This window comes from Monodelphis domestica, chromosome 6 (assembly GCF_027887165.1).
Source record: "Monodelphis domestica isolate mMonDom1 chromosome 6, mMonDom1.pri, whole genome shotgun sequence".
In the NCBI taxonomy this organism is placed as follows: Eukaryota; Metazoa; Chordata; class Mammalia; order Didelphimorphia; family Didelphidae; genus Monodelphis; species Monodelphis domestica.
The window spans coordinates 165,852,996-165,925,084 of record NC_077232.1 but is presented as its reverse complement, the minus strand read 5'-3'; the positions used below and the strand labels follow the sequence as shown (position 1 = coordinate 165,925,084).

The 72,089-nt window shown below is 36.1% G+C and overlaps 1 long non-coding RNA gene across 1 annotated transcript; it reads left to right on the top strand.

Annotated features, from left to right (window-relative positions):
• The first annotated feature begins 19,752 nt into the window (after positions 1–19,752).
• LOC107649331 (uncharacterized) lies at positions 19,753–42,761 on the top strand. Its single transcript, XR_008912897.1, has 3 exons — positions 19,753–22,325; positions 24,217–24,289; positions 38,139–42,761. It is a non-coding gene; the product is annotated as an uncharacterized LOC107649331 (long non-coding RNA).
• The last annotated feature ends 29,328 nt before the right edge of the window (positions 42,762–72,089 follow it).

The window sequence follows — 72,089 nt, the reverse complement described above, 5'->3', positions numbered from 1 at the left end:
TTTCCCTTTGTCAGATATCATGATTGCAACTCCTGCCTTCTTTATATCAGTTGAGGCCCAATAGGTTTTGCTCCAACCTTTAATTCTAACCTTGTGAGTGTCTACCCATCTCAAGTATGTTTTTTTGCAGACAACATATGATAGGATTTTGGATTCTAATCCACTCTCCTATTTGTTTTCATTTTATGGGTGAGTTTATTCCATTCACATTCAAAGTTATGATTGCCACTTGTATATTCCCCAGCAATTTGATATCCTCTCCTATTTCTGTCCTTTTTTCTTTTGCTATATCTTTTTAAACAGCGGTTTGCTTTTAATCAGTTCCCCTAATCCCCGCCCTTATTAAGCTTCCCTTTCTGCCCCCTCCATTTTTGTTCCTTTCTTATTATTTCATAGGGTCTGCTAATTTTTCTCCCCCCTCTCTTTCCCTCCATTTTTGTATTCCCCACCTCCCTAACCCCCTTAGTTTTCCCTTCTCACTTTCACTGTAGGGTAAGATAGAATTCAATACACCAGTGGATCTAGATGCTCTTCCCTCTCAGAATTGACTTCATTGAGAGTAAGGTTTAAGAATTCCCTATTAGCACTCTCTTCCTCACAATCTTATAAGAATATTCTTCCCCTCCCCTTCCCATGTGTATCTTAGTGTGATAAAGATTATCCTATTTATCTTATTTCTTCAAGTATTTCTTGGTGCCATTTTCAATTCCCCCTACCTTTTTCTTTTTTGCATATCATCTTATACCACTTATTACCCCAATGTCTTCCTGTGAATGATTCTTCTAATTACAATAATAGTGAATATAATTTTTAAGACTTACAAATAATATTTGCCCATATATTAATATGAATAATTTGATCTTATTGAAACCCTTAAAGAAGAACGTTTGAATAAAAAATATTTCCCCTTTTCCCTTTCTTATTTACCTTTTCATGTTTCTCTTGATCTTTGTGTTTGGATATTAAACTTTCCACTTAGTTCTGGTCTTTTCTTTACAAATAATTGATAATCTCATATTTTGTTGAATGTCCATACTTTCCCCTGGAAGTATATAGTCTGTTTTGATGGATAGATTTTCTTTGGTTGAAGACCCAATTCTCTTGCTTTTCTGAATATTATATTCCAAGCCTTGAGGTCCTTTAGTGTGAAAACTGCCAGATCTTGTGTAGTCCTGATTGGTGCTTATTGTTAAATAAATTGTCTCTTTTTGTCTTCTTGTAAAATTTTTTCCTTAGCTTGGAAGCTCATGAATTTGGCAATTACATTCCTGGGAGTTTTCTTTTGAGGATTTAGTGTAGACGGTGTTCTATGAACTCTTTCAGTGTCTATTTTCCCCCCTTGTTCAAGAACATAAGGGCAGTTTTCATTGATAGTTTCTTGTAGTATGATGTCAAGATTTCTGTTTATTTCTGGGTTTTCAGATAGACCAATGATTCTCAAATTGTGTCTTTGTGCTCTGTTTTCCTGATCTGTCATTGTTTCAGTGAGATTTTTTTTTGTTTTCTTCTAATTTGTCAGTCTTTTGACTTTGCATTATTAATTCTTGCTGTTTTACAAGATCATTTCCTTACAATTGCCTAATTCTGGTCCTTAAGGACTGGTTTTTCTTTTCAGTTTGGTCTATCATGCTTTTTTGTGGCTTCCAGCTGTTTCTCCAATTGGGAGATTTTTGTCCTTTAAAATGTTATTTTCTTTTTTAACTAATTCTCACTTTTCTTGCCAGAAGACTTGCATCTTTTTGATAAGCTCCAATTTAAATTTTTCAAGAGCTTGTGGACAATTTCCATTTTGGGGGGAAGGTTTTGGTGCATTTATTTGTATTTCCTCTTCTATTTCCTCTGAAGCCTGAGTTTTTCCTCCATAAAAATTATTGAGAATCAATTCCTTCTTCTTGTTTTCCTTGGTGTTGGGAAGTTGTTGTTCCTGGGCACTGTTTGCCATTACTTTTGTGGTTTTTTCTCCCCTTTCCAGTTTGGAATCTGAGTGAGATGGCTAGGATCTCTGTGTATGGAGCTAAGGAGCAAAAATTTTGGATGAGGCCATCTCTCGACTTTGTGCAGCTTCCTCTGTTTGTTGCCGGTCCAAGCTCCTCAGCCTGCAGGGGCCTCAGGTCTAGGTTGATCTACTATAACTAGACAAAATTTATAATGTCCAGCCATCGGCATTGTCATTAAAACTATCTGTAGGTTCTTAAAAGGTGTGTAAGCCAGAGGATGCCCACCAAAATCTTTGCCACAAAAGGTGTGACAGGTAGAGCAGGCTGTACACACTTTAGAGACTATAATAGTTATCCATGGACTATTCATACTCTTTTAACAGAGTCCATAATACCCTGGGTACCAATGTGACCATTTTTATGAACAGATTGGCAAATTTGGTGATAGAAACTTCTAGGGGCCAGGGGTTTTCCTTCAGGGGTTTTCCTTTCATACTCCATTAATCTGTTTTGCTTTAAATTTTGGCTTCCGTTTTCTACTTTCTTTTCATTATAGGAAAGAGATGAATTTAAGTCATCTGTGATTGTTAATGTTAAAATTAATTCAGGCCCTTTTATGGCTGCTAGCTTTGCAGCAGTATCTGCTCTGTCATTTCCCCTAGAGACAGGGTCAGTGCCACCTGAATGGGCAGAGCAATAAACTACAGCTAAGTTTTCAGGCAGCTGGAGAACAGAAAGAATTTCATTAATACTTTTTTCATTAGCTATAGATTTTCCAGCTGAGGTTAATAATCCTCTCTGGAACCATAGTATCTTGACTGAGTGACAAATTTCAAAAGCATATCTAGAATCCATATAAATTGTTGCCTTTTTTATCCTTGACAATTATACAGGCATGTTTCAGGGCTATGAGTTCTGCACCTTGAGCACGAATATTAGAGGGCAGTGAAGCTGACTACTCAGTGGCAAATTCTGTGACTATAGCATCTCCAATGTAACGTATGCTATTCCTCATAAAAGAAGAACCATCAGTCAATAAGACCAGATCTGAGTTGTCTAAGATAGTGTCCAAGAGATTATCTGTAGGCTTTTCTGCCATGGACACTAGTGTTTCACAACTATGTAATGGTTCTCCTGAAGTTGGTAAATCTGGAAGCAAGGTGGCAGGGCTAAGAGTTGTATAGCATTTCCAGGTGATGTTTTTGTTTTTTAACAAGGTTATTTCATACCTTGTAATTCATTGATCAGAAAATGCCTGTGTTCTATGCCTTAACAACAATGCTTCTATCTCATGTGGGCATATAATTGTTAATGGGCATCCCAATACTAGATCAACAGTTTTTGTCACTAGTAAGGCTGTAGCCGCTATGCCTCTAAGATATGGTGGTGCTCCTGAGGCTACTGGGTCCAGTTGGGCCAAATAATAAGCAGTTGGATGCTGAGAGGTCCCAAAGTCTGAGTTAAAACACCTGAAGCAACCCCTCTCTGCTCATGTACATACAAAGTAAATGGCTTGTTGTAATCTAGGGTGCCTATTGAGGGGGAAGACAGGATAGCCTGTTTTGGATCTGACAGAACTGACAGATATTCTGGCTCTAATTTGAGGGTTTCAGTGACGGAATCCCTTGTTAGTGCTATAAGGGGCTTAGTAATTTCCCCATAGCAAGGAATCCATTGTCTACAAAACCCTGTTGCTCCTAAAGTTGCTCTCAACTGTTTCTTTGTGGTAGGAGCACTTAATTTTTTAATATTTTCAATTCATTTGATAGAAATAGAATGGGTACTGGCAGACAGAATGAACCCCAAATTTTCTACTTTGAGGAGGCACCACTGAAATTTATTCTTTGAGATCTTATGCCCTCTTTTGTGCAGTTCCAAAAGAAGGTATTTACTATCTTCTGGACATGCTTTTGCATCTGTTGAAGCCAAGAATAGATCATTTATGTATTTGATTAATTTGCTTTTTTAAAATTTTATATTATCTGTATCTTGGCTCAAAATTTGTGTGAATAAACTTGTGCTTAACATGTAACCCTGGTACAAACTACTCCATGTATTCTGAGAGCCCATCCAGGTGAAAGCAAAGATATGCCTGGAATCCTCATGTATTGGTATGGAAAAGAAGGCTGAGCACAAGTCCACTACTGTAAAGTATGTAGCTGTGCTAGGAATAGGAGAAATGATCATATTTATGTTGGAAACTATGGAGTGTTTCTTTATAACATGATTGTTCACAGCCCTCAAATTCTGTACAAATCTATAGAGGTGCTAACCATTGGGCCCCATTTCTGGTTTTTTAAAGGAAAGGATGAGCATATTGTATTCAAATTTATAGGAAATTATGATGCCCTGATCGATTAATGAGTTTATTACCAGGGTAATGCCCTATATTGCCTCCTTTGAGAGAGGGTACTGAGGAATGGAAGGAGGTGGACTAGATTAAGTTTTTATCTGCATAGGAACACCCGACTGAAGTAAGTCTACATCATAAGAAGATGTGGCCCAAAGAGACTCCGGTATATCTTCAGGTATTACAAAGGTAGGATGCTCTTTCCCCTCATGGTTCTCTGAGAGAAGTACAGGGAGTTAGTTTAAAGATTCCTTAGGTACTTCCAATGATAAGGAATCATCTGGGGAGCAAGTTATTGTGGCTCTGAGTTTACATAGAAAGTCCCTCCCCAGAAAATTTAAAGGGGCGTCAGACATCAAGAGGAAAGAATGTTGTATTTCTTGGGATCCTACAGACACCATCCTAGGGGAAATCTTTTTAACTCTTTGGGGTATCCCTGACACTCTAATTACATTCTCTGAGCTAATGTAATTGCAATGTAAATCAGGTGTACTTTTTTAATACAGATCTTTATACAGATGGTCTAAAAGACCATCATAATAGCAGTTACCCACATTTAAGGTAACATGGGGTTCATTAGTAGAGGGAGGAAGTGGATAGGGACAATGGATAGTAGGACATTAGGGTCCAGAAAATCAAAGATTGCATTCTCTGCTTCCTGTGCCCTGGCACACACAACCCTGCCCTCCCCCCCATATCTTCATAGTATTTGGAAAGTTCCTTGGGCACACCCTGAGGACTATTAGCACCCTGAGTATTTTTCGGATGAGCTCCACTTAAGTTACATTGTTGTGCAGTCATTTGGTTTGAGTTATCAATTTCCCAATTTCTATTCCTATAGTTATCATTCCTAAAGTTGTGGTTTCTATTATCATTATTATAGTTATTTCTATAATTATTATTTCTGTAGTTGTGATAAACTACATATTATTTCTGATTGCCTTGAATAAATTTCTACTCTTCATCATTCTGTGGCCCTTCTCACAGAATTGGCAGGTAATGGATCAATAGTTAGATTCTTGCAGAGGGTCAAGTGCCATTGGTTGAGTATCATGCCCTTTTTCCAGTTTAGCAATCTTATCTCTTAAATATTTTATTTCTTTCCCCATTGTCTCAATGAGATTATTAGTCTCTTCCTCTTTTTCTTTGTTTCCCTTTGAAACACATACAGCAGTTTTTTCTCAAATCATCAAGATCCATTTCAGGCCACCTTGGGCAATGTATTCTAAAGTGATCCCGATCACTTTGCAAGAGTTATTGTTAAAGTGCCTTCTAATTTTTCTTATGCAATCTTCTTCAGAAAGGTCAAAATCTAGGGTTCGACCCCCAAACTCAATTATTCTGTCCATTAATTTGGAGGGTGTCTGTCCTTATTTTGCTTAAGTTTTTCAAATTCTGTCCACTTATCTGTGCTTTCAGAGCACTCTCTCATAGCAGTTATAATGGCTTCCCTACAAAGATGTAGTTGTAAATAATCCTCAGAGTTGTCATAGTCCCATTCGGGATACTGAGGTGGCCAGTGTGATTCATTGTGCCCCCAGAATTTATTGACATGAGAACTTATTTTATTTTTCTCACATTCCTTTAAGAAAGCCTGGAGAAAGTTTTTAAACTCATTGTAAGATATGTCTGTTATCTTTTTCCTTACCATAAAGGGATCTTGTTCATATGTGAGAACATTTCATGTGAATTCTTTTATTTCTTGGGGATTAAACAATATATGGTGCCTTAGAGTCACCAAATCCCTATTGTGTCCTATTTCAGGTACTTCTCTTAGGGGATAAAGGCTTCTAGTTGAACTTGGTATATGTGAGTCAATTAGACTAGGAACAGTTTCTTTAGAAGGATGAGATTTCCTTGGTGCTGGAATTGGTTTTTGGGTGGGAGAAGGGACAGGAGAAAATGGGATTTCAGGAGCTGTGATTTCAGGAGAAGGGTCTTGGGAAGTAAGTTCAGCCAAGATTTGCTGACCATGAGAGAAGCAGTCCTGCAGCTGAGGTATAGGAGAGGTGTTTTATATCTCTATTTTGGGGGAAGGGATTTCCTCATTTAATAGTTCAGAAGCAGGTTTGTATGGGTCAGACATGTTTTGTGTGAGGTAAGTATTTGCCATTTGACCCTGTGAGAAATATTTATATAGAATTGGTTTTGTATATTTTCCTGAATTTTAGCTTCAAATTTTCTCAAAGTGGCATTTATTGTCACAATATTTAGTAATATAAAAATGAAATGACCTAAGAACATATGAATTGGGAGGTATTCTGAAATCTTTAATGTCCATAATTTTTCAAGCATCATGAAAATTTCATAGACTGTAGTATTCATTTATATATATATGTAAATATATGTATATATATATATATATTTAAAATTATTTATTATTCTGGTTTTAGTCAGTAAATATCACTTCTGGCTAGGGGTTAAAGTCAGGGAGTGAAAACAAAAGATCTAGGTGTAGCCTCCTCTAAAAGCCCTTTAATCCAATCAACTCTTCTAGCCAAAAAATGACAGAAAGCAAAGCCTTTTGGCTGAGGTTAAGGCTGAGTTTTTGTTTAATTTGGGAGGGGTCATAAGCCTTCTCTCCTTCCCCTTCAGGATAAAACTGTTTCTCTCTTTGAGCAAAGCCTCTGATTTTTCCTAGCTGGCTTCACCAGGTTTTTTTTTTTTTTACTTCTCACTTAATTTAAAAAATTAGAGACTTGAGGGCTTGGGAAAAAAAAAAAGGAAAGTTGGCCTCCAGGACCAGGACAAGGCCAAAATTTTCTCCAGGCTTTTCTCACTGCTAGTTAAGAGTAATCTAGCCAGCTAGTATTGTCAGTGAGGGTCAGCTAATTGGGTTGTTTGAGGGTTGGATTACTGGGTTGTTTGTTCCCTAAGGGAAGGGAAATTTGGAAACAACTTCCCTGGCTAAGACCTCAGGGTCCTACTGCTTAAGGTTTAAAAATGGCTCTGTTAAATTCAAATTAAAGGGAAAAGAGAAAAAAAATGTTTTATACTCACCTGATCTTGCAGCTGTGTTTTGAACTGCTGAGTTAGATGCTTAAAAAATGACTAGAGGAGGTAATAAAGAGAGAAAGAAGAAAGAAAAATTTCAGAGATTTTAGGGTACTTGTCACAACCTTTGTGGATTAGCCAGACTGTTATGGGTAAAAATTAGGGTTGTTGACTGAATATGTTATTTTATTGTTTACCAGGGAGTTACATTCAATCCCAATAAAATACTCAAGTCAGTTTGGGATTTTTATGGTGGTTTAATTACAATAGAAGGAAGAAATTTAGAAGGAGAAGAGAGAGAGAGGAAAGGGTACAAGATTTCTCTGGCCTAACTTAAGCCAAGGGAAGTTCAGAGGTCTCAGCCAAGGGGCCTTCTCAGAAGATTAAATCTAGCTCAGCTTCCAGTGTAAATCTTGAAATCTCTCAGACTTGTGAATGTTAAAAATTTCCCCATCAGTTAATTCTTAATTGGAACAAATTCCCTACTGAGAAAACATTCCCCATTTTGATGTGAGAACTCGCCAGGATCAGAAATGGGAGGACCTCTACTGCAACCATACTTAAGACTGCTTTAGGGGAAAAATACTCCTTGCTAAACAATGAAAGTACTTGGACCCATGCTTACAATAAGGCAAGGAGTTCTTTGAGCCAGGCCTGTTTTTAGAATTGATACAATGGGATGCTAGGTACCTAAAAGGGTCGGGTAAGTTTTCTCTTGATGAGATTAGTTGACTCAGCTGTGTTTTCTCTCATTCAGACTTACTGAGGAGATTTGGTCGACTTAGCAGGAATTTAGATGGGCAGTCCTTTGGAAAGCTTCTACAGTGATTGGTAGATGTAGGGACTTAGGGGAGGTGACATGGGAGAAAAACCCCTATATAAGAAAAAGCAGAATCTCTTGAGATATATATCTTTTTGGAGGAATTCCTTTTGGAGGATCTCTGATGAGGACTGCTTGGGAAGAATCTCTTGAAAGAGGCTCTGGAGAAGGGAAGCTCTTGGAGGACAATCTCTAAGGAGGTCTCGTTGGAGCTCTCTGGTGAAGTCAGCTGAGATGGAGCTGGCCTGGTGTCACTAGAATCCTTGTTTAGGCAGACCTTGTGGTGAGTGTTAAAAGACTGACTGACTGATTCTCTCTCTTAAGAGTCAGGTCTAGGCCATATTGGCTTGAGGCCCTTCATAATTATTCCTTTCCTACTCTTTCTCTCTTTCTCTAATTCTTCATTATATTATTAATATAATATATATATATATATACATATTGATATTAACTTTTTGAGTTTTGTTTCCCCTCCATAATACTGAAGAAGTCTATTGGAATTGGAAAGAAGTTTTGAATTCACTCCTTATACCCTGTCACACTTATTGTATGTATTTGCTGATTGTTTGTTTTAAGATTTAATTTTCTTATGTTCATATATTAATCAAATCAATACTATTCTATTACACTGAATCATTTAAATCTATTGTGTTTTGGCTATTTGATATATTCTGTTATATTATTTTGATTTGTCCCTTTCCCCTATGACTTTACTGAAGAACATATCATTGTGAAAGCCCATAAACACCTTGCATATACCCTTTTCCATGGCAAAACCATAACTCCTTAGGAATGCTAGAGTTTTCACCTGATCCATTGAGGTCACATATTGCTTATACAGCCTTTCTGTTCAATTTTGCCTTTGTTAATTGTCTCATAGATGATGGATGGACTGATCAAAACTGATTACAATTGTATGCAACCTTTAGAGAATTTAATGAGCTAAATATCTCAATTAATTTAAAGGGGTCTTCAGAAATAATTTTTAGATATCTAGTAGCTTCTGAATGTTTTTTTTTAATTTATATATTAAAAAGGAATTTTGAATTTAAGGTAGAGAACAAAATAGAAGTTCCTTTCACAAAGGTTTTATATAAAGCATGAAGCCAAAGTAGCTTCTGTATGATATTTAACTCTTCAGTTTAATCTACCTCTACCAGAACAATCCTTAGTGATGTTTTAGACCCAAAAGGTTTTTATTAGCAATACAGAGGTTTGTGTTTTTTCTAGACTTCACTGCCAAATTTTTGAATGATAGAAGTAATAGACTTTGTTAAAAATATCTTTGCCAAGGCTGAAAGATTTGCTACATCTGTAGAACTTGTGAGAAGTATCCATCAGTTCATAGGTTTTTTAAATGTCACACAGCAACTGGCTGTATAGAGACTCATGGAAATCCTATATGATAATGGCTTTTATTTGCTATTGTCACTACCTGGGCTATTGTGAATTTGGGGAATTTTGGTATTTTCTTTGAGTGTGCATTAACTACGGTACTACTGTTTTACAAAGCTGTTACTTTGCCTAGTTAAAAAAAGAAATAGATCTCTTTTTTGGGTGAGAAATCTTTGGATTCTACCTTTCCTTGGTTGACAGTGTGTCACTGATTATACGATATATATTTTTGCTTTTTAAAATATTTTTTATTATTTTTCTTCCTTGTATGTGCAATACAATATTTGAGTTTTATTTTTTCTCTCTTATTTTGAACTTAGAAGCATATGTTACCAGTAATTAAAAGTTGTTGTTTTTTTTTTAATTTTGCACTTCGGTAAGTTTAGAAATACCCATTAACCCTAATGTCAATGCATACCCCAAAAGCTTTAGACTATAGAAATAATGCCATTGATTGTTTAAAAAAAATTATGAGATTTACTTAATGATTCTGGCTGATTTCAAGAGAAGGGAACACAAAAAGAGCCACTGCACAGTGCCAAAGAAGCACAAACATAACCTGCATAGTACCTAATGAGCACAAGGTCAAAGAGTCCAAGAAATCCTAGTGGAATTGATAAAATTTTGAACCAAGATAAGAGGACTTGAACTTGTTTGGGGTTTGAGGTTGTGGCTTTTTTGACATTTGTCAGAGGCAGGTCTTCCCTGAGACACATTCTACCAAACACCTCACTTTGACTACCATCCTGGCTTTAGTATCCCTGAAAGAAAAGGTAAAATCAGACCAAGGAATGCTATTTCCCAATTTACTACTGAAATTTAGTCCCTTTTCTGTTTTTCTTAGAGTGGCAAATTTTCTATAGTCCTGACTACTGATTGTATAAGTACATAATTGCTTAAATCACTATAATTGGGCCCTGATTCAAGGACCTGTTATAGATTTATTTTTCTTTTAATTAGAATCTTTACACATAAGACTTTGATATTCTATATTTCAACCATAAGTTGGTTTTTTTTCTCTTTTATTTGGATTGTTTTTGATATTTGGATTTCTTTTGTCAATTGATTCATATAATTCATAACTCAGACATGCAACCCTGAGTGATCCCTGTGTTTGTCACCATCCTCCTCAGGGGGAATGTGTTATTTTCCTATGATACAAAGTTTAAATTCCTTTGAGAGTACTTTTAGGATAAGAAACAAGAGACTACCTCCCAGAACCCAGAAGGTGAACTTTTTGTAGAAGGCTCAACAAAGATTCCTATAGAGACTACACACTGCACCAAAAGATCTAAGGTGAACTTTGAGTTGTGGTGAATTTGAACTATGGGGGGTTGAGTGCATTTGTTTTGTATGCACAATCTTATGCCAAAAAGGGGACTGCCCCAATTAGCTTTTTGTCAATGTACATGACATTGGTTTTGTTTTTTTTTCTCTTTTATTTCCCTTTATTCCAAAATTATTATAATTAGCCTTTTAAAACTGTGATATTTGTATACACCTCTAGTTAAAGTTATAAGTTAATTATGTTTCCTTGATCCCTTTGGGGAGATTGGTCTCCCAAAGGATTACAAGGGGAAATGTGTGATTAGAAATCTGTTACCCTAAAAACTAAGATTCTCAGGTGCCCACTGACTTCCTGTCATTATATCCTGAAGTAGACAGTAGATAAATTGGATGGGGTTCCTGTTATAGCTCTCTTCTCTTTCTGTGGTGCTTTTCCTGTGGACACAATATTTTTTTTAGCAGGGAGAAAAACTTATTCACATGGTTCCATTTTGTTAGATAATAAACTTTATAGTATATAATACTTGGAGTTATTATATATTAATTTTTAAGTTTACAATTACATACTACATTTGCAGTATATTTATACCATTTCCCCCCACCCTACCTCAATCATTTCCAGAGGAATAGCTTTGTTGTTGTAATTCTTTTATCTTATATTTATGAAGTTGGGTTTTGAACCCAAGGGCCAGTCTTGGCATTTATTCCTAATAAATTTAAATCAATCAATTGGCCCAAATTATCTAGAGATTTTTTTTTTCATTTTTTTTTTAATTTTAATATTATTTTATTTGGTCGTTTTCATACATTATTCACTGGAAACAAAGATCGTTTTCTTTTCCTCCCCTCCCCCCCCCCCCCCCCCCGCCTTTCCCTCTCCCATAGCCGACGCATGATTCCACTGGTTATCACATGTGTTCTTGACTCGAACCCATTTCCCTGTTGTTGGAGTTTGCATTATAGTGTTCATTTAGAGTCTCTCCTCAGTCTTATCTCCTCCAACCCTGTGGTCGAGCAGTTGCTTTTCAGCGGTGTTTTTACTCCCACAGTTTATCCTCTGCTTGTGGGTAGTATTTTTTTTTAGATCCCTGCAGATTGTTCAGGGAAATTGCATTGATACTTATGGAGAAGTCCATCACCTTCGATTGTACCACAATGTATCAGTCTCTGTGTATAATGTTTTCCTGGTTCTGCTCCTTTCGCTCTGCATCACTTCCTGGAGGTTGTTCCAGTTCACATGGAATTCCTCCACTTTATTATTCCTTTTAGCACAATAATATTCCATCACCAACATATACCACAATTTGTTTAGCCATTCCCCAATTGAGGGGCATCCCCTCATTTTCCAATTTTTGGCCACCACAAAGAGCGCAGCTATGAATATTTTTGTACAAGTCTTTTTGTCCATTATCTCTTTGGGGTACAAGCCCAGCAGTGCTATGGCTGGATCAAAGGGCAGACAGTCTTTTATCGCCCTTTGGGCATAGTTCCAAATTGCCCTCCAGAATGGTTGGATCAATTCACAACTCCACCAGCAATGAATTAATGTCCCCACTTTGCCACATCCCCTCCAGCATTCATTACTTTGCATAGCTGTCATGTTAGCCAATCTGCTAGGTGTGAGATGATACCTCAGAGTTGTTTTGATTTGCATCTCTCTGATTATAAGAGATGTAGAGCACTTTTTCATGTGCTTATTAATAGTTTTGATTTCTTTGGCTGAGAATTGCCTGTTCATGTCCCTTGCCCATTTGTCAATTGGAGAATGGCTTGATTTTTTGTACAATTGATTTAGTTCTTTATAAATTTTAGTAATTAAACCCTTGTCAGAGGTTTTTATGAAGATTGTTTCCCAATTTGTTGCTACCCTTCTGATTTTGGTTACATTGGTTTTGTTTGTACAAAAACTTTTTAATTTGATGTAATCCAGATTATTTATTTTGCATTTTGTAATTCTTTCTAATTCTTGCTTGGTTTTGAAGTATTTCCCTTCCCAAAGGTCTGACATGTATACTATTCTGTGTTCGCCTAATTTTCTTATAGTTTCCTTCTTTATGTTCAAGTCATTCATCCATTTTGAATTTATCTTGGTGTAGGGTGTGAGGTGTTGATCTAAGCCTAATCTTTCCCACACTGTCCTCCAATTTTCCCAACAGTTTTTATGAAATAGTGGATTTTTGTCCCAAAAGCTGGGATCTTTGGGTTTGTCATATACTGTCTTGCTGAGGTTGCTTGCCCCCAGTCTATTCCACTGATCCTCCTTTCTGTCTCTTAGCCAGTACCAAATTGTTTTGATGACCGCTGCTTTATAATATAGTCTGAGATCTGGGACTGCAAGACCCCCTTCCTTTGTATTTTTTTTCATTAATTCCCTGGGTATCCTTGATCTTTTGTTTTTCCAAATGAACTTTGTTATGTTTTTTTCTAAATCAGTAAAAAAAATTTTGGGGAGTTCCATGGGTATGGCACTAAATAGATAGATGAGTTTGGGTAGGATGGTCATTTTTATTATATTGGCTCGTCCTACCCATGAGCAGTTAATGTTCTTCCAATTGTTCAAGTCTAGTTTTAGTTGTGTGGAAAGTGTTTTGTAGTTGTGTTCATATACATCCTGTGTTTGTCTCGGGAGATAGATTCCTAAGTATTTTATTTTGTCTTGGGTAATTTTGAATGGGATTTCTCTTTCTAGTTCTTGCTGCTGAGCTGTGTTGGAATTATATAGAAATGCTGATGACTTATGTGGGTTTATTTTGTATCCTGCAACTTTGCTAAAGTTGTTGATTATTTCAATTAGCTTTTTGGTTGAATCTCTAGGATTCTTTAAGTAGACCATCATGTCATCTGCAAAGAGTGATAATTTGGTCTCCTCCTTGCCTATTTTGATGCCTTCAATTTCTTTTTCTTCTCTAATTGCTACTGCTAGTGTTTCTAATACAATGTCAAATAATAGAGGTGATAATGGGCATCCTTGTTTCACTCCTGATCTTAATGGGAATGGATTTAGTTTATCCCCATTGCAGATGATATTAGCTGATGGTTTTAGATATATACTGTTTATTATTTTTAGGAATGACCCTTCTATTCCTATGCTTTCTAGTGTTTTTAGTAGGAATGGGTGTTGTATTTTATCAAAGGCTTTTTCTGCATCTATTGAGATAATCATGTGATTCTTGTTGGTTTGCTTGTTGATGTGGTCAATTATGTGGATAGTTTTCCTAATGTTGAACCAGCCCTGCATCCCTGGTATGATTCCTACTTGATCATGGTGGATGACCCTTCTAATCACTTGCTGGAGTCTTTTTGCTAGTATCCTATTTAAGATTTTTGCATCTATATTCATTAGGGAGATTGGCCTATAGTTTTCTTTCTCTGTTTTTGGCCTGCCTGGCTTTGGAATTAGTACCATGCTTGTGTCATAAAAGGAGTTTGGTAGGACTCCCTCTTTGCTTATTATGTCGAATAGTTTGTATAATATTGGGGTTAACTGTTCTCTGAATGTTTGATAGAATTCACTGGTGAATCCATCAGGCCCTGGGGATTTTTTCTTAGGCAGTTCTTTGATGGCTTGATGGATTTCAATTTCTGATATGGGATTATTTAAGAAAACTATTTCTTCTTCTGTTAGTCTAGGCAATTTATATTTTTGTAAATATTCATCCATATCACCTAGATTGGTAAATTTATTGCCATATAGTTGGGCAAAGTAGTTTTTAATGATTGCCTTAATTTCCTCTTCATTTGAGGTGAGATCCCCCTTTTCATCCTTGATGCTATTAATTTGCCTTTCTTCTTTCCTTTTTTTAATTAAATTAACCAGTACTTTGTCTATTTTGTCTGTTTTTTCAAAGTACCAGCTTCTAGTCTTGTTTATTAGCTCAATAGTTCTGTCACTTTCTATTTTATTAATTTCTCCCTTAATTTTTAGGATCTCTAGTATGGTTTTCTTCTGGGGGTTTTTAATTTGTTCATTCTCAAGTTTTTTGATTTGCATTTCCAATTCCTTGGTCTCTGTCCTCCCTAATTTGTTAATATATGCACTCAGGGATATGAATTTTCCTCTAAGTACTGCCTTGGCTGCATCCCATAAGGTTTGAAAGGATGTTTCGCCGTTGTCATTTTCTTCAACGAAATTGTTAATTGTTTCTATGATTTCTTCTCTAACTATCCGATTTTGGAGTATCATGTTATTTAATTTCCAATTAATTTTTGATTTGGGTCTCCATGTACCCTTGCCGATCAATATTTTAATTGCCTTGTGATCTGAAAAGGCTGCAGTTAATATTTCTGCTTTTCTGCATTTAAGTGCCATGTTTCTATGACCTAGTGTATGATCTATTTTTGTGAATGTGCCATGTGGTGCTGAAAAGAAGGTGTATTCTTTTTTGTCCCTATTTATTTTTCTCCATATGTCTATTAATTCTAATTTTTCTAAGATTTCATTCACCTCTTTTACCTCTTTCTTATTTATTTTTTGATTTGATTTATCTAAATTTGATAGTGGTTGGTTCAAGTCTCCCACTAATATGGTTTTACTGTCTAATTCCTCCTTCAATTCTCCTAGTTTCTCTATTAAAAATTTGGATGCTATACCATTTGGTGCATACATGTTGATTAGTGATATTTCCTCATTGTCTATACTTCCTTTTAGCAGAATATATTTACCTTCCCTGTCCCTTTTGATCAGGTCTATTTGTACTTTGGCTTTGTCAGATATTATGATTGCAACTCCTGCCTTCTTTCTATCGGTTGAGGCCCAAAAGGTCTTACTCCAACCTTTAATTCTAACCTTGTGAGTGTCAACCCGTCTCATATGTGTTTCTTGAAGACAACATATGGTAGGGTTTTGTGTTCTAATCCAATCTGCTATTTGTCTGCGTTTTATGGGTGAGTTCATCCCATTCACGTTCAAAGTTATGATTGTTATTTGTGGATTCGCTGGCATTTTGATGTCTTCCCCTAGTTCTGACCTTTCTTCTTTAGCTTTCTCCTTTTGAACCAGTGATTTACTTTAGGTCAGTCCCCCTAGTCCCCTCCCTTGAGATGCTTCCCTTTCTAGCCCCTCCCTTTTTATGCTCCCTTCCCCTCCCCCCTCTCCTTCCCTCCCTTTTTGTGCTCCCTCCCACCTCCCCCTCCTTAATTTTCCTTTCTTTCTTGCCCTAATGGATAAGATAGAATTCAGGATCCCACTGGATCTAGATGTTCTTCCCTCTCATATTTGATTTCACTGAGAGTAAGGTTTAAGTACTTCCACTTCACGCTCTCTTCCTCTCCTTCTCATATGAGAGTTCTTCCCCTCCCCTTCCCATGTGTATCTTTATATGGGAAAGTTTATTCTATTGATTCCCCCCCTATTTCTTGAAGTTAATCTTAGTATTATCACGGTTCCCCCCTCCCTTTTCCTTTTTTTGCCCCAACTTTCCCCAAATCTTCTTGATTCCCCAATCTTTCCCTATGCATGTTTCTTCTAACTACTCTTATGATGATACAGTTTATGAGAGTTACACAAAACATTTTCCCCACATATTAATATATATAATTAGATGTAAATGTAGTCCTTATAGAAGAGAGTTTGACTTAAAGAGAAAGATAAGATTTATCTCCTTTTCCCTTTCTTTCATATTTACCTTTTCATGTTTCTCTTGCTTTCTGTGCTTGGATATCGAACTTTCCACAGAGCTCTGGTCTTTTCTTAGCAAATGCTTGGAAATCTTCTATTTTGTTGAATGCCCATACTTTCCCCTGGAAGTATATAGTCAGTTTTGCTGGGTAGTTGATTCTTGGTTGGAGACCCAGCTCTCTTGCCTTTCTAAATATCGTGTTCCATGCTTTGCGGTCTCTTAGTGTGTTAGCCGCTAAGTCATGTGTGATCCTTATGGGAGCCCCCTTATATCTGAAGCTCTTCTTCTTGGCTTCTTGTAGGATTTTCTCCTTTACTTGGAAGCTCTTGAATTTGGCAATTACATTCCTAGGCGTTGTCTTTTGGGGATTTAGTATAGAAGGTGTTCTATGAATCCTTTCTATTTCTATTTTGCCCCCTTGCTCCAGAACGTGGGGGCAATTTTCTTTTATAATCTCCTCTAGAATAAAATCCAATTTGTTGTTTACCTCTGGTTTTTCTGGGAGACCGATGATACGGAGATTTTCTCGTCTTCCTCTGTTCTCCAGGTCCGTGACCTTCTCAGTGAGATATTTTATGTTTTCTTCCAATTCATTAATTGTTTGGGTTTGCTTTATTGATTCTTGCTGTTTTATCATCTCACTTTCTTCTAGGTGCTTGATTCTGGTCATTAGGGACTGGATTTGCTTTTCAGCCTTGTCTGCCCTTGTATTGGATGCTTCGAGTTCTTTTTCCAATTGAGCAGTCTTATCTGTCAGACAGCTGATCTCTTTCTCCCATTTTTCTTTCCAGAAGGTTTCCATCTTTTGGATAAGTTCCAGTTTGAGATCTTCCAGAGCTTGTTGATAGTTTCCATTTTGGGAGGCGTGTTCTGAATTTTTTTGGATTTCTTCTTCATTCTCCTCTTTCCCTTGGGTACTTCCACCATAAAAGTTTTCAATAGTCACTTTTTTCCCTTTCTTCCTGGAGGCTTGATTTTGGGCCATGTGAGCCATCCCTTTGGTGGTTTTATTTCCCTTTCCTTTTTGGTCTGGGGTCTGGGTTATAAGAGTGGTTTTTCTGTGAATTTAGGTTGCTTCAGACTAGTTCTTCCCAGCCTCCGAGCCCAGGTATTCAGCTCCGCCCAGATAATCCCTGCGCCTTGTTCAGCGCAGCCAGCCTGAAGCCCGCTGGCTTCTCCAGTGAAAGCGCCCTGAGACGTTTTTTCCTGGCAGTCCCCAGATCCCAAGGACCCTGGAGTGCCCCCCCAGACAGAGACGCTCCCCACTCACTCGCTGTCCCGGTGAGCGCTCAGGTAGCTCACTCTGGTTTAGTGGGGGAGGTGGGGTGGGGGAAGGGCGGCTCAGTTCACTTTTCTGTGCAAGCTTTTCCTTCTTATTTTAGTGTGGAAATGTTCAAGCCCCACGTACCTTTGCCTCTGTGGGGTACTGGGGAGTCCTTCTGTTCCTCCAAAGGTGATTTTATGCTCCTTTGATGTAGTCTATTTCGTTCGGTACTGGGGAGAGGAAACGTGCCGCGTCTAGATTGCAGCCATGATTACCCGGAAGTCGAGATTTTTATTTTTTAAAAAGAAGGTTTTTTAAAAAATCCTGACTGTGCCATTCAACATTTTGTCTATCCTTCCCTCATAGTTGTCATAACCAAATTTAGAAAGTGTATCACCTATAACTTCATTCAATGATATGAGCAAGGTTTTATCTGAATCACACTCTACATGTTTCTACTTTCCAAACTGACAAATGTAAATAAAACTGATTAGAAAATTTTGGTTATGGAATTGATGTATGTATAGAGATTGGTTTGTTAGTATTTCAGGGAATTGTATACTGATAGATTGGATGGATAAATAAATAAAAACACTGGAAACTCTAAGGTATTGGGAAAAGTAGTATATTGCTTATTCATATTGTTAGTTCCATCATTTTGTAAAGGTAGCCTTTTGCTACTTTGCATCATAATAGTTTCTGCAATACTAAATTTATAGCTATCTTTTTATTGGAGGTTTTTTGGAAAGACCTGGATGACCAATTACTTGGGATGTTACAGAGATTATTCATGTTAACAATTAAATCAGATGGACTCTGAGATCATTTCCAACTCTGATATTTTTTTCATTCTATAAAAAGATAGTGATGATCTGTAAATCATGAAATGAAAACAAGTGAGAAAGGAAAAAGACAACAACTAATCTATATATTTAGTCTTGAACTATTATCCAACTGACTTGTGTTAAAATCTTGAGAAGAATGCCATGGCAATAATTAGATTTCATTCATTCAGTCCTATTAAATTCAGCATACTTTCTTTCAATGTGAATCACTGAGTTAGGTTTTTGAATTCTTTTAACAAAAGTATGCTTGTAGGTTTGTATAAAAGTGGATAGGAGAAGGGGTAAATTCAGTGACATGAGTATGATATACCTGACAATATAGGAAATTTTCCTGGAATTAGTGGAAGAACTTAGAGCAATCTTGACAATTATTAATTGAGAGAGAGAGAGAGACATGGAGAGAGATAGAGACAAAGAAAAAGTCAAAGAGAAAGACAGACAGGGTGGAGGACAGAGAGACAGAGAGAGAGAGGCAGGCAGAAAAAGAAAGAGTAAAGAGAGAGAGAGACAGAGACAGAGAGAGAGACAGAGAGAGAGAGAGAGAGAGAGAGAGAGAGAGAGAGAGAGAGAGAGAGAGAGAGAGAGAGAGAGAGAATGCTACTACTGGCTTTTACTCTACATATTGAATTCTTATTTTTCCTATGTGAAAATATTTTCTCCCTCCTCGAATGTTCCTAAAATCCTTGGTCAACACAAACAGTTTCTTAATAATAGAAATTAATTGTTTTATAAAGTTGAATTGATATATCTGTCTCTCTAACTTGCCCCTATTATTCTCTAACTTTCTTCTCTGAGAACATTACATATTTCTCTAAAACAATCCACATCCTTTGAGGATAGGGACTTATTTTAAAAATATTTAACTAGCATCTGACAAAGAGTTACCCTGATTTTGACAGAATTTGCCTCTGGTCAAGAAAAAATATGTCAAAGAGGAGATAGAATTTTCTCACACTAGTGCCTAAGTGGGAGCCCTTTTGTTACCTTGGACATAAAAAGAAGAATCAATTTTCCCATACTATTTGTGTAAAATTAAGATATAAATGTTCTATAACTATATTAAGTAGTTACCAGCAGATGAATAATAAGTGGTTAGCATTTGAGATTTCATATCAAATGGTAGTTCAGCTAACAAAAGAACCTATTATGATATAATTATATTTGATTATTTAAAAACTACAGTGGCTTTTGCATAATTATAGTACACTATGCACTTATATTTATTTAAAGCATATAGTCCATCTTTTCATTCAGAAAATAATTGATGAAAAATCCACTTTTACATGGAAATTGGTTTCAAAATTTATGCAATCTATTAACTCATACAAAGAATATTTTAACATTCAGAGATGTAACTAACAATAGTTAGATAATAAAACTTTACAGTGCCTAGACTGTTAAATTACTTTTTTAGAAAAGTTAATATCCTCCACATAACCCCCAGAGAATGTGAAAACTATATATGGCTCAATTATCACAGGAAAATAAGATTTAGAACTGGAGGGAAATTTAGGAGATTAGACATAGGTCTGAATCCTATTTCTAGTACTTATTACCCCTGTGACCTGATAAAAAGCCTCTTCAACTCTGAGTCTGTCGTTTATAGAAAAAGAGACTTTGGACAAATGCTAATAATTAAGAGGTAGGGTTTGTTTAGGCTTTTATAGGCAAGTGTTGTAAAAAAAATGTATATATTATATTTCATTCTCACCTCCCACTCTTATTTCTCAACCTCTTGCAATCTGGTTTCTGACCCCACTATTAGAACAATCTGTTCTTTCAAAATATACAGATTTCTTTCTCTGGGTTTCCCTGTCATTGTTTCACTCTCTCTTTTTCTTTATCTCTGTCTTCCTTTGTCTGTTTCTGTCTTTCTCTGTCTGTGTCTCTCTGGCTTTTTTATCTCTCTGTCTCTGTCTCTTTCTCTCTAGCTAATCAATTATTTCCCCCCAGAAACTCATAGTATCATAGATCTAGAACTAGAAAGGATCTTAGAGGCCCCCAAACTGTCTTTTCACTTTTTTACACATCAGGAAACTGAGGTACATATCAGTAAAGTAAGAATTTTACAGTTCTAAATATTACATTTTGGAGATGTTATTAGAACCCAGGTCCTTTGGAGACAACTTTTTTTTTTTCCCCAAGAGAATATAATAATAATTAAAAAAAAAGATTAAGGTGAGAGTGAGATAAAGGATACACAAGGGATTAAGTAATAAGGGCAGGGAGGCTGGAGAGGAAGTCAAGAAATACTTTAACAAAATGTTCTCTATAAATCTTTTCTAATGTTAAAATTGTTTGAAGTGTCTATCTGGCTTTCACATATTCTTATTCGTGATTCCTTTTCTCCTTTTCCTTCTTATTTGAATTGTGAACTATTGGCAGTTTGCCCAGTTGTACAATCAACTAGGGGAGAAAACTAGTTTAAAAGCATTATTTTTGAAAAAAAAAATAATCCTCTTGCTTTCACTATGCCCCTTCTTGCTACTCTATCACTTAAAATTGTATGTATAGAGTGCTTGAGATATTGAGAATTAAGATTCAAAAGAAAAACAAAAAAAGACCTATAAGAGCCTTTAGTGGATGTATTCCTTTCAGCTATTTTAGGATATGTTTAAAAAGAGCACTATGATGGTCAAATTATAGTAAATCTGAATGATGATTGATGATGATGATGATGGTGTGTATGTGTGTGTGTGTGTGTGTGTGTGTGTGTGTGTGTGAAGGGGGGAATGGATGGAACAGCAGAGAGGTGATGGGTTTGGAATAATTCTATTTTTAATGTTTGTATCAATAGTACTTAGCAGAGTGAACAGAACATAGCAGGTCTTTATTGTATTCTCCTTAACTCATTAAAAAAGTAATAATAAAATCAAATTGTGGTAAAGTTATGTAAGGCTTTTTAACTGAAATATATATTTCCTTGTATTATTTCTATTTTTGTGGGGACCTCCCAATATGTATAATTTCTCTATCAACAAATAGAAATTTACAGAAATATATCTTTTACTGAGACTTTGAAAGGTTAAATGACTTTAGCTTATCCTTACAAAACTGGATTATGTCAGAGAGCACTTAAACCCAAATCTTTCTAACTCCAAGGACAGTTTTCTAGGAATTACATCATGTTGTGTCTTTTTTTTCTAATCTTAATACCGTATATAAATAACTAAATAAAATGGTAACATATGGAAATCTTGGCCCATAAATAGGTCCTGATTTCCCACTGTATATATAGAATAAACCATCATTCATGACTCTTCAATTGAGACTTCACTTATGAAAGATATTCCACTGAGAACATTATGATCATGTCATTGATTTAAATGCACTGAGATCAAAGATCACTTTTTTTAGCCTTTTCATATACATAAGAATAGCTTTAGTTCTGTTATCATCAAATAAAAGGAACTTTTGTGCATGTATGTGTCTGCCACAATAAGTATCATTTCATATTTGAACTGGGTAGCAAGCATTATTATGGTGTTATCTTTAGATCTCGCATCTATATTTTGTGTCTTTTTATAAGACTTTAGTAGGGTTTTCTCCTACGTTTATAATTGCTGCCAGTTGCTAAGAATGGTGTGATGTGGTCCTTCCATTCTAATCCCTTCAAAATAAGCCCCAGCTGCCACATTACCATTCCAGTATGAATTATGTTCTTACAATGACCTGAAACTGATCCATCTTTCTTTCTGTCTGTGCTTCATTCTTTCAGACAGAGTAATTCAGAGACTCCATCTGGCTTCTTGCCCTGGATGCTGACCAGTTTGCTTCTGTGACATTAACCTGGTGCCTGAGAGTCTGAGTGTCAAGTGCGTTGAATCGTTTACAGTTTTCCATTATGTAGCTCCAACATTTTATATCCCTACCTAAATAATAGATGCTGGAGAGGGGCTCACCTGAGGTCAAAGTATTGTTAGTGTCCTTCTATTCTTTGTGTGCCAGAGTTCTCGAAGGAGAAGGAGAGCGTGTGGCCATATAAATATGGCTTTTGTTTGTTTTAAGTTATTTCTTAATCATATTTCTTGAGCTTTAGAATTTGGAGGCACAAAAAAAAATGACCAGGGTTTGAATAATGGCACTGTAACTACCCAAAGGATCATAGATGTCTCATATATTTAAAGCTCAGCTTTCATATTTATAAAATGTGATAGCTGGATTATATAAGCTTTAAAGTCTCTTTTGCTTTAGATCTATGGTATTATTATTCTCTGTCAAAGCAAATAGCCAATAAACTTTTATTAAGAGCCTACTGTGTATGCTAAACACTGGGGATAACAGAATGGTAAAGGACAATCCCAGTTTCAGCAAGCTCACCATATGACAGGAGAGGCAACATGCAAACAATCATGTATGAACAAGATATTTACAGGATGAAATAGAATTAATCCACAGACACAGGAATAGGTAATATTTTTTTTGTACAATATATTCCTCTTGGCATCAACCAATCTCCAGAACAATATTTTTTCTCATTACTTTTGACATCTTTATCGAATTTCATCTGAATTTAGGCCCTTAACTTATATTAGAAGTATTTGGAAAAGGCTGATGGTTAGGATCTTGGGTTTTGAATCACTATATTCCCATAGACTCATGAGTTCGTGACAGAAGAAGTGAAGGATCTGAGGACTAGAATAAAAGCATATCTCACCTTTCCTTTTTATTGCTAATAGTGTATTCCTTTGAATTAACCCTCAAAGCATTTCACTGATAGCCCCTTGAAGAGTTCCTACTGCTATTTCCTTTATCCTCTGAATAGCTTGTAGCTTATCATGATGAGGAAGGCTTGATTAGACATAGAGGTCACCATGTGCTCTCTCAAAGAAACATGACATTTTGTTCTTTTGGCATAAATGAAATACTGTAACACCACTTCTTACAAATAAAATGTGGATGCCACAGACTGCTAATATTGAATTCTTTCAACCTAGTCAAGAAGTAAAATACATATATTTTAATTTTTCTTAACCTCCTTTTGTCAATCCTACTTCTGTGTAAACTCCAGCAGATCCTTAACTTAACATTTTTATACATAGGGCAAGGGATTCAGAATGTGTCTTCAATGTAACTAAGGGGCAAAACAGTATTGGAGATGCTAGAAAATAGTAGATGGGGAGGAAGAAAAAGGACCATAATAAGATCAAATAGCAATTCACATACAATTCATTCTGATACAAAATGTACCCACCATCAGGTTCCTCCTTTTAAAAATAATTATTCTTCTTAATTAGATATTAAATTTTGTGATAGGACTACAAATGCTAGCAACATCCTCCAAATTTTAGTATCCTGGGACTTGGTGATACACAGACACTCTAATAACTCATAACTTGAGAATAAGGTTAAAATGATAAAAAAAGTATATAATTTTACCTAACTCTAACCTCTATATTAAAAAAAAAAGCTAATGAATTGAATGTTTTTAAAATTATTTGAAGGAATAGTTAGGTCACTCAGAGGATAGGGAGCAAGGTCTGGAGATGTGAGGTGCTGGTTTGAAATCTGACCTTGATTAATATTTGTAAGAGCCTGGGCAAGTCACTGAACCACAGAACCCTGACCCTTATTGCTCTCCTGCCTTGCAACCAATAATTTAGTATCCATTCTATTCCAGAAGGTAAGGGCTTTTTAAAAAAGTTATTGGAATGACCGTAAGATTTTCTTTGAAACAAAAGTCTGTTTTTTTAATCATTCTCTCAGTTTTGTACAGCTATACATAAAAGATTTGAAAATGAATATCACTCAGAGGACAATGAAGAGCCACTTAATGGAGGTGAGTTGCTTACAACATTTTGTATATAAGGAACTACAAAAGAAGATTATCATAGAGTATAACATAAATATGACAAATGGAAAATAAAATTGAAATTAAAGTTGTGAGAAAATGACAAGCCAATATGTTCCACTGGTATTATTCTCATGATGTCAGGAGAAAGTGAGGAAGGCATGAGAATGACCACTAGTCAGATAGAGTTCCAGGGGCAGATTTATTGGAGAACATGGATAAGAGTGTCACAGAATGATCATGCATGAGCTAGAAGCTGCAATGTGGTAAGGAATATCCATTTCCATAAAATCATAATTTTGAATATTTGAATAAATTATTTCAGATGGCAACACCTTAATTTACTCTAATCTAAATTCATGTGTCTGCAAACAAAATCACGCATGTATTCCAGTCCTTGGTCATTGCTGATAGCATTATAACTAATATCCATCCTTCATATATATTCATAACTAAGACCATAAAGACTACTGCTAAGTTTTAAAAGATGCATCAATCAATGCCATAGATTCCTGCTTAGCAAAACAAAAAAAAAAAAAGAAAAAAGAAAAAAGTTCGCCTGATATTTTCTTTGTAACATACTTACTGGGCACTTTATGCAAAACACCTTCCAAAAACAATTTGTCATTTTTAAAAATACAGGCACATAATCCTTTTGCCAGATTATGAGAAACATGCTTTTTGGGACCAAGAAATGAACAAAAAAATGCTAAGAATATCAAGAATCCTTTATGCAGCTTTCTGCCCTTCAAAGGCAATTTTCATCTAGGCAAGTAATAGAGTTCTGAGGGGGAAAAGTAATACAGCCCTAAGCAAAGATATTGTTGAACTTGATTTGGCCCAAAATAGTAGGTAGAAATGTAATTTTGTTTGTGTTCCATATCTTCTCATAATCCCTAGGTAGCACATTTTTCTCACCTATCAACAGTAAAAAAAAAAAACCTGCAAGTAATGTAAGGATTTCTAGATTAAAGAATCATGTGTTCGAACTTTATGGGAAAACATTTCATTGTACAAAGCTGTTTATTTTTCTTTTGCAATTAAGGGAGTGAATAGTCCATACAGCCAACAGAATATCAATAAAGAAAAAGATGTGGAAACAAACAAGCAATTGAAGATTTAATTTTAGCAAAATAAAATTCTCTTTTATCCCCTGAAGGAGCATGCTAGTCTAATTAAAGAGAACTCAATGAAGATTGCTGTTATTTTCTTTTTTTTTTAATGTGAGACTGTAAAAGCAACAATGATAAAGGTCATGAATAATAGGATACAAAGACTCAAAAAGGTTTTTGATTTTTAAATAGTCCCTGGAATGATGATGAAGAACTTTCCTTTAAGAGATATAATTTTACTGATTCCCTACTGGAGTATTTCTAGGTCCCCAACAAGTACCCTTTCCAAAACTGAGTGTGGTATTTGAGATGGTAATAATCACATTGTCACTATGAAGAGTCTGAGGAGTTACTAGGATTTATTCTACCACTGATCTATTATTATATCATTTCCTAGGGAAAAATAATCCTGGAAATATTTGACATTTCCATAGTACAGCACTCAAAATGTTTTAATTAACCTAAACAAGAACTGTTAGAAATTCTCTAGTCAATTGCCTTTGCATGGCCTGAGCTCTAGGAGAGAATTCACTATTTTCTCACCTCTACCTCGTGAAATCCCTAGGTTTCCTTAAATCATAGATTAGTTATGCCTCCTACGTAAGGTCTTTCTTAATTCTCTCCTGAATGTGTCTCTTTCTCTTAAAGTTACAATATTTTATATTTAATTACTTGCATATGCTTTTTATAAAAAAAAAACATTCTATCAATAGAATATTTCCAGGAGATTAGGATTTTTTAAAAGCTGTATTCATATCTCTAGAACTTATTTCAAAGTGCTTTGTAAAAGGTATTTGCTTAATAATTTCTTTGGATTAAATTCATGAAGAATATTAATAGAAGAAAAAGATAACTTCTTAAGGAAAATAGACTCTAAGTGGAATGAGGGAAAAAAGACAAAGAATTTGGAATAAGAAAGATTTTGATCAAATTTCATCTCAGTCATTTCTTCTGTCTAAGGGTCATTTTCCCCATCTGAATTTGAAGAGGTTAAATTGAATAATCTTTGAAATCCCTTTTGTATTTAATTCTATGATGCATTAGCTATTATCTAAGACCATAGTCTGATAGAAGTGGTATGTGTTCAAATAAGAAAAAAATTAGCCACCACAAAATTTAACCTTTTCATATTGTTGTATAATTATTTAGTTCCTTCTGTTTTATTTTAAAGCAATTTCATCACAATAGTACTGTGAATTTTGTAGCAAAGATATTATTGTACCCATTTTACAGGTGAAGAAATTAAGATTCAAAAAGATTAAATGAATTATTCAGGAAGGGTTGAAATTGATATGACATCAGAGCATTTGACTTTTTTCTAGTTCTTTATAATGGTCAAGTAACCTTTTTATCATATAAAGAAGATCATGAGATGCTAACATGAATTCTAGTGTTCAAAGATTAAGTATTATGGAGTAGGCTACACAGAACCTGACTTGTTTATATGTTGCAAAGAAAGTTGGCTTAAGCAGAATGAAAAGTTCTAAAAAATATTTTTAAAAGATAGTTAAAATGTAGAAAAAGTGACAAATTCATATGGCTGATGTGATCAGTGAACTCAGAATGCAAAAGTAGGTATATATGATGACATAGTTGAGAATGAGTAGAGTAGCTACTTCCTGTAAATATAGTGTCAGCTCCCTAATACCAAGATTGGACTATGATTGGCTGTGAATGTTAAGAACTCTGAGACTTTTCCGGGCTATTTTGAAGACCAAAGAAAGATCAAAGAAGGATAGGACTGATGTTTAGAGAGCATAATGTGATATTATGTAGTGCACATTTCTGGGAGGTTTGACCTACTTAATATTTATTTCACTCATGTTTCAAATTGCGAGGAATTTGCATTTGTATTTGTATTTGCATTTGAAAGAATAAAATAAAGATATTTAGAAGGAATAATTAAATTAAATTAATATATACTTAACCATAATCTCTGTCCTCAATAAACTGAAGTCAATAGGTTGAGATTGTATTATTTTCTATATTTTAATAGATAAAATATATATGATATATTGACATATATTATAAATAAAATATATAAAACAACCATAAAATGTTATATCTGAGCTACAGGGGGTAGTCTTTTATCTCAGAGGAGAGAATCTAAGTTTTGTAGATATGGAAGAAGACTTTTTTTATATTAAAAAGGGGATAGGATCAGTAGATGAAAGATTGCCAAATTTGAATCCATCCTTGGGAAAATTTTTGAAAACATTATTAAAGTTATGTGTTATGAATGAATAAAACAAAACTATTTTTCCATCTATTAGATTGTAGAGAGCATAGGAAATATGCACTACTGCATAATACAATCTTAAAGATTTATAATTGGTCAAATTGGAAGAGGTGCTACATTTAATATGTCAATAATAATTTAAGGGGATATTTCTATGGTAATTTACTAAGGATCACTTTTTGGTGTGCTGCCATTCAACAATGAGATAATGTTACTTATTAAAAATGTATGCACTAAATATTATACAGTCTAAAGTATTACATGAAAAGTTAAGTGAATTACAAAAAAGATAAACAGTTAAAAATAATTACAGAAGAATTTAATGTTACCTTCTGAGAAGTCTATAGTCTATAGTTTACCAAAAAAAAAAACAACCAAAAAGTAAATATTAAAGATGAATATATATATTTACTGTTTATCATTATGAGATTAAATAGACACATCATTCCCTTAGTAAATAGATATACCCTTGGCTGGAAAAATTTCCCAAGGCAAAAGGACATGAATATAAATTGAGAAAACATTGTCTTATCTCCTTCCCCAATGACAAAGTTCCTAGGTCATATGAACAGCTATTCCTTAAAATTTCCTAATCAAAAACAAACCAAATCACAATAAGAACAATAAATTTGAGATGCAGACTAACAGACTATTGCTGTTCTATATTTTATAGAAAACTATTTCTGGTTTTCAGGGCACTCGTATTAATTCACAGGTGAATACAATAATTTTTCCCATATTGACTTTTTATTATCCACTATACTCCAAGACATACCATAGAACTAACTTTGTTATTGTTCTATTTACTCACAGGTACATTTGTAATTTTACTACAGTGTTTACTAAGCTCAGAAGTTCTCTTCAGTGAGTTATCTTCTGATGTTTCCAGTTTTCTCAGTCTGAAACGTCTTGTGGATATGTTGTTTTTTTTAATCTCCTGAGTCTGAAATAATACTGCCTGAATGCTGTTGTAAAGATATTCTGCCTCCCAGTGAATTGCTATAGATATTTCTACAAGATAGAATTGCCTTATGGCTCCCTGCTATTCCATAATTCATTTAAATGGATCCTTGACACTAGGAAAAACTTATTTAAAAAAATTAAATGTTGTAAACTAAGTTAAATTTTATACTACAGAAAATGTAAGTTTCCGTTAACTATGGAATTTCATATTAATTGTTGTGATAGGATTTGGGAAAACGCTTTTCAACATTGGGGCTCCTATGTGAGTCTCTATCAACTCAACGCTGTACTCACAAGATGCTACCTATATATTTATTTGCTAGTCATTCAGCAGATACAATTTGTTGGGCAGGTAGGTAGCACAGTGGATAAAGCACTGGACTCAGAGTCACACTGAAGTGCCTGGTTAAGCTCCCAAAGATGAAAGCAAGACCAACAATGTAACATACAAGAGGGAATTTAAACAAACTGCAGTTTGGGCTCAGCTTTCTAAAAGTGGCTGGCCCTGAGTCTGGACTCTGAAGACTTTTTATACCCTTCTGTGGTAGGGGAACTACATAGGAATTCCTGGGGTAGGGGGAGTGAACAGGAACTCCTGGCATCAGGGGTGTTATCAGTTCCTGGCATATGTCAGGAAGGGAGGGAGGGACAGGAACTCCTCCTCAGCTTAGGGGTCTTTATGGCTCCTTGCCATAAAATTCACACAGGATATGTTAATTTGACTATTGGGGGTTTAGGGGCAGGGGGTCAGGGAGAAAATACTTTCTGGGGCTGGTCCTTCAACACCTGCATTCAAAACCAGCCTTAATTAGTAGTTGTGTGATCATAGGAAAGTCATTTAAAGTTTTTCTTAACTTGCTCATCTATAAAATGGGGATAATAAGAGCTCTTACCTCCCAGGATTGTTGTAAGGATTATAATGCTAAAAAATTCTAAATTTTAATAGTTAACCACTTAAAAATGTGCCTAGAAAGTCCCATATGAATGTTAGCTATTTTAAAAAATCAAACTACCAATAGAAAAATTATTTAAAATCATTAGAAAATTCTACTTCAAAAAATAACCTTAGGCACACATTTTTACAACTAAATATACTATATACATATAGAATGACCACACAAAAGAGATATTCAGCCGAAACAAACACACATATATAAACATATATATTTACATATGTAGGAACTTTTGTGACATGACGCTTACAGCAGGGCAGTTCAAACTTGTGAAGGAGACAAGGTTGCCAATGGCTTCTGCAATGTCATCTCGATGGTTCTCTGAAAGTATACCCTGCTTGTCACTGCTTTGTCCAGGGTCTTCAACTAGAAGATATGTGCCTCTAGTTTACCTTGCTTAGTTTTCTGTTATTGCTATTTCTCCAAAGGGTTTCTGATCTAATTTTTTCATTATCTCTGCTCTCCACTGGGATACCTATTCTACCAATCTCCATTTTTAATGGACAGTTTTCCATATTACTAGATTTGGAACATCAGCTCTTCAAAGACAAATACCATCCCTTTCATCAGAAGTATGTTTGGGTGTAGTGATTAGAGAACTACTCCCTGGCAAATGCTTGCTGAATATTCTCTCCCCTTTACCCCCATAGTATGGAAACTTCAGTCAAATCAAGACCATCTAAAAAAAGTCAGGTAAAGACTATTTTCACAACAACACCTGTATTTGGTAGAGTGGTGATAGCCTATTGTACAAAACAATTATCAAACAGGATGAAAAATTAAAGGGTGAATTCATTTTTATATAGGAAATATATTCATTTGAATATATATTTTAAAACAAATTAAAACAAATCTTTTGCTTTTGAATATTCATTTTAGGGGCATTCCTATATTAGTATTAATCATATTTAACCTCATGAAATTCAAGTTTTGTTCCTGATACTTAAATTATGTTGATCCATTGTCACTTCTAATGCTTCAAGTTTTACTTTTGTTTTTATGTCTCTGTATACAATTTAATTTTTTGGTGAACTCTCTTTGATTTTGTTAGTATGTTCTTTCCTCTACTGTTTTGCCTCTATTTTCCTACTAATAACAACAACAAAAAAAGATTTAATTTAATTCATCAATTATTATACATAACAATTATACTAATTTATCTTTTTTATATCTTACATTTATTTGGTTTATTTACAAATTCAATGTCCTGCTCATTTCTCCACTTAGACTAGAGGAATGCTTCAATTGTCTCTGTATTTTAGAATGTGCATCTTTTTACCTTGACACTAAGGTACACATGGGTGGGATATGATATTTTGAGTTGCATCTTGGGGTCCTTTGCTTTTCACAATATAATATTTCATTCTTTTCTGTGATTCTTTTATGAATGTGGAATAATTTGTGTGTGCACACCTGTGTATGTTCAAAATCTGTCCATCTACCTTCCAATTATATTTGGGAGGAAGGGAGGTTTAGAGAAATTTTCATGGCTGGATTCATTCTGTTTACCAATTTATTCTTCATTGAGTTATAATTTGTGAAATGTATTTATCACAAATTTCCACTTTTATTTTTTCAACCACTTAAGACTTTTTTTGTTGTTGTTGCTGTATAAAATACTCCCTTGTGTTTTTATAATATTTTCCTCCCTTAGGAATCAAGTAATTTTTTTCCCTTTGCTACTTTTAAGGTTGTTTTGTTGTCTCTCTGAGGCCCTAGTACTGATTATTTTATTTTTAAGATTGTTTCTGTTAATTTTCATATTTGTAGTATTTTTTAAAAAATTAAATTAGGAATCTTCCTATTGAAATTTTTGATACTCTAGACTTTTTTCACCATTTGTATCCCCCACATTCCCTAAATGATCTCTCCAGCATTCAATTTGTCAGTAAATATACTCTTTCTGTCTTGTATAGTTTTAAAAGGAAGAAAGCATTGGGCCTAGATGCATATCAGCCCAGTTTCTGAATGTCCAGAGCTACTACTCACTCTTGCCCATTGCCCAAGTTATCCCCCTCCCCCCTTTATTTTTCAACACTTTTCTTTTGGTGGCTAATCACAATGAAATCAGCATCTGTCAATTTTTCATGTTTTGGGATAGGTAGGGAAGGTGTTTCAAAGTCTGTTATTTGAGTCACTAACTTAATTGTAGTTCTAATTAGAAGAAAAAATGTACCACATTTCAGTTGTTCTTTGCACTATGTAAAAGTGAATTATATTTATTATACTTACTCTCTCATTTCCCCCAGGAAAATCTCTAAGGTTGAAAATCACTTATTTTCATTAGTGTAAAAAGTTTCCCTAAACTACTGAAACAATAGCTCCCAAATATCTCTATCAAAAGAAACCAAGGCGAAAGAGACAAAATGAATACATTTTCTTAAATTCATTAAGAATTATTTATTTCATATATTTCAATTAATTTTAAAACTAAATTATTTTAATTTTCTAAATGAAAGTTAACTAAATTGGTTTTACCTATGGCAGTAATGTTTTCTAATACCATTTTCTACCAAGAGAGTGAGGCTGAGAAAATTAACTTTATTCAACACTTCTGCTTTTAAAAGGATAATGATTTCATCTAGTTAGAGCTGTCCAGGCCTACTTAGTTTATTGTAGGAACGAAATTGCCTGTTCACTCATGATAAGATAATTTGTCACTTTGGAAATTAAATTACCCATCCCTGTTTACCTTGAGGAGGTATACCATATAATACCTATTTGTTCCATTACACCTTTTAAATCAGAATGTGCTCCCTGTTACAAGTACAACACAGACCCTCTAATCAGAGACAGTAAAGAAAGTTAAAATAATTCTGCCCACAACTACCACTTCTTTATCTGCCATGGAACTCATGGAAATAGAAAGACCTTTAGTTGAAAAAAAGCCATTATAATTATCCATAATAGAATAGGATTTCTTTCTGCATTATATAATCTTTCACTGTGAGAAACAAGAGTTTATTACACATTGTACTGTCTGAGAATTAAGTTAATATAGTCTACTTTTGATAAAACCTCCAAATTACCTACTTTAGGTTATTTTAAAAAGGAAAGTCAGATATTAGAAATGACTTCTCAAAAATAGGCCCGTGGCAAATTTCCAGGGAATATCTGCAATTTCAAATCTAAAAGAAGCCTTTTATTTCTTCAAAAAGTTTTGTACAATTTACCAAATAGTAATAATCTCCTTTTCCTTCTTAATTTTTATGTCAAAGTGCTTATGGTGCTTTAAATAAAATGGTTGTATAATTGTTTTTTAAAGGATATCACAAAAAGCGCTTGCCCAAAATTGCTAGGTTTTCAAATGAAAATGTCTTAACTATACAATGATCCTTCCCCTATCTCTGGAGTTACATTGCAGAGATCCTCAAGATAGGGGAAAATCTGTGAAATAGCAGCACTATATAATTTATAAAGCATATGTAGATCCGCATCTAGATATATATGCTTTATAAACCCTTCCCATTGTCCTGTAAACCTTTCCCACACCCTTATAAACCCAGCCAACTAGCACCCAGGATATAGATCACAGCACTGTGTTGGTCACCTTTGATTCCATCAGTCAATAGTATGTTGTGTACAATCTCATGTTGACAAACTTGAACAAATGGTAGTGGCATACTGCATTTCCATTGTGTAGAGTATGGTAAAATCAAACAATTCAACAGCTGTACTTACCCCAACCTCCCTAGATATGAAATAACACACTAATTCTATTAACAGGGCAAATAATAATATACTAAAATCTATAATATTTCCAATTCAAGTTTCAGGATATTCTTCCATAGCCATGGTGGCAAAACCAAAACCCACCAGCATTCCTCCCAAATAAACTAAAAACAAAACAAAACTGCCAATCCTAAAAATACATCTTCCAGACTTACAATTATGGGACAACCCAATTCACCACCAGCAACAGCAACCAAACTTAATCCCCATACACAGGAGAAGGTTTAGAAGCAAACACCACAAACCCCAAAATTAAAAATAAAGAAAAAAATTACCGTTTTTATTGACAAAATCACATGATATAATGAAAAATTTGGAATACAGAATTAGAAAATAAAAAACAAAACAAAACAAAACCCTCTATACAATGAAGCCAGGAGAAGTGAACTGAGATATAACAAGGGATGAGGAAGAAAACAACCATTTATTAAATAGTTACTGGATGCTAGGCCCTATGCTAAGTATTACCTCATTTGAATCTCCCAACAGGCCTAAGAGATCAATGCTATTGTTGTCCCTATTTTCTAGTTACAAAAATTCAGAGAGACAAAAGGTAAGTGATTTCTCCAGAGTTACACATCTAATATGTGTCTGAAGTCTTCAGAATTGAATTTAGGTCTTCCTGACTCCAAGTCCAGTATGCTATTCCCTGCACCATCTAGCTACTAGTACACAGAAACTCTGAAATTTTTGTATTCAAATTTCTAGCAAAAAAATTCTCTCCAACCTTGAGCACTGTGAACATCTCTAGTATATGTCATTGCAGTAGCTTAGGAGAAGGAGAATGGGGTTTGAATAAATCCCTAATCCAACACATTATGTTTGACTATAGACTAATAGATGAGTGTGCACAAAGTGCACCCTTGACCAGATCCCCCAAAACCACTCCATTGAACAACTTGATATCCCTCCTTCAATAGAGGAAGTCCAAAAAGCCATCAAACAAATGAGTGCAGGCAAGGCACCCGGTAAAGACGGGATCCCAACCGAGGTATACAAGGCCTTAAATGGAAAGGCGCTCGAAGCATTCCACATAGTGCTGACCAACATATGGGAAAAGGAAGACATGCCCCCAGAACTCAGAGATGCCTCCATTGTAGCCCTATACAAGAACAAAGGCTCACGACCAGCCTGCGACAACTACAGAGGCATCTCACTACTCTCCACTGCTGGATAGATCCTCCCCCGTGTTATACTCAACAGACTCCTGTCATTTGTTTCAGAGCAGAACCTGCCTGAATCACAATGTGGCTTCTGACCAGATCATAGCACCATCGACATGGTCTTCACGGTGAGGCAAATGCAGGAAAAATGCCTTGAGCAGAACCCGAGTCTCTACATTGTCTTCATAGACCTGACAAAGGCGTTTGAGACAGTGAACAGGGACTCATTGTGGGTGATCCTCAGCAAGCTCGGTTGCCCAGCAAAATTTGTCAAACTGATCCAACTCTTTCATGTCGACATGACAGGGGAAGTCCTATCTGGTGGAGAGACTTCTGATTGCTTCAACATCTCCAATGGCATGAAGCAAGGCTGTGTCCTTGCTCAGGTACTATTCAACCTATTTTTCACCCAAGTATTATGACATGCTGTGATGGATCTAGACCTGCGCGTCTACACCAAATACTGACTGGATGGCTCACTATTCGACCTTCGCCTCCTGACTGCAAAAACAAAGACAACAGAGAGACTCATCCTGGAAGTTCTCTTTGCAGATGACTGTGCTCTCATGGCCCACCAAGAAAATCATCTCCAAACCATTGTGGACAGGTTCTCCACCACAACAAAACTGTTTGGCCTGACTATCAGCCTCAGCAAAACAGAGGTGCTGTTCCAACCTGTACCAGGGAGGCCAACTAACCAGCCGTGCATTACAATCAACGGCACGCAGCTTTCTAACATCAACACTTTCATGTACCTGGGCAGCACCATCGCCAACGACGGGTCCCTAGACCACGAGATTAATGCCAGGATCCAAAAGGCCAGCCAGGCACTCAGGCAGTACAACGCAGTGGTCCTCAGCTCGCTCCTGTATGATTGTGAGACATGGACACTGTACCGGAAGCACATGAAACAGCTGGAGCAATTCCACCAATGCTCCCTCCAGTCAATCATGAGGATCCTATGGCAGGACCAAATCACCAACCAGGAAGTCCTCGATAGAGACAACTCCACCAGCATCAAAGTCCTGGTCCTCCAAACCCAGCTACGATGGTCTGGACACGTCATCCGCATGGACCCACAGCGAATACCAAGACAGGTATTCTATGGCGAACTGTCAGCTGGACTCAGGAAACAAGGCAGACCAAAGAAAAGATACAAGGATCAGCTAAAGTCCAACTTGAAGTGGGCTGGCATGACACCAAAGCAACTAGAACTCGCTGCCTCTGACAGAAGCAGCTGGCAAACCCACATTAATCACGCCGCCACCACCTTTGAAGATGAGTGACGTCGAAGTCTTGCCGCTGCGCGTGAACGCCGACACCAGGCCACACCCGCACCTCCCGTAACAACTGGCATCCCATGCCCCATGTGCCACATCCTCCGCGCCTCAGCCTTTGGACTCCAAAGCCACATGAGGGTACACCGTAGATGAAACTGCACAAAGACAATAGTCATTCTCGATCACCGAGAGACTACTATATATATATATATATATATATATATATATATATATAAATAGACTAATAATTCTTTATTCCTGGATCTTACTTTCTTGTTATGTATAATGATAGAGGTGGTTATAATATCTCTGTTTTCTCTTCTTGATCTAGAAAAATTGATGAGGGTGCCATGGACAAAAGAGACTTGGTCTAAATAAGATCATGCATTTGTTGAGGAATATAATAGTAAACTTTCTCTCAGATCCAAGTTGGAAAGTGACATGGGCACTGTACCCCCAGAAACCCAGGGGAACTATTACCAGGGAAACTCCCTTGCCTTTGTATCCTTGTAACTCTTAACCTAGAAACACCCAATGACCCCACCCAGGGTCCTGAGATGTTTACCCTCTTTTGTCCTCTAGATTTAAGATGGACAAAGAGATGAATCTTTATGCCTCCAGGCAGGCCCCAGTCAGATGACCACCCCACCCCACCAAATACCTGAGGGACTAATACTCTTCCACACCAGGACATAGCATCTAAAGAGTATACAATCCCCAGAACTGATGTTTGGGGGACAGCCTTTCCACCCATGCTGTCCTCCCAAAGAAGTGCTCCCCATCTTGCTGTTCCACCTTGCTATCCTCCTGGCTACTCTCAACATTACTTTCTAAGTTAATAAATCTCCTTTTTGTTTTTAAGCTAAGTTTGGAGTCTTGCATGCTTGCAAAAGGTATCCTTCCTGAACCTCAGGGGTATCCTTCCCTCCCATAACAGAAAGCACTGCTCTAAGACCATCTAGATTTCAAGTGCAAAATGTAGGGGAAACAATACATAAAGTATTTATCTTTTATTTTTAAAATATATCTCTTAAAAATAAAAAAAAATGAAAAATACCTGTCCTATGATTAATGTGTGTATTTGTAAAACCATTGAAAGGCTGGTATTTTATAATAGGAGAATTAAATGAGCCAAGTTTTGAGTTTTTCCATGGGAAAGACAATGAATCCTTCAGCGTTTTTTGTGAGACTCCAAAAATGTGCTCTATCCTTAGATTAAGAGGGACACCATCATTTCATCTCTTCTTCATTTCATTTATTTCAACTATTTACAAATTTATTAGACCTCTCTGTCTATGTCTCTCAATTTTAGTTCTCACTCTTTGTCTCTTTTTCTCTTTTCTACCTACCTTTGTAAAAAATAGACTCGAATACAGGACTACAATCCCCACAAGCCTTTGCTCCACTTCCCCAGAATGCCTTGTAATCTCACCTGGGCCGAGATCAAGAAGGTATTTAAGCTGATTCAAAGGCTTTTGAGGGCGCTCGCTCTCTTGGCTCTTTTTGGACTTCCGTTTTGGAGCAGGCGGTCTCTTGCGTGATGTGAGGTTATTTTGTCTAGGCCTCTGGCCTAGGCACATGTTTCTTACTTGTATATTCTTTAATCTTTAACCTTTAATAAACCTCTAAAAATATAATACTTCTTGCAGAGAGAAACTAATGCCTCACCTGCCTCAGTCTCCCCATCTCCCCTAAATTTTAATCTTTACACTCTTTTTTCCCTCTTTCCCCTCTCTTCTCTTTCTCGCTAATGTATGCAATTATAAAGGCTGGAGAATTATTTAATTATCTCACTAATAACTCATATTTTACAATCTAGGAAAACTAGCATTTCTGGATATGACTATTAACAGGAGGATTTTAGTGAAGTTATATAACTAAAGTTTTTTTTTTTTAAATAAATAACTATATATCAGAAGTTACCTTAGGAGATACTAATTATATTATGTTCTTAAAAGGAAGGGAGGAGGAGAGTTGAGTTTGGATTGAAAAGAATCTTTGAATTCAACAATTTTAAGTTGGTTTGGGATATAATAATTAAAATTTAATGACCTTAGAGTCTAAAATGAATCCTGTCTTAACAAAATTGGGAGACTCTGAAGAGTTCAGTTATGGTAAATATTTGAAATTAATGCACTTGATAAAGAAAAGGGAAACAGATAACGAACAAGAATAGGATCAATTTCTCTTTCCAAGAAGCTCATTCAGTAACTGATTTTCATACTGAATAAAAGTTGTTTATTATTTTTATTAATTTTAACAAAACTGACATTAAACAAGGTTTGAATATAATTAGAAGAAAAAGGAGCCCACATTAATGAAAATGAATACAATAACTAAAAGACAGAAGTATTCAAAGTTTTTTTTTGTTTTTTTATGTCTCTTTCTCTAACAGGGAGGATCATCTCCAGACCTGTAATACTGAGCAAACAGTTAAAATGGAAATTAAAATCAGGAAAGCATACTTTACTAGGTAAGGGAAAGATTAAAAAGCCTGAAAAGACCTGGTACTGGCCTCACTTTCTAACAACTTGGAAAGATATTTGTTTCCAAGATATTCAAAGCTATTTGATTGTGATATCTGAAAATAGTATTTTATTCTCTATCTCTCGTTATGTGTATTGTTTTGTTTTTATCTTCTCTTGACTTTATTTTTACAGATGTCAATTCAATTCTCAATTCTTTCTGGGTTCCAAATCACAGTCTAAGATTAGGAGTATAGTTCTGTCCTTCTTTCTCTTCCTGGGACATTGCATCAGATCTTGTCTCGCATGCCTGCAATGTACCCCTCCATGCCTCAGTCTTATGAGAAATACTTTTCCTTTTAAACAGAGATCAAACATGATGTTTTTCATGAAACCCTCTCTGAGCCACCCAAATGCTATTACCTTCACTGTAAGATTGTTTTATTTAACTTCTGCTTTGTAAATATTTGTATATATTCACTTTTGTTCATGATAAGGGGTGTGGTATGGAGGTCTTGTTGTGCCCTCCTAGGCCAGCTCTCCAGCCTCTGACCCCTATCTGATACCTAGCTCTCACTTGTGGCTCCTAGTAGCTGCTAGCATGCGGCAGCGGCCACACCCCGGGCAATGGCTTCGACAGGCTGGCTAAACCTTGTGAGGGTTGTGTTATAAAAAATTCAAAGATTTTGATTCTGTTTGAGAAAAGATCTTCAAGAAAGAAGCTTGAAACTTTTATATCCAGAGAATGAACTGTTGCAGAAAGATGCCGAAAACCTACACTTCATCAAGAAGATCAAGAATGAACTTTGGATGTGATTGATTGGACTGAACTTTTGATTGAACATTTATTGTAATTGTATACATTTATGCCAAAAGGCACTGCCCCTAATTTGGCTTTCTGTCAATGTGCCTAGCAAAACATTGGTTTTGCTTTCTTTTCTTTTCTATTTCCTCTCTCACTGTTCTAATTTCTCTTAGAAAATTGAATATTGTGTATATCTATAGTTAGAAGTGCATTTAGAACTACAAATTGATTATGTTAAATGATCAATGGGGAGACTAGTCTCCCAATGATCATCGGGGGGATTGTAAACCTTAAAATTTTTTAAGACTTATAAATGTTGGAAATTTCACCATTGGGAAATTTCATGCTTGTAGGGAATTTCATACTGATAGTGGGAACTCTATTGGAATGTGAACCCCATTGGCAAGGGAGGTTCCTCCTCCTCCCTTCTTAAGATTATTTTAGGACAGAAACCTTTTGCTGAACAATGGAAAGGGCTGCAGCATAGATCAAAAATTTAATTATTCCAATCTCCACCCTACTCAGGGTAACAGGATTTAGGAAGGGCTGCAGCAAAGGATCAAGATTTAATTATTTGAGAATATGACCTTCAACAGACATGTGCAAAGCCACAGACCTCTGGGTGGTCCTGGGTTAAGGTAGAGCCACCATTGGCACAGGGAAGACATGGACAGTGATTGGTAGATGTGAGAACTGAGGGGAGGGAACTTGGATGGTTTCCTTAAAGATAGCTGGGTCTGAGGACTAGAGGTGGTTGGTTGGAGAGATTGTGCTCTGAGAAGCTTGCTCTGAAGGAAGCTGGAGGTGGAGGCCCCTGAGGCTGTTTCTCCATTTTGGTCACGTGAGTGATAGGGACTGATCTCTTTTCTTTGCCTCAGCTATCTAAGGGCTTGGGCCTTTTGGCCCAGCCTAAACAGAAGGGGTATTTAAGCCCTATTCCCTTCTCTCCCCTTTCTCTCTCCCTCTCTCTCTCTATCTCTAATACCTTTCTTCCTCCTGTTTGTAATTAAACTCCATAAAAGGTTGACTGCTGACTTGAGTTTTCATTTAGGAATTACATAGCTGAATTCCTTGGCGACCTTAAATTAATATATATCAGTCTTTTAAAGTGATTTCCTTGTCACAGTTGCCATCGGGTCATTGTGGACCCCTGGTGAACCAGTGCTTTGCTCACCCAGCATGTGAAGACTGCTTCCATGGAACAGGCGGAAGAAACCAACAAGAAGGTTCAAGGGCTTGAGATGGCGATGCAGCAAGGCACTGTGGAGTGCTTAGGGCGCCTTGGAGCACAAAAGATAAGGCAGCCATCCAATGCAGCTGAGGAAGTCTCCAGGTGTAACGACTTTTTGTGCCACTGGACCCAGGCTTCCAACGCCAAGAGAGTGGGTCTGTCTCTGTGCATCGACTTTTCCACTTAGATCTTCATGCACAAGTGTTTTTGTGCACAAAAACGCACAAAGACAATCGTCACACTCGGTTACAGAGAGACTACTACAAAAAAAATTATATTATGTATATTTGTATGAATGGTGTAGATATTCCGTTTCCTTTATTCAAACGATATTTCCTTGTGACTAAAGATTGGTTCTTGTTCTTATTCTTAGATTCTCAGACTAATGGTGTTTGGCCCATAATAGATACTAAGTAAATTGTTTTGATTAATTGGTGCACTAATTAATAGATCCTCTCAGATTTTTGAAACTTTGAAATAAATAACTATTTTTATGCAGAAATAACTCTTAAGGAGCCTTTGTATCAAAGGAAGAGCCTCCTAGATTTATAAAATATTCTTTTTTTTATCATATCTTAACCTTGAAAAACAGAACAAGTCTTTAATTAGGACAAGGGAAACAATGCTCTAAAGACTTTTCCACACAGAGTCATGTGTAAAATACCACACAGAGACAAGCTGTGGGGCTCTGGGAACACTGTCCCTGGGAAAGTATACCTAAAAAGGGGATTTTCCAATGAACTGAAGAATTTGGAGACCTATATACAGTCTGGGGAATCAAGGAAAGGAAATACACACTAACTGGGTACAAGGAGGCTAGGGAAAGAGGTTGTAGCCTGAGTCTGGGGTCCCAGAAAGTAATCTAAGAGAACCTAAGAAAACAAAAGGGTACTTGAAATTTGAGTATCTCAATCATTCCTATTCAGGGTGCTTAAAAATGGGAGCTTAATAGTGCATTGTTCAAACTAAAAGAAAGGTCAGTCTGGGACCTCTCTGAAGGGAAATTCCCAAGGGAGAAAATTAAATTTGGGGGTTCCATAAAACAAAGTCATTAAATTAAATGAAATATGATATAGCATAATAAAAAGACATCAACCAGATTTCTGATGAATTTTATCATCATTTGTATAAACTATATGCATTAATGTCATATTTTTCATATTTTCATCAGCAATATGCTAGAGATATATCAGGAGAGGGAAGGTATCCACTATTTGGCTAAGTGAACATAATTATAAAGAGTTAAATTTTAAAAGTATTGATTAATTAATTCTTATCCTTCTGGCTGATGGGGATTCTATCTGAGAGACAAATGAAATTAGAGTAGGATGATACAGAAGTTTTTTTGGAGCAGCAAGCCCTGTTCCTGAGGTTGGGGAGTCCCAGTTTCTGGTGGTAGGGAGCTGGTTCTCAGCCACTTAGGAGGTACCTGTATAGGCTGAGGAATGGGAATGTGTTGTGTTCTGGTACACATTATACAGGTGCTACTGTGGCTTTCCTATAGTCTGTCAGTTCTGGATTTTTGCATAGCTATAATTCTGCTTTTTTCTTCTTCCTTCTCCTATTATTCTTTTGTCTGCCTTCAAAGCTTAGTTTCTTCTCCTTTATAAAAGTTTTTCCCAAAAACACTTTCCGGGGGTGGATCCAAATTTCCAATTCCAAATAGTTATAAATATTAATGCAGTGATTTGAAGATGAGGCCAAGTCCATCTGTTGTAGGAGAGCTTGAGAAAAAAAAAATACGCTGGGCTGGGAAAGAATGCCCCCTTAAGAAAGATAGGCTCCAGTGATTATCTTTAAAAATAGAGAAATTTATTAAGGTGAATTCAAGTTAAATTATTGAGTTGAATGGCAGGAGGCAGGTGCAGGTGAAGAACTGCCTCCTAGAAGAAATGAGGTTGAGGATTCTTATACCTTTTTGACCACAGGAACTATTTGACTAGAGATGGGTTCATGGGATGATGTGTTATGTCTCAAAGACAAAAAGGGATGAGCTGTGTAGTTCAGGGGATGATTAAATATCTGAGTTACAAAGGATGTTTATCAGAAGCAAACTGGGAGGTGCATATCTGTGCTCATCAGAAACTCCTTGTCATGATTTTATGTTATTCAAAGCAACCTTCCTTTAGCCCAAATTGCAGTAATGCAAGAAAAAGAATTACTTGCATAACTTTTGACCTGAGATATTTCTGGAGTTTTGGGGTGTCCAGGGGAAACTCTAAATCCCATGCTATATACTTATAGAATTGCATCTCTAATAACAAGTTGTAGATTAAGAATTTAAGGAATTTTTAGGATATTTATCCTATTTGTGTTGAAAATGAAGTACTTCCAAAGAAATTAACATCCAAGAGCAGTCTATCTCCACTTTGTTATGGTGTTGATAATACTCAAAATCAATTACTTTATAAAATAAATATCCACATATATGTGTGTCCATAGGACATGTTAATCTGTTTTTTAGCACATTTGAGAAATATATTTTTCATTTGTCTGTATTTAACTATGTACTAAAACCTTTTGATTGTTCAAGATGATTGATTATAGAAACTCTGTTCATAGATATGGAACACGACATTTAAAATCAGATGATCTTTTCGTTTTTAGAGAATGAAATGATTTTTTTTATCTTGAATTGATTTATTGTTTAGAATTAACTGAATTGTCTATCTGTTGGGTATTAAACTAAATGTTCTCAAACTAATGGAAGAATAAAACAGTCCAATACAATTCAACATTCTATAGTGTTTCAGTAAGATAAAAATATGAGGAATTTAAAAAAGTTACACCATTCACTTTCCAAACAATTGTATTTTTTTTAATTAAAAAATAAATAAATCCCTGTTGTTGCTAATACCTTTAGGTGACATACTGGTATCAGTACAAGATTATCATCAGTTATAACTAAGCTCAGGTAAAAGAACATTTGGTCCAGCATGCAGATAACATTTGTTGCTGAGCAATATAGAAAGAAAAGAGCTTAGCATTTATTTACTAATACTACTGAATTAAAATGAGTTTTCTACTAGAATGCAGCTTGGAATGATTGTATCTCTTAACTCACCATATTTCAAAACCTTCAGTTTGGGGTATGCTCTTTGTCACATACTCCGGATGAATTTTATAGTACTTGTTTCTTAATTTTCTACTTCTGACTCTGATTAGCATAACATGATATTTATCATTAGAGAAGAAATATGTCCAATGCAAATTTGATATTTCCAAATTAAAATTTTAAAGGAAATAACTTAGCTGTTTGTTCTAGGACTATTTGTCCTAGGACTAATTTCTCAAAAATGATCACTATAATTGCAAAAGACAAGAATACATAGATGGACTCTGATCTTCATAGTTGGAAGAAATACTCACATTGATAAAATCATGGATGCACATAATATTGGAGTGTGAATAATTGCCATTATTTCATAAATATCCTCATGAAAATATTTTACGATATGATAAAACTTTTAGGCAGCTAGTTGGTAAAGTGGATAGAAATATTGAGTTTGAAATCAAGATATGAGTTCAACGAAAACACAATAATAAGGGGAAAGGAACTATTTGTACAAAAATATGTATTGCAATTCTTTTTGTGGTAGAAAAATTGGAAACTGGTGAGTTATCTATTATTTGGGGTAGGACTGAATAAATTGTGGTATATGATTGTGAAGGAAAACTATTGTGCTATAAAATGATGAATAGGATGATTTTTGAAAAATCTAGATTTACATTAATTGATTCCAAGTGAATTGAGCAGAACCAAAAAAGAAATCATTGTACACAGTCACAGTATTATTTTTTGTGAACAAATATGAATACACCTATTTTTAGTAATAAAATGATCTAAGACAATCCTGTAGACTCATCATGAAAACTGACATTTCGTCTCTGAAAAAGAACTATTGGAGTCTGAATGCAGTCTAAATTTTTAATTTGAGAAAAATTTTAAAAAATTATGATAACTGAATGCACATGTCAAATCTATATCAGATTGCTTACCATCTCAGGGAGGATTGGGAGGGAGTATGGGTAAGAAGGAGAAAGAGAATTTGGAACTCAAAGTTAAAAAAAAATAATGAATGTGAAAAATGTTTATTAATTCACTTGTAATTGTGCAGAAATAAACTGTTCTATAAAAATAAATAAATAATTTCCACTGGGGTGGAGGCAAAATATGAATTTGTAGAAAGAGTATTGGCTTTAGAAGCAGTTAATTGGGTATCAATACTATCCTTGACCTTGAGTAAATCAATTGGCCTTTGAGGGTTCAATTTCCTTATCTGTAAATAGGAATTTTGAATAGATGCTATCTAAATAACTTTCCATTAGGAATTCCATGTGAACCCTAATGGCCTCCAGGAATTGATGCAGTGTGAAGGGAGCAGAATCAGGAGAAAATTGTAGACAGAGACTGATACACTGTGGTACAATCAAATGTAATGGACTTCTCTGCTAGCAGCAATGCAATGATCCAGGATAATTCTAAGGGCTCTATGAGAAAGAATGCTATACACAGCCAGAGAAAGAACTGTGGGAGCAGAAACTCAGAAGAAAAACAACTGCTTAATCACATGGGTTGATGGGACTATGGCTGGGAAAGTAAACTTTAAGTGATCACCCTGATGCAAATATTAATAATATGGAATTAGGTCTTGATCAATGACACATGTAAAACCTAGTAGAATTGCTCCTTGGCCATAGTGGGGGAGGAGGGAAGGAGAGGAGGGAAAGAACATGAATCACGGAACCACGGAAAATACTCAAAATTAATTAATTAAATAAAAGTTTTCAATTGAAATAAATAAATAAATGACTTTCCATCTTTAAATGTTACTTTTTTAGTCAAAGTTCATAAACTTGGAATAACTGGAAAAGGTCCTGTCTTATTTTTAATAGTTTTTTTTAATGAAATTTTAATTTTTCTAGGTATTTTTTCATCACTAGAATTAGATTACTTAAGGGTTACATAGGAAAAAAAGCTTTTTGGGAAAACAGATGAGAATAGTCTATAAATCACATATCAATTATAGCAAAATACATGTTTATAAATTACATGGAAGTTACTTGAAAACTATTCTTTGAAATGGGTGATGTTTGTTCTCTGAAAATGGTTCCAGGCAGTATTAATTAATTGATGCAATAACTTTTCAGATAGACAAAAAGGTAATTCTCAGCTCTGTTCCACTTATCACCAATTTCACATAAATGAACATCAATTATTAAGGATAAATATACAAAATATTGAGTTATTTTCTGGAAAATAATAATTTCCTAGTCATAATATTTATAAGTGGATGATGTTTTAATATGTATCATTAGGATTAATAAGTTGTCTTTTTCAATACAATGCATAATTCTTTCAAATGAATGTGTATTCCTCCAAATCCAAAAGTACACCAAAACTTACATAAGAATTATCTAACATCTTCAAAGTCAAAAAATATCATTAGGTAATATTTTAAAGCTTTGCTGTAGTCTTGAACATCGTTCACATGTACAGATAGATTTTTAGTATTGGTGGTAATTTGAAAAAGGACAGAGTTGATACTGATTTCTGTATTGACACATCAAACATACATTGCAAGCAGACTGGATGCCAGATTTTGGTAAAAAATGATAATTGCCAATATTTTTTTCCAATGAATCATTCTTATTCTAGAGATACTGTTGTGGGTGTTCAAAATTTATTTATTCATATTTGATCAAAGTATAACTTTTTTACTCTTAAAATATTTGTTTTGAAGAATAGCTAGGCATGATTTCCCTGCCACTGATGAAAAAAACATTAATTTTCAAATTCTTAAATAGTAGTATTTAAAATTTAGGTCTGCCCTTCCTCCTTTTAAAAATAATAATAAAACTTTTTTTTTTTTTCCCAGCAGCTGATACTGAATATCAACCTATATTAACCTCTTTGCTAAGTGCATGTAGTTAAAAGACAAAAAACAAGAGTCCATACCTTTAGGGATCCTTAGAAAGGACAGCTAGTAGTGTCAATTTTTTAGAAGATTTAAGTAATGAGTTTTTTTTTACCTGAAGCACAAAGATTTTCCTTTTCCTTCTTCCCCAAATTTGTATGTGGGTAGAATTTAAGGAATTCATGATTTTTAATTAGAAAAAAGATAAATATTTATTTTTATTTAGGGTCCAAATAAAATATAGTAAGTATATCTCTCAATTATGATTTTTTACATAACCTTTTTTTTTTCTTAAAAGTAGTTCATAGTCTTAATTTTATTGCCAGAGAGTCCATGACACATGCCAAAACTTAAAATCTTCAGCAAAGGAGTCTATGTCTCAGAGAAAACCATTAGAACTGTAAATTAGGGATCATTGATCATTAAGAAAGTAGCTTCCATCCTAGGGCAGAAATCAGATTTGGAGAGGTTGACATTGAATAACTAAAGAGGAAGTGGAAGCACTAAATGTAAATAATTCCTTTCAAACATTGGGAAGTAAGAGAAAGAGAAAGGAGGTAATGGATGCTTACTTATAGAGGTACCAAATATAAAGGAAGCTTCAAGGACTAGGAAATCTGATGTTGGGAAATTGAACTTGGAATATCAACCAGTTGGAAGGTCCATGACTACACTTGTGGAAATCATAAAATATGGTGGTGAGAAATGAAATAGAGGAGGAAGGATTATGACATAATTTCTAAAATAATTTAGGAATGCAGAAGAGAGTTTTGATTATGGGCAAAAGGATTGGTGATGAGGTTATATAAGAAAATACATTTGGCTCTCACTGAAGAAAGTTTATTGAATTATTTTGTTCTGGAAATAACAGTGTAAAACAAATAATACGCCAGCTCTGAAGGTTGACAACATAGAAGAGTTGTCTTTATTAGTGACAATTTTTATATAAGAAATAGCTTAAGAGAGAAGCCAACTCTCAAATTCATAAATGCTCCTTACATAGGCAGAAGGGTAAAAGACATCATTAGAATTATAAGCACAAACATTGGGTTTATATTCTCCAAGGGAAAATCACATCAAGATTCATTCTAACTGCAACTTTCAGTCAAATCAAAAAAGGGCATCTCTTTACATCCTGGTATTATTGGAGTGTCCTCTTTTCTGGGTTCAATGGAACGAAGAGAGTAGATCAAACACCCATGTCAGAATGTTACTTGCAACCATCCTGCACTTATCAATGTATACATGCATTGTCCAAGCTCTGATTGACTAATCATACTGATAACTATGAGACTGTGGACATCTATTTATAGTGTATGAAACATGCTAATGAAACTAAAGATTTTTTTTGATTTTCCACATTATAAGTAACAATATAATATATATTCTATATTAAATATATATGCATATTATATTAATATATGTCAAATATACATATTAATATATATGTAAATCATTTATTAATAGGGAAAAAAGGAATGAGAAAAGCATTATGAGAACTATTAGCAGGTGGTAAAAAATATTTACAGATTCGAATAAGAAAATATAGCCAGGTTAAAGGCAATCTTTTCCTAAAATAGTTATTTTCTCTACCCATGCAGAGAGAAGCTGCCTCTGTGTTTAACTCTCAGTTAATTAAGGATCAGTTATTACCTGACTGTAGATTAATCCAAGTCCTGTAGTTTTTGTCTTCTCTCTCAGGAAAACTGAGAAAAAATATGTAAAGGAATCTCAGTTCATATGAAATAAATTATACTTCATGTATTTTATATAATTTCCTATATTCATATTTATCTGCTCAGTATAATGACAAGGAACAAATGTATATATGTGTATATATATACATGTCTATATACTTATATATGCAGATTTATGTATGTATATGTGTATCTGTTATTCAAATATACTGGAGTGGTTTTCCATTTACTTATCAAGTGGATTAAGACAAATGGATTTCAAGTGACTTACCTAGGGTCATACGACTAGTCTGAGACTGAATTTAATTTCAAGTCTTCCTGACTTCTAGACTCAGCACTCTATCCTTTGAATCACCTGTCTCCTTGACTCAATTATTTCTCTTCAAGGATATATTATTTCCCTTGTTATTTAACCACTTTATAAAGACAAATGAAGCAGGGAAGGATGGGGGCAGAGCTGTGGGGGCAGTTGGGTGGCTCAGAGGATTGAGAGCCAGTCCCAGACATGGGAGGTCCTGGGTTCAAATCTGGCAACAGACACTTCCTACCTATGTGACCCTGGACAAGTCACTTAACCCTCATTGCCTATCTCTTACCGCTCTTCTGCCTTGGAACCAATATACAGTAGAGATACTAAGATGAAAGGTAAGGGTTTAAAAAAAAATGACAAATGAAGAGCCATTAGAAGCAATCCTTATGAAGCCCAACTCACTAATAAAAGGAAAACTCCAAATAAAATTAGCCTTGTTTAAAGTTCAAGTATCATAACCTGATATGACATTCTCCCAACCTCTCAAGTTCTTGATGCGCAGAACTGTTGCCAATACTTACAAGCTGGCAAAGATCCTGTATTTAAAAATGGTTTCTTCCATATGGTACATACAATATAATGTAGTAGGGAAAATAATTTTTCAACTTTCTCTAGTGTTATAAGAAATCATATTGCATTTCAAATTCTTAAAACCATCAGTGTTTCCTTTTCTAAAGAGAAAATAACATTAGACATTAATTCAATTTTGACCAATTAACTTAAAGTTCTTTAATGGTATAAATATAAGCTTCACTCTGTCGCTTGCTTCAGCCAGATTCCTTTGAAAGGAAGAGGGAACATTTAATTTTCTTTTCTTTTTTTTTTGCTTGACATTTTCTCAGCAGTATTAGATAACATTAACTGTATTAGAAACATTTCTCACTTTCCACAACAAATGCATTCCTGAAGAGTTGAGTAGAAATCAAAGTATTATAAATCAGCTCAAAAAACACAGATTTAATGTGATAATATATGAAAAACATTTTGCATTCTTGAAGCATTGTATAAGTGGCTTCTATTATTGTGGGATTTTGAGGGCATTTTAGAGTTAGATTATTTATACTAACATATTCTTCCTAGAGAGGAGGAAACTGAGACCCAGAAAAGTCAAATGCTGTGCCAGGGTCAAACAATTGGTAAACAACAAAAGCAGGAGTCAAAACAAGTTTCCAATTTCTAAATAAAATCATTTAAGACTATGCCATTTTGATTCAACTACATTTTGGAAGATTACAAATTTAATTTATCATTTTAAAGAACAATTTATTGACCCTATTTGTGAAGCAAAGAACGAACCTGAATTTATGTTTCAAAATTTACATTTTCATTTTTAACTTCCCTAAAGTGAGTTTCGTTTTTGTAGCTCTGTTACATAAATTAAAGTTCTTTATTTTAGACAAATCCAATATGTAGAAATAGAGATAGAGATTGTGACTAGATCTATAATTTCAACGAAATAGGGAAATTCTTACTGCGTAAACTTTCTACTGCTGCAAGTCAGCACCTTGTCTTCCACTTAGAGTCTTAGAAAGCGATAACATATTATGAGATTTCTTCAGGTTCATGGGATGCTATGTCAAAAATGGAATTTCATTTTGGGTCTTGGCTTTGAAATCACCTCTCTATCCATTATACTATGCTGTCACTCATATACACATACAGATATTTTATTTTCTACTTATTTTATTTTTATTGTCATATAAAACTAATTTCCATATTGGTAATTTTTGTAAGATCATACTCATACAAAACCAAAACCCCAAAATAAAACCTTCAATACACTGAAGTGAAAGATAGCATGCTTGGATCTGCATCCATCCATCTCAAACATTTCCTCCTCTGGAGGTGTATAGCATTCCCCATCATAAGTCTTTCGGGATTGTCCCAGATCGTTGCATTGCTGAGAGAAGATACATTTTCACAGTTGATCATCATACAATACTGCTGTTACTGTGTACAATGTTCTCTTACTTCTGCCTATTTTTCTCTGCATTATTTCATGAAGATCTTTCTAAGTTTTCCTGAAATTATCTTGCTTAATATTTCTTATAGCACAATAGTATTCCATCACCCTTATGTACCCCAATTTGTTAGACCATTCCCCAAATGATGGCCATGTCCTAAATTTCCAATTATTTGCTATCTCAAAAAGAACTGCTATAAATATTTTTGTTCTTGTAAGTCCTTTTCCCTTTTTTATTACCCCTTTGGAATACAGATCCAATAATAGTATTACAGAATCAATGGGGATGCACAATTTTATAACCCTTTGGACATAGTTCCAAATTGCATTCCAGAACGGCTGGATCAGTTCACATCCCCTCCAACATTTATCACTTTCCTTTTCTGTCATATTGGTCAATCTAGTGGGTAAGAGGTAGTACCACAGCATTGTTTTAATTTGCATTTGTCTTCTCAAGAGTGATTTGAAACATCTTTTTATATATGATTAATGATAACTTTAATTTCTTTCTCTGAAAATGTTTTTTTCATAACCTTTGACCTTTTGTCAATTTGAGTAATAGTTTGTAAATGCAGATATTTTAAAATAAGTAAATAAAAATATCGACATTTCAATGTTTTCTCTTTACATATTATTTAAAATTTCAATTTCAATGCTATTATTTTAGTATTTAAAGAATAATGTTTAAAATTACGTTAACAATTTTAAGTTCAAGTTTATTTAAAAATGTATGTGCACTGGCCTCAATACTTCCTAACCATAAGACTCTGGGCAAGTCTCTTAACCCCAATCCTGTAACCCTTACTGCCTGCCTGTCTCCAAATTAATATTAGGGGAGAAAGTAAGGGTTTAAAAAAATAAAATGCATGTGTATAATTTCTATAAGTCTAAATGAACTGTAAGCTTATAAAAATAAGTTGAATGAAGCAAAGCAATAATTAGCTTGACCTCTAGATTTCCATTTTCATAAAAATCATAATTACTACTTACCTGTTTTCTCCCAAAACTTGTCATATTTCTGCAGTTTACAATATGAAAAATACCTAGAAAAGTAAAAATATACCAAATTATATCACTTGAAGATGATTGAATAATCAGTATAACAATTCTGATCATGTCATTCACATTGTAATGTAATTACAGAAGCAAGAGTCAATGGATATAAATTTTTCCCCATATTCCAAGACTCTATATGCTTGTCTGTAAAGGATTTAGTTTTTAATTATCTTCCAAATGACAAGATTTTATATAATTAAGTGTGTGGTGGAAAATTTCTAACAACCATCTCTCTGGAAAAGCAAATATGTGTTTATACACTTTTAAGTTTAATATTATTATCAATATATGACCATTAATATAATTTAATATAACAATTCACATTTTCTTGATCACTTTCTTAAATCTGGACAATTAAAACAAAACAGGAGACGTTAGATTGCTCAAGGGATAGACACCCAGGACTATGTACAGGAAGCTCTGGGTTCAAATCTGGATTCAGACATTTCTTAGCTATGTGACCCTGGGAAAGTCACTTAACTCCCTTTACCCAGCACTTACTGCTTGCTCTTCTTCCTTGGAACCAATATTTAGTGTTGATTTTTAGATAGAAGGTAAGGGTAAAAAAAGTTAATTAATTCTTGATTTATGGAGCTTGAAGATGCAATGCAAACATGCTCACACTGTATTTATTGACAATAAGCTTCCCAAACTATTTTGACTTGCCTCTAGCATGGTCTTGTTACTAGAAGATCATCTTTATATTAGCCATTAAATCCTGGATGTTATGAACAGTACATTCTAATACATCTCAAAGTGTTAAGACATATTGACTGAATCATTCAATTCTCTAGGTATAGCTTTCTCACATGTCATAGTTATATGATAGATTAAACTAAAGAGAAGTCACACACATATTGGGGGAAAAATTAAGCTTTGGTAAATCATGGAAGGACTACAATTTGTGTGTGTGTGTGTGTGTTTTTTATTTTTTATCTCCTGGGCAGATGTAGATTCATACCTGTTCCTTTCTTTTTTTCCCCCTTCACTTAATAGTCATATAGAATTCTCTAGTAAATGAAATATTAGGTCATTTGCTCAGGACTACTAGAAAGTTTCAGAGATTTGAGGCTGAATACAGTTTTTTCTTGATTCAGAAACTGGCTAAATGACCTCTATAACTAATCTTTGCCTCCTTTTGCTATACTAATATGTAGCTGAACTCTGAAATAATGAGTGGATGGCATATACAAAAAAATTGATGAAACATTACTAAAAATGAAAAAGTTATGTTAAAAACAAAATATTGAATTAATTCTGAGGTAAACATTATTGCCCAACTTCTTCGTAGAGCCTGTGTATACTTTAAGCATCCATTCTTTACTAAGCATACTCTTTCTTTACATTTCTACATGATATTGCATATACAGAAGTGATTAAATCATACCTCATGACTTTATACTCCTGCAATCAAGAAAACAATCCTCAACAAACTCCAGAGTAGATCTATATCTTTTCCTTTTCTAAGCTGAGAGACATCAGGAATAACTTTAAAAATAATACACATTCTAAGATTATCTGAGATCTACTGCTTAGCCATATTTAGAACCTTCTCATTTTTAAAAATATAAATGTTATTGTAATCATTCATTTCAGGTCACCTACATTTTCTCCTGATCTCTTCACCTATGCTTTTCCAGAAATATATCTCTTATCACAAAGATTTTTTTAGAAAATATGGAATACTAAAAGAAAAAAAATCTGCAAAAATGATAAACACACAATAGTTGATGTTTATACAATATTTTTCACTATTGGATCTCTCCTTTAAAAAAAAAGTAAGTATATGTATCTTCTCATACATCTTTTTTAGGGGTCAAGAATGTTTATAATTGTATAACATTGAATTTTCATAGTTTCCTGTTTGCTCTTCTTTCTGTTGACTGGGAAAAAGCACAGAACTATTAAATAGTCAAAATCACTCTTTAATCAAGGGCACTAAAGGGGTTCAGCACTAGTAGACCTCCACAACAGAGCTGCTTGCCACACAGAGTCTGAGGATTGAACTCTGGATGCTCTGGGCATCCACCCCTAGGAGTGACACCATGCTATATTGACAATTCCAAGGAACAAAAGAATTTGGGGAAACTATATACCATTTGGGGGACAAGGAAAGATGATGGATATCACCATAGCTACAAAGAAAATGGGAGTGTTCAAACTACACTGACAGGATACTATCAAGCGTGGGAAAGGAATCATAACTAAAGGCCAGGGTGTAAGAGAAAAGGGCTACTTACAATGGACTTTAAAGGATGGTTCCTGCCCAGGTGTGGATCTTCTTGGAAAAGGGTCTGATACAATAGTAGAGACTACCTGAGACAAAGAGGGTCCTTAGCATATGCTTAGTCTCACCCAACTAGGATTATCATTCCCCTGAAGGTCTCCCACTCAGTCTGAAACTGCCAGATTGGGATTCCCTTCAAGGTAGATTCCCATGGGAACAGGGAACAAATACAAGCTTTGGGGTCTCCAACCTATTAACTAGTCCTGAAACTTGGTGTTCATAAGGTTTTAATAGGCCAAAAGTTTGGGATTCCTATATTCCATGTTGACATTTCTATTCATATTGTTGCAGTTGTGAATATTGTTCCTAGTTTGACTTGCTTGACTTCCCATGAATTCATTAGATCTTTCAGTAGCAATCTGTGTTCACCATGTTTGTTATTTCTCTTCACATAATACTGATCTATCATATTCAAGTACCATAACTTTCTGAATACTTTCCCCAATTAATGGACATTTGCTTTGTTTCTAATTTTTACTGCCACAAAAAAAGTGGTGCTATAAATATTTTTGTGTCTATGGAAACATTTTATTTCAATCAATGACTTAATTGTAGATCTAATAGTGAAAATTTTGATTTGAATATGTATGGATATGTACATGTATATATTAAGCCATTTAAAAAAAAAAACTTCCAAGTTGCTTTTATAGAAAAAAATACTGTCTTAAATTAGCTCCACTGCCATGAATTAGTGTCAACTTCCCCATAATCATTTCAACAATATATATTTCCATTTTGTTTGAAAATTTGTTGATTTTGAAAATAAATATATGAGTTATTTTGACTTACTCATCTTTTACTTTAGGGACATGCAGCTTTATTCTGTAAGACTGACAGTTGTTTGTAATGCTTTTGGTAATATTTTTGTTGATGTTATATCACCACTTGCCTATTGGGGAATGAATTTTGTCTTCAAATATTTGTTTATTATCTGTATATTTTGTATACCAAAATGTTATCATATATATTTGATGCATTTTTCTTCTATTTAGTTTAATAGATTGCTTTCTTTTCTTTTATGCATTAAGAAGAAACATTTCAATTTAATATTGTTATGGGATTCAGATGTGTGCCCTGGGGTTCGGGAAGAATACCTTTTGCAAGAATGCAAGACTCCAAAACTTAGCTTATAAACAAAAAGAGAAATTTATTAATTTAGAAAGTAATGTTGAGAATGGCCAGGAGGATAGCAAGGTGGAACATCAAGATGGGAAGCAGTTCCTTGGGAGGACAGCATGAATGGAAAGACTGTTCCCCATTAGGACACCATGGATGGAAAAGCTGTCCCCCAGATGACATCAGTTCTGGGGATTTTATACTCTTTACAACAGATGCTATGTCATGGTGTGGACATGACCTAGAGTGTTAGTCCCTCAGGCATTTGGTGGGGTGGGGTGGTCATCTGACTGGGGTCTGCCTGGAGGCATAAAAATTCATCTCTTTGTCCATCTTAAATCTAAAGGATGATAAAAGAGGATAAACATCTCAGGACCCTAGGGGGGTCATTGGGTGTTTCTAGGTTCAGAGTCAGGAGAATGCAAGGCAAGGGAGTTTCCCTGATAATAGTTCACCTGGGTTTCTGGAGCTACAGTGTCCATGTCAATATGATCATTTATATTTAATATAATTTAGTTATATTTCAATTTTATATAATTTATAAAGAAAAAATAAGATACATTTTATCTTTAATTTAAATTTTCATTTGATTTAGAATTTATGTCAAACAGACAAGTTGCTATGGGCGGGAAGGATACCTTTGGGGTTCAGGAAGGATACCTTTTGCAAGCATGCAAGACTCCAAAACTTAGCTTAAAAACAAAAAAGAGATTTATTAATTTAGAAAGTAATGTTGAGAGTAGGCAGGAGGATAGCAAGATGGGGAACAGTTCCTTGGGAGGAAAGCATGAAAGCAAAGGTTGTTCCCCCAAATGACATCAGTTCTGAGGTTTTTATGTCTTTTCACAACTGATTCTATACCCTGGTGGGGACGTGACTTAGAGTGGTAAGCCCTCAGGCATTTGGTGGGGTAAGGTGGTCATCTGACTGGGGTCTGCCTGGAGGCATAAAGATTCATCTCTTTGTCCATCTTAAAACTAGAGGACAAAAAAAGATAAACATCTCAGGACCCTGGGTGGGGCCATTGGGCATTTCTAGGTTAAGAGTCAGAGGATGCAAAACAAGGGAGATGATAGTTGGCCTGGGTTTCAGTGCCCATTTCATTTCCCCCCTCTCCTAATATGTAAGGGAAAAAGGGACAGTAGTCTGTCTTCTGTAACTTCTTCAGAGCTGAGAATGGGCGTAGAGATGTCCCTGCCTAACATTAGGAGAGAGAGGTTTTGACTGTAGGCTGTGTCCAGAGTGTCAGGCTGGGATGGTTGTAGAGGTTGCAGTGGCATCTCCGTGACTCCCATGAATGATTTCACCCTAAAAGCAACTAGAGAGATGGCAAGGTTACATATACAAGGTCTACATATCAAGATACCCCCAATTATCAAGATAATAGGGATAAATGGGGCAAGGAGGGCATATAGCCAGGATTTCCAGGAGGATGAGCCAGGAAACAGCTTTCTACATGCATCAGCCATCCAAGTGGACACCTCATGTAGCTCTTGAACTTGTATTTCCACTTTGTGGGAATTATTGATATACCAAAAAGGACAAAGAATGTAAGGAAAGAGATAGTCATGGCTAGAGCAAGAGAGATTTAAGATAACAAGGAGGAGGGGATGGAGCTACTTATTCTAAAGTGTCCTTAGGTTGGGTCTTTCTGTGGAAGAGGAATTTGAGATCTTCCAGTGGCTCACAGGAATAAGTGGCCTCCATTCCCCCTTCACCACCTGTTTCTGGAGGGATAAAGGGTTTAATATGAGAGACATGAGTCCATGTATTCTGCCTCTCTAATTTTACAGCTGTAGGAGTGGACAAAATAATCCCATGGGGGCCCTCCCATCGGGGTGTTAGGTGGTTTGATCCACTCCATGTCTTCAGATATACCAAGTCTCCTGTTTGCGCTGGGTGGAGAGATTTCTTTGTATCCTCTGTTAAGGATTTGGGGAGGATCTGATTAATGTATTCTCTCAGAACCTGGTGGATTGGGCCAAGTTGTTTAGAGAACTGAACAAGGCTGTATATTTCTGTATCTAAAAGAACATCAGAGGTTAGAAAGGGTCTCCCATACAGCAGTTCAAATGGACTCAGCCCTAACTTTGCCCGGGGAGCAATTCTGATTCTGCTTAGGGCAGTGGGGAGAGCTTGGACCCCATCAATCCTAGCGTCCTCACAGAGTTTGGTGAGGGCTCTTTTTAGGGTCTGATTCATATGTTCTGTTTTCCCTGAAGATTGGGGATGCCAGGCTGAGTGTAAATGGTAAGTGATTCCCAAAGCCTTAGAGACCATCTGAGTGATCTGTGAAATAAAGGCAGGACCATTGTCACTCTGAAGGGTTTTTGGAAGGCCAAACCTAGGGATGATTTCATTGAGCAAGGCCTTTGTGGCATCTTGTGCTTTCTCTGATCTGGAGGGAAACGCTTCAGGCCAGCCTGTGAAGGTGTCTACAAAGACTAAAAGGATCTTGTACCTCTTACAAGGTGGCAAGTGGGTGAAATCTATCTGCCAATCCTCACCAGGTGATGCCCCTCTCCTCTGGACAGGCTTAAGGAGGGGAGGTGGCCTAAGAGCTCCAGTGCTGTTGGTTTGGGCACAGAGGGCACAGGATCTGCAAATTTCCCGGATGGTTTTGGAAATGCCTTTGCCTGTGAAAAGTGCCTTTATCAGAGTGGTTAGTGCTTCCCTGCCCAAGTGTGTGGAGTTATGTAATCCCATAACCAGCTTCCACATTAAGTTATTAGGGAGGAACAGAGGTCCAGAGGGAGAACACCACCACCCACTGTCTTCAAGGGTGAATCCCTGAAGTTTTGCCTGTGCAATTTCCTCCTAAGTATATGAGGGAGAAATGCCCTTTGGTATTGTGGGGTGTGGTATTGTGGGGTGTCATGGAGTTAGGGTCAGAGCAGTTATAGAAATGGCTCTTGCAGCCTCTTTGGCTGCTAGGTCTGCCCTATGATTCCCTCAGGCTATGTTGGAATCTAGACCCTGATGTTCTCTGCAGTGGATGTCAGCGATTTGGCTGGTAAAGTGACTGCCTCAAGTAAACTCAGGATTTCCTTCCTGTGTTTCAAGGGAGAGTTTTTGGTAGTTAATAAACCTCTCTCTTTCCATATAGCCCCATGAAAGGCATATATTGAGGCCATGAAAATATTTGCCTTTTTCCCTCCTGCAAGCTGCAATGCTCTTGTGAGGGCGATCAGCTCTGCTTTTTGTGCTGAAGTCCCTGGGGGGAGCCCCTTTGCATCAATGGTGGCTGTCTGAGAGACTATGGAGTACCCCGCTTTCCTTACCCCATTCTCCATAAAGGAGGACCCATCTGTATACCAGCTGACCTCTGCCTCAGGTAGAGGAGAATCTCTGAGGTCTGGTCGGCTGGAGAAAGTGTGGTCTATCAGCTCCTCACAGTCAAGAGAGGTGGGGTCTCCTGGAAGAGGGAGGAGGGTAGCTGGATTCAGTGTCCTGCATACCTTCAGGGTAAGGCTGGGTGTGTCCAGTAAAAGAGCCTGGTACTTAGTGAAGGGGCCCCCAGAGAGCCATCGGTGACCTCTAGCTTCCAGAATGCTGAGGACCCGATGGGGGGTCAGGATTTCAAGGGGTTAACCCAGAGTTAGTTTAAATGCCTCTTCTGCCATGAGGACCGTGGCAGAGACTGCCCTCAAGCATGGTGGCCATCCCTTGCTAACTGAGTCGAGTTGCTTGGAGAAGTAAGCAATGGGGTGGAGGTCAGGTCCTAGGTACTGCACTAGAAGGCCTAGGGCAAACTGCTTTCTCTCATTGGTAAACAAGAAAAACCGCTTTTCAAGGTCTGGAATCCCTAGGGCAGGGGAAGAAGAAAGTTGGGTTTTTTAAAGTGAAAAGGCTTGTTCCTGGTCTCCCCCCAATTTAGGGGTTCTGAATCAGGCCCCTTAGTGGCTTCATAGAGGGGTTTTGCAATAATCCCAAAATTAGGTATCCAAATACGGCAAAACCCTGCCATTCCCAGAAAAGTTTGGAGCTGTCTTTTGGTAGAGGGGACAGGAATGGACAGTATGGCCTGTTTCCTGTCTGTGATCAGGGAGTGCGAATTTAGGGTTAGGGTGTGTCCCAAATAAGTTAAAGACTGGGAGACAAGTTGGGCTTTAGAGGCAGAAACCTTGTAACTCCGTTCTAGAAAAGTTAGGGTAGAAATGGTGTCTGTGATACAGATCGCCTCAGATGGAGTAGATATTAAAATGTCATCGACATACTGCAAGATTGAGCTGCTCCTGAGTCTCAGGGCTCTAAGATCTTTGTTGAGGGCAGCCCCAAAGTAGTGGGGGCTGTCTCTTAGGCCCTGTGGGAAAATGGATCACGTGACCTGATGGGGTTGCGGGTCTGAGGGAGAAACCCACTCAAAGGCAAAGAGGAATATGCATTTTGGGTGCAAGGGTATGCAAAAGAAGGCATCTTTCAAGTCAATAACAGAGAGCCACTGAGAATTCCCTGGTATTTTAGTTAGGATTGTATACGGGTTTGGGACAATGTGATGAACAGAAATTATTGCTTCATTAACATGACTGAGATCTTGAACCATACACCAGCTCCCATTTGGATTTTTTACTGGCAGGAGGGGAGAATTGCAAGGTGAAGAGCACTCTTCTAAGAGGCCATAGGCTAGGAATTTATCTATGAGAGGTTGTAATCCTTCTCTGGCCTTTGGAGAAATGGGATCTTGCTTCCTGTGAGAATCAGGCTTGAGGCTTATCATTGCAGGGCTCTGCCTGGAGGGCTCTTCCCCGGTATGCCTTGATCCCAGACAATGGAAGACACTTTCTCCCAGATTTCTAAAGAGATTGTTGTGGGCTTCTGCAAAGCACTGTTTGGAGAGTTTAGAACTGAGATAAGCGAAAATTGTGAGCCTAATTTCTTCATAATGTCCTTGCCCAGTAGAGGACATGGGGAGGAAGGAATAACCAGGAATATATGTTGGAATAATTTATCTTCATGGGCACATGTTAGTGGTGCCATTTCTCTACAGCTAAGAGTTTTTCCCCCAACTCCAATTACCTTATGCTGCGAATGGAATGTAGGACCATTGTGAGTTTGGAGAACAGAATATGTAGCTCCCGTATCAATTAGAAAGGTAATTTTCTTACCTTCAACCTCCAGAATAACCCTGGCCTCGGCCATGGTGATGAAAACTGGGAGCACTCAAACCCTAGGGCACCCCTATTCTGAGTCCTCAGGAGACTGGAGGTCAGGAACATGCCTCTGGGGTCTCTGGGGTCTCTGGTTGGAGGGGCACTGGCGTTTCCAGTGTCCCTGTCGGCCACAGGCTGGACACAGAGTCGTGGGCGGTCTTCCCTTCGAAGGACAGTCCTTTGACCAGTGCCCATCCCGTCCACAGGTGTAGCAAGAGCCCCTTGGCCTCTGCCCATAGGTCAGAGAGGTGAGAGCTGTCGTGAGTAGCTTCTCATGTCTCTGTTCTCCTGTCTCAGCTAGGTCCCGGTTGTGAAAAACCTTAAAAGCAGCATCCATTAATTGGTTAATTGGAGTCTGAGGTCCCAGATCCAGCTTTTGTAGTTTTCGCCTGATGTCTGGGGCAGACTGCCCTATAAAGTGGAGCCTTAAGATAAGTTCCCCCTCATCAGTGTCTGGATGGACGTTGGTATATTGCTTCATGGTTTCCACTAATCGGGACAGGAAGAGGGCTGGATTCTCCTCCTTTCCCTGAGTGATTTCTTTGAGCTTGTTGTAATTCACTCGCTTTCTAATCCCTTTCTGCATGGCCTCAAGGAGACAGTCTATCATATGATCTCTCCTAAGTCTGTCCCTTTCATTCATATAGTCCCATTCAGGATCTTGCCCTGGGACTGAGGTGGCACCAGGAACTCCTGCCCATGTGCCAGCTAGGGCCTTCTCATCACCTATTTCTACAGCCAAGTCCCAGATCCGTTTTTTCTCATCTGGGGTGCAACAGGTGGAGATAATAATATGCAGATCTGCCCAGGACAGGTCAAACTGCAGGGTAAGGGATTTAAATCCCTTAATGAATTTGGTATAGTTCTCTGAGTAGTGACCCAATTTCTCCTTCATCTGGGCTATATCAGTCATAGATAAGGGAACATGTACCTGAGCCAGCCCATCTGGTGAGGGGACTTCTCTCATAGGGAGGAGGTGGGCCCTGTCGCCATAGCTCCGTCTGCTCTGGGTGTGGAGTGGGCTTGGTTGAGGAATGGGTGAAGTGACATTATCCTTAGGCAGTGGTGGGTACAAAAGGGTATTACATATGGGAGTAGAGAGAGGAGTGGTCTCAGGCTCTGACCCCCGAGATTAAGGCAGAGGGTTTGGAGCCGAGGGTTGGGGAGAGGAACCAGGAGGATCCGGAGGGGATTCTGTAGTAGAAATTAGTTTTGGGGGAGGGGAAGGCCTTGACTGCTCTGCAGCCAGTGTAGGAGATGTTATCTCCCTATCCCTCACAGAAGCTAAATTGCCTGGAAGAGCTAAGTCATCCAGAACATCCTGTTGGGGACTTTCCCCAGAAGGGGTCAGTAAGGAGGTGGCAAGGCACATGTGACATAATTGTCTTAGCTCAGGATTCTGGCTGAGTTTAATGAAAGCGGAAATATAGGGAATGGCTGTCCATTTCCCTTCCCTTCTACAGAACAAATCCAATTGTCTGATGGTGTTATAATTTAGAGTACCATGAATAGGCCATGTCTCTTGATTACCAAGGATGTAACATGGCCAGACAACATTACAAAAAGAAATTAATTGTTTTTTCCTTTAAGCTGTTTAGTGCCAATTTTTTCCCAATTTTTAAGTATACACCCCAAAGGGGAATCTCGGGATATGCTCTGTCTCTGTCCCATTTAGATGCAGAATGGCCAATTCCACACCGAGGGCCAACAACTGTGCATCCACCCACTTTGCCAGACCAAGAGCACTCAGTTTTAACACTGAGGCGAGCACTCAGTTGAACATTGAGGCGGCAAGACTTCCCACACAACTAGAACATCTTCTAGTATAAGGGGGAGCCGACAGATAGACCCCAAACTCCAGCAGCCAGACTGATCTGGGGCTGATGGGAGAGAGAGCATAAAAGAATTCCCACAAAGATATCACCCAAAAGATGGGGGTTTCAGGAGTCAAAGAAAAGGCTCCTTCCTACCTGAGAAGCTGTGTCCTCCTGGATGTTCCGGAGTACAGGAGTAGCTTTCAGAAGAGCCAAAATGTTGGGCTTCAAAATGTTATGGGTAGGAAGGATAGCCTTGGGTTCAGGAAGGATACCTTTTGCAAGAATGCAAGACTCCAAAACTTAGCTGAAAAACAAAAAAGAGATTTATTAATTTAGAAAGTAATGTTGCAAGTGGCCAGGAGGATAGCGAGATGGGGAACAGTTCCTTGGGAGGAAAGCATGAAAGCAAAGGTTGTTCCCCCAAATGACATCAGTTCTGAGGTTTTTATGTCTTTTCACAACTGATTCTATGCCCTGGTGGGGATGTGACTTAGAGTGGTAAGCCCTCAGGCATTTGGTGGGGCAAGGTGGTAATCTGACATCTGCCTGGAGGCATAAAGATTCATCTCTTTGTCCATCTTAAATCTAGAGGACAAAAGAAGATAAACATCTCAGGACCCTAGGTGGGGCCATTGGGCATTTCTAGGTTAAGAGTCAGAGGATGCAAAACAAGGGAGTTTCCCTGATAATAGTTGGCCTGGGTTTCTGGGGTACAGTGCCCATGTCAAAATCAGATATAAAAACATAATTCTGGGAAAAATATATAGAGATATTTATATATGAATATGCACATATATGTACATTTACCCTACTACTCTTTTATAATCAATAATATTCTGATTATTTATTAATCTTTGAATTTACTGTGAAATATGAAGATATTGATCTAAGCCTAATTTACTCACACTGCTTTCTAGTTTTCTCAAAATTTCTAATGAAATAAAATATTCTTTCCTGCATAATTTATGTTTTCAGTTTATGAAATAGTGGAGCTCCATAGCTTTTTATTCTCCCTTGGCTAATCTACTATATTTTCTTCTAATATCCTGTATTTTAAACAGTGCTAAATTATTTTGAAGATTTGATGCTTTGTAATATAATTTGTGGTTTAAAATGCTATTCTTTTTTACTTCTACTTACTTTTTTCATCATTCCTCTTGATAGCTTCAACATTTTTTTAACTTTAAATAATAATTTAGCTAAGTATAAATATTCCTTGAGTAGGGTGATTAGTATAATGCCAAGTTTGTAAGTTAGGAAGTATTTTATTTTTTTGTTAAATGACAAGGTCCAGACATAAATACTGACTATTCCTCTAGCCATTTAAGATATCATTCACTTTGTTGAAAATAATTTTATAATTTATTCTAGAAAAGTATTAAATATACATTAATATAATCATCTGAGACTATTTCATGAATGTTATAATTACTTTGAATGAGTTTTTCTTTACTATTTTGGAGAATTAAAACTAATTTAGATGTTGAGGCAGCTACTAATATAGTGGATATAGATTTGGACTTTGATTCAATTGAAATCTAGCATCAGACACCAAAGTTACATATTTTCTGTCTTTGAGTTTCTGTTCTGTCAATGAGTTTCATCATTGTAATACTGGTGGAATAACAACATCTATCAAATATACTTGTTGCAATGATAAAGTGAGATGATATTAGTAAAGTACTTTGCAAAACTTAAAAGGGCAAGTAATAGCTATGATTATTATTGTTATTATCATTATTATCTCATGGGGAGTGAGAATTAATGAGTTATTCTCAAAGTAATAATTATTATCTCCTAGAACTTAGTAAAGCTGCCCCCTCCCCATCCTTCTCCCTGCAGGACAACAGCCTTGCAACCTGTGTTTTGGGTGGATCTTTGGAGTCTCTCTGGGAACTTTTCTTAGGGAAATCCCAGACTGATATTATCTTAGATATCCTCCCCTCCCCACCCCCCCAGTGATCAAATCTCATGTTCATACTCTTTTGTCTTAGAAGTTTCTCCCTTTGTTTTGGAGTATTCTCACTGGAGGTCAAGCCCAATGGCTAGAATGATGCTTTTTCCTAATAAAACATTAGCCTCTCCCAGATATCTAGCCCTGAACTCCTCCTCTCTTTGTCTGCAAGGTAAATCTATTCAACTTAATATTTCTGTGCTTCATTTCTGGATTACGACCTGTCTCCAACTATTGACCAATGCTTTAAAATGTTAATATGAAGGAATGCTTGTGTTGTGGGGGTGAAGAGGTTGTTAGATTTAAAATGGTTGAGGTCTTAAACTGTAGTGATTAAAATAGTGGAAGATATAAATTGTGATAGATATAAGAGAGGGTGAGTAAATTTGACTGCAGAAATATGTTTCACTACAGTGTCTTGGTTTTTAAATCAAATATAAGGTGGTTGCCAGGGAAATATTCCTAATTATTCAAATACCCAAGTCAACTGGGTTTATAGAGATTTTAATTAATACAAATGTGGAATTAAAGAAAAGAGAGAAAGAGAGAAAAAGGAAATAAGTACGAAGGACCTTAAGCCAACATGGCCTAGACCTGAGTCTTAAGAGAGAGAGATCAGTTAGTCAGTCTTTTAACACTCCACAAGGTCTGTCTAAACAAGGATTCTAGTGACACCAGGCCAGCTCCATCTCAGCTGACTTCACCAGAGAGAGTTCCAGCCAGAGTCCTCCTTAAAGAGCCTTCCAGCCAGAAACTGTTCCAAAGGACCTCTCTCCAGAGCCTCCAGAGGGACAGAGTCCCCTCAGAGGAGCTCCAGGAGATCTCCTTAGAGATTGTCCTCCAAGAGCTTCCCTTCTCCAGAGCCTCTCTCAAGAGATTCTTCCCAAGATATCCTCATCAGAGATCCTCAAAAAGGATTTTCTTTCAAGAGATTCTGCTTTTTCTTATATAGCGGGTTTTCTCCTATGTCACCTCCCCTAAGTCCTTACATCTACCAGTCACTGTAGATGTTTTCCAAAGGACTGACCATCTGAATTCTTGCTAAGTCGACAAATCTCCTCAGTAAGTCTGAACCAGAAAAAATGCTACTGTGTTGACTAATCTCCTCAGTAAGTCTGAACCAGTGAAAACACAGCTGAGTCAACTAATCTCATTAAGAGAAAACTTGCCAGACCCTTTTTAGGTACCTAGCATCTCATTGTATCAATTCTAAAAAACAGGCATGGCTCAAAGAATTCCTTGCCTTATTATAAGCATGGGTCCAAGTACTTTCTTTGTTTAGCAAGGAGTTTTCTCCCCTAAAGCAGTCTTAAGTACGGGTGGAGTAGAGGTCCTCCCATAGCAAGGAGTTTTCTCATCAAAATGGGGAATGTTCCCAGTCCAATGGGGAAATTTTTAACATTCACAAGTCTGGGAAATTTCAAGGTTTACAATGTGCATCCCTGGGGTTCGGGAAGGATAACTTTTGCAAGAATACAAGACTCCAAAACTTAGCTTAAAGACAAAAAGAGAAATTTATTAATTTAGAAAGTAATGTTGAGAATGGCCAGGAGGATAGCAAGGTGGAATAGCAAGATGGGGAGCAGTTCCGGGAAGGACAGCATGAATGGAAAAGCTGTTCCCTCAGGCAACATCAGTTCTGGGAATTTTATACTTTTTACAACAGAGAGTGTTAATCACCCACGCATTTGGTGAGGTGGGGCGATCATCTGCCTTGGGACATAAATACTCCTTAGTTTCAGGGAACAAACAGATGTCTGAGATGTAGCCTGATAGGATCAAGGTGTAGCCTGGAGGTGCATCTCTCTGTCCATCTTAAATCTAGAAGATGATCAAAGGAGGATAATCATCTCAGGACCCTAGAGGGGTCATTGGATGTTTTTAGGCTCAGAGTCAGGAGGATATAAGGGAGTAAGGGAGTTTCCCTGATAACAGTTTACCTGAGTTTCTGGGGGTACAATGCCCATGTCACTTGGATGTGTCCAATGTAATTTCCTATAAGTTAAGAGTATCTCTTTAAATTTTGGAACATTGCATCAGGGTCATTTTGTCTCTGGTCAATGATTTGAAGCATGGTCACACATCTCTCTCTCTATATATAAATCTGGGGAACATTGAGTGCGGTAGAAATTGAGGGGACCTGGGAAATTTCAAAGTTCACCCTCTTTTACCACTTATTAAATAAATAAATGACTGTGGATATCAATCATTTAAAATATAATTCATTAGAGAAAGAGAGAGAGATGGGTGGAGAAACTCCATTATCTCAGGTTGAAGACTTAAGACAGATATCCCAAGGAATCACAGAGAAAATGTGGGGCACTGCCTCAAGTTGTGATCCCAGACAAATGCCCAGTAATTCTCAAAAAAATTCCCTTTTTATAGGGGCCTGATGTAATTATGTCTCCTAGAAGGGATTATAGCATTTTATTATAGTTGGAGACAGTGTTGGATAGTTTACATTGGCCTTACAATGAACACATTCAAACTTATTAACATTTTCAAGAAATTGGAGACTAGCTTCACAATGGATACATCAGCAAATCAGTATTTAATAGGAATGACCAGGCAGTTGGGGACAGATACAAAGAGGGGAGTGGTTCAGGACTGGGATATCTAGGAGGGGCTGAGGAGAGGATCATTTAAGTCATTGGGTTCCACTTCTATGTTAGATGCTTCAATAATCCAAATAAAAAGATACAATAGGAAAATCCTATTAAGACAAAAGGGTATTCAAGATTGCCACTAAACATTTAGTCAGGAATCTTTCAGGATCTAAGATTATAGGCCTGTGACTCCTGCCTGGGGCAATCTCAGGTAGTGAGAATAACATACTAATTTCCCAATTCACACATTGTCTTAGGTCTATGATGTAAGACATTCTTCCACATTTCTCTCTCAATAAATACATTCCATTATGAAGATGGTTTTCCTCGGTGTTTTTGAATAATGGTTAAATAGGGAAAACTTTGATATTTCAAGGTCCCCTTAAACTTCTACTTCACACACTCTTAATTTGGGTTATTTTCATATAGAAATGTTCTTCAATTATGTGGTTTTTTTTTCTTATACCATGAAATATTACTGAAGCTATCAATTGACTTCATTTATATATTGATGATTTCTTAGGATTTTACAAGTAGACAAACATGTCATTAGGAAATAGGTATAACTGTTTCTTTTTTTATTTTAGTTTATCTTTCCATCTTTTATTTTTTCCTATATTAGTTCTAATGCTACCAGAGTAAATAAATAGCTGACAGAGAGGGACATTATTGCTTTATTCTGGTTTTTATTAAGAAAGTGTATTGAAAAACAACTAACCAAGAAAATGGATCCAGAAGAGATTATCTAAGAATAATCAGAATAACTGAAAGCCTAGACATAAGAAATTGTAAGAGATATTGCATACAATTTAAATAAATTATTCATGATAAATTATTTACAAGAAATCATCATGGAAAACTGCCCTAACATCCTTCAATAAGAGGAAAAAAATATAAATTGAAAGAATCTTCTGATCTCCACCTGAAAGAGATTGCAAAATATAATACCCTGGGATCATTATAATCAAATTCTAGAACTCCCAGGTCAAGGAAAAATTATTACTTGCATCCATAAGAAAACAATTCAAGTATCATGACATCACCATCATGATTACCAAAAGCTAGCCACTTCTACATCAGATGACTGGTAATCATGGAATATGATATCTTAAAAGGCAAGGATCTAGGAATACAATCAAGAATTATATTCCCAGTAAAACTGAGCATAATCTTCCTGGTGGGTAAAAACTGATTTTCAATGAAATAGAAGACTTCATGACTTTCCAAACCAAAAAAAAAATAGCTTAAAAGAAAATTTGATGAGCAAATTATGACACTCAAGAGAAGCATAAAAAGGTAAAGTGAATATGTTAAGATTTTTATATGGTTGAATTGATTTATTCATACTAAGGAAGGAGATAATTGAGACACCTAAGATATCTATGATATGTGAGACACTTAAAGCATGTAAAGTACTCAAAGTACCTAAAATTCTTAAAATACTAAGAATTTTATCACCACTAGGGCAATGAGGACTATACATAGAAAGGGAGTGAGCTGAATAGAAAAGGCTGATATCCTCTCCCCAGGGGGGAAAAAAAATCAAGAGAAAGATAATGACACAGGAAGAAGAGAAAAGGAGAGATAAAAATGGGTAAACTACCTGTGCATTAGAGTCAAGCCAGTGGAGAAGAAGATGGGAGGTATAGTGGTCAATGCTTGAACTTTAATCAGAATTAGCTCAAAATAGGAATAACACCCACAGTCAACCAGCAATAGAAATCTACCTTATCCTATGGGAAGAAAAAGGAAAGGTGGGATAAGAGAAGGGTATGACAGATGAAAAAGGAAGGATGAATTGAGTGGTGTGGTGTTTGGAAACAACAAATTATTCAATATGGAAAGACTGAAAGGAGAGAGGAAAAGATAGGAAGAAAGTATGATGTAATGAAACAAATATTAAGAAGCCTAAGCTTACCAGTTCTCGAATTATATTATAAAGCTGCAGTCATTAAAAGAGTCTTGAACTGGTTAAAAAAATAGAATAGTGGATCAATTGAAGAGGTGAGTTAGTTAACTATCATGGAAACTAAAAGTTTAATTAAAACCCAAAATCCAATCTTTGGGGGAAAGAACTCACTATTTGATTAAAACAACAACAAGAACAACAACAAAAACTGCTCAGAAAATTGGAAAGCAGCATGATAGAAATTAGGTATAGACCAACATCTCACACCATTCAGCAGCATAAATTCAAAATGGATTCTTGATCTAGAAATAAAAGTTGGCACCCTAAACAAACTAGGGTAACATGAGAAAGTTTGCCTGTCAGAATTTTGAATAAGTGAAAAATTTATGACTAAGACATAGAGAACATTCTGAAAAGTAAAATAGAAAATTATGATTTCTTTAAATTTAAAAATTTTCTGTACAAAGAAATTAAATGTGACCAAGATTAGAAGGGAAACCATAAATTGGGGGAAATTTTATAGCAAGTGTCTCTATCAAAGTCCTTATCTCTCAATTATATGGAGAAGCAAGTCAAATTCATGAGACTACAAATCAGACTGTAAGGGGTAAATTTAGGGGTTTTTGACTGAAATATAAATTTAGTTGGTTGCCAGGGATTAAATTCAATCCCAATAAAAATACTCAAGTCAGTTTAGGAAATTTATGGTGGTTTAATTAATATAGAGGGAAGAAATTAAGAAGAAGGAGAGGGAAAGGGGTATAAGATTTCTCCAGCCTAGCCTAAGCCAAGGGAGGTTCAGAGAACTCAGGCATGAAGCCTCCTCAGAAGACAAAAATTAGCTTGGCTTCCTAAGTGGATAGTGTTTTTGGAAAGGTAAAGGAAAAGGGAATCTGCCTAAACTCTGAAAGAGCTCAGGGAAGGTACCCTTCCTGAACCACGCTACTGAGCTTCTCCCAGGACTGTATCAAAGACGCTCACCGCCAAAACCAGACAATAGGTGCAGCCATGCCAAGATGCCTCCACTACCCAAAGAAAGCCAGAGGCACCTCTCCATGAAAAGATGCCAGAGAGAAAAAGTGACGTGAAATATAGACCATTTTTTTTACACCACTTTCTGCATCTCACATGTACTAATGGTAGCTTAAGCTTGACTTAAGACAGCCCAGGGGTTCTGTCAGTTGTTTCTGATTTGTCATTTGCTAGCACATGTCTCTCATAGGCCATCCTTCTCAACACTTAATCATTAAGTAGGGGTGCAGACATTCCTGTTTGTTAGACTAAGCAGGGTGGAGTAAATCTAAAATTTACAATCTCCCCTGATGAAAATTGAGGGACTAGTCTCCCCAGTTGATCACTAAACATAATCATCCTGCATCTCTAAATTCTTCTAACTGCAGGTGCATACAAAATTTCACCTTCTAAGAGAAAACTACAATAGTTAGAGAGAAGAAGGGAAATAGAAGAGAGATAGACAGTAAAACCAATGTTTGTTGGGCGCATTGACAAAAACCAATTAGGGGGCAGTTCCTTTTTGGCATAAGAGTATACATTCAAATAAATGTTCAATCAAACTTCAGTTCAATCAACCACACCCAAAGTTCATTCTGGGTCTTCTTGATGTAGTGTAGGTTTTCTGATATATTTCTACAACAGTTCATTCTCTGGATTTAGGAGTTAGCAAACTTCTTTCCTTGAAGATCTTTCTCAAACAAAATTGCAAAATCTTAAATTTTTATTAAAATACAATCCCTCCCTGAAGTGGGTGTTAAGAAATGTCTAGTTCAGCTTAGGATGCAAGGTTGAGTTATGGGGGTGTATGAGTCAATTATCAAAATAAGAGAAAAACAACCAAAAACATAAAGGAAAAAAACAATGGAAGGAAGTTAAACTTTTGGGAGAAAGGAAAAAAAATCCAAAATCAGAAAAAAAATATCAAAATCTATGTATATAAAATTTTGAGTAAATAAGAATAAATTCATAATAGCCCCTTGTATTAGGGTCCAATAAATCTCTAACAGGCCCTTGTATTAGGGTACAATTTAAAGTAATTTCTATCCCACAAGTCTGTAGGACAGAATGCAGTAATATTTCACTTATCCATTTACAGCCAAGACTATAGGAAAGTGCCATACTATAAAAAAGAAAAAAGAATACTAGATTTTTGTATATAATAGTGAAGTGTCATTCCCTGGTCTGATTTTTTGTCATTCACAGGGATAGGGGAGCCAGGATGATAGTACTTGTCTGTGAGTATTTCACAAAGAGTATGGATACAAGGAAGTCCTAGGATTTAATATATGTCAAGTGTCGCAACCTCGTCTCACACTAGGTTCAAATCCTTTTGTAATGGCTTAGAAGTGCATCAATCCTACCTGGATTTATTTCTTTCTTTTTACCTGTGTGCTCTTTTTGGCACTATTCAGGTTAAGTTTATGCTCCTTTTTGATCCCATTTTCTAGAATCAGACACAATCATTAATCACAGTCCCATAGTATTTTATCAATAAATGGCAGGTTCCTACAGTTTAAAGCTTTGGGGTATGTATTAATATTATAGCAAGTATATATAAATGTATATATTAAACTTATATTACTGCTGAATAGAAAAAAGTGTAGTAAATCTAAAATTCACAATCCCCTGTTTATAAAGGGTCAAAGGGTATGAACAGTCTGTTCTCATATGAAGAAATTAAAACTATATAGTCATCTGAAAAGAATTGTTCCAAATCACTACTGATAGGGAAATCTGAATTTAAAAGAAACTATAAGCTATCACTTCATATCTATCAGAGTGACTAATATCAGCAATAAAAAAGAAATAATAAAAGCAATAAAAAAATCCCAAAAGAATAAAAGACCTCTTAGTTAAAGGATTTGATTTTGGGATTTGGTTATTAGGGGAAATCTCCAAGCTTACTATCTCTGAGAAGAACATTTCTAAGACAGTTGAAAGGGAAGAGGAAGTAGTGTAGGGGGAGGGGCTCAAGATCCAGTCTTTTCCCTGGCTTGCTTCCTGGTGTTACTTCTCTAACATTTCCCCATTACCATAATTTCCCTAGTATCAATATCTACTACACTATTCAATTTATTGCTAAAGAAATAGAACATCGAAGTTAGATGACAAGTTTTGAAAGAAAATCAAGATGAGAAATCCAAGGTAAAACAAGCATCTGTGGAAAAAAAAAATCACAGAAGTATAAGAGAAATCATTCAGACTGACTTTCTAATTCATTATATGAAAAATAATATGAGGAGAAATTAACAAAACTTCAAATTACAGTGTTCTTGGACAAAGCCCTAACTTCCTTTCCCTATGTAAGACTTTGACTTTTGTTATGAATAAAATAGGAAAAAAATCATCTTTGGTCTAAAATGGTATCATGCTCCAGCTAATGACAAAAATCTGGTTATTTTCTCTAGTATCATTTAAGGTCTTAGAATGGATAATGTGTCAGTTGAGGATAAAAATATATGAATTTTAAAATATTCATTGACAAGATGCCCACATGGTAGTAGTGTGTGTGTGTGAGACAGAGAGAGACAGAGAGATAGAAAGTGACAGAGACAGAGACAGAGTGAGAGACAGAGACAGAGACAGAGACAGAGAGAGACAGAGAGAAAGAAAGAGAGAGAGAGAGAAATGTGTGTGACAGGAAATATTGGATCCTATCAATTATGTTCAAAAGAGTTATAAGCTGTGGTGTTAGAAAGAATTGTTATACTCAGAAAACAACAGGTTTTTGTAGTATTTTTCCTTTTCCTTTGATACTTTGGTGAATTAGTCATTTCATAAAATAACTATGTGTACTCTTGTTATTAATGAAGATAAAATCTCTAGCACTTATCCCATGAAATTCTTGTCCTTTTTTTCTCATTTTTTCCAAAGTTATATCAATGATTATGCCCTTTAATATTTCATTTGCTCTTCACTGGCAATGATCATTCCCCAAATTAATCCTTCCTCTACCTTATCCATTTTAAATGGAAATCTAATCTTTTCCCAAAGACTTAAAATAAGGATATACTCATCACTTCCCTATGCAGCCCTTCCTAGTTATGG